General features: G+C 42.5%; 2 protein-coding genes and 1 long non-coding RNA gene across 4 annotated transcripts; 1 reads left to right on the forward strand and 2 right to left on the reverse strand.

Annotated features, from left to right (window-relative positions):
* Positions 1 to 3,831: 3,831 nt before the first annotated feature.
* On the reverse strand, positions 3,832 to 10,987 carry LOC309530216. Its single transcript, XR_014218689.1, has 2 exons — positions 9,979 to 10,987; positions 3,832 to 7,010 (listed from the first exon to the last, which is right to left on the reverse strand). It is a non-coding gene; the product is annotated as an uncharacterized lncRNA (long non-coding RNA).
* Positions 10,988 to 11,784: 797 nt separating this feature from the next.
* On the forward strand, positions 11,785 to 37,197 carry ANKRD10 (ankyrin repeat domain 10). Its single transcript, XM_082221241.1, has 6 exons — positions 11,785 to 12,142; positions 17,561 to 17,713; positions 18,853 to 18,944; positions 30,904 to 31,139; positions 32,377 to 32,472; positions 35,550 to 37,197. Exons 1-6 carry the CDS (start codon positions 11,942 to 11,944, stop codon positions 36,005 to 36,007), a joined length of 1,236 nt encoding a protein of 411 aa, XP_082077367.1. The 5' UTR covers positions 11,785 to 11,941; the 3' UTR covers positions 36,008 to 37,197.
* A 22,497-nt stretch (positions 37,198 to 59,694) lies between these two features.
* Positions 59,695 to 65,654, reverse strand: ING1 (inhibitor of growth family member 1). Of its 2 annotated transcripts, none has more exons than XM_082218838.1 (2): positions 64,478 to 65,654; positions 59,695 to 61,557 (listed from the first exon to the last, which is right to left on the reverse strand). In XM_082218838.1, exons 1-2 carry the CDS (start codon positions 64,617 to 64,619, stop codon positions 60,854 to 60,856), a joined length of 846 nt encoding a protein of 281 aa, XP_082074964.1. In that variant the 5' UTR covers positions 64,620 to 65,654; the 3' UTR covers positions 59,695 to 60,853. The 2 variants fall into 2 exon arrangements, with proteins under 2 accessions (XP_082074964.1, XP_082074965.1); XM_082218839.1 differs by lacking the exon at positions 64,478 to 65,654 and adding an exon at positions 62,558 to 62,653.
* Positions 65,655 to 69,578: the final 3,924 nt, after the last annotated feature.

A 69,578-nucleotide genomic window follows, 5' to 3' on the forward strand; every position in this document is an offset into this window, starting at 1 on the left:
TTCCCCCCATGCAAGTCACAAGGCTTTGTTATGGTGGGCTTTACGCACAACCTTCCACCATTTGCATGTTTCACCTGTGTATATAGTGTGTCCAGATATCCCCCATGGAGGTGGCATATCTGTCAGTGCAGGAGAACCTAAGTCAAAGCCTCTCAGCCCACAGTCTTCAGTACAGCAGAAGGAGAGCTGGGAAGCATGGTATTTCCATCAGGTTGGCTGTGAGACCAGCTCCATCTGGTCTTCCCTTCTTCGACTATCACCTAGTAGCAGCCATTCCATCAATATATAGCACAGAGAGACAAAGACACAGGTCTGAAGCAGGGTTGTGCTTTTCCATGGAGTCCCTCTCTCAGTGGTCACTGGGCAACAGCCATTTCATCAGCTGAGGGAGAGATGGGGAGGAAAAATATAGCTCCATTAAGCTCCTCCTCTCCCAGAAATGTTTCCATTCCTGGTCATTATAAGAACCTGAAAATCTGGCAGACTATTAAGAATTGGTGTGTGCATTCCTTTGTTTCCCTTCTTTCACAATTTCTCCTTTTTCCGTTACAGCTTTTTAAATTGTAAGCCTGCTCAAGGCAACAACTGTCTAATATTTATCGCTTGTGTTTTAACTGTTCTGGAAGGGTTTTGAGCTGAAGAGCAGGGCAAAGTAAATAAATAAATAAAAAGCATTATATAAACAACACTTCAGAGTGAATATGGCAATGAGTAAGGCTGCTTGTCTTTTAGCTCTGCAATCTGTTATAGTTTTAGCTTGCTTTTATTTCGAAAAGTTTTTTATATAAGCAGTGCAACACAGGACTGTACACAGTATCTCAGAAAAGCTCCATGGCTTAAACTGTCAACTAAAAATGATGACAGTAGTATACAAAAAAAAGGGCACAATGGCTACACTGAATCTGAGTCATATGTCTAACAGTTAATTTAAAAATGAGAGGAGACAAAAAGTAAGGTTGGCAACAATGGGTTCCTGAATGAAGAGGAAGAATACCCATACCAATTTGAGCTGGGCAACTAGAACAAGGAAGAGCCAGAGGAGAAAGAGAAGATGTGAATAATGTTGCACCTGACTTGAGCCACAGATTATATTTACGGCTATCAAAGCAGAGGACACACAACAGCCATGGCTGCAACTTGTTGTTTACTAAGCTAAATGCAGCCATCAGCTAAACGTGCTTGATAGGAACACAATAAGCCTCTATTATAGCCGCCTGTCTGGCTTAGAAAAAAAGCAGGGAGAAGTACGTCAAGATATTGGCTTGCTGCATTGGCTTGTTTTAGTTGGAGGGTCACAAACTGTACAAGCCTGCCCATGCTGAATCATAGTCTGGAACTTCAGTCCCTCTTACTCATATGACATGCTTTTCTATTATTTGCCTATACTTGTCAAAACGCTTCTAAAATTTGCCACAGTTGCTTGCATATGTAGTGTATTTAGAAAAAAATGGTTAATCCAGTGTCTAGTGCTGCAGAACTATTTCCAATAGGAGCCTTATGATCACGGTGTGGAAGGTGGAATTATCCTTCCGCTTAGAGCCAATTCAGTACAGCAGTACACATGTTTACCTGTGGGGAACACATAAAGTATGACATGCACCACAGACAGTCATGGTTTCTCAGTATACTTGGTGTCCACCACATGCTTCTTAAAAAGGAAGACATGTCTCCCTTCACAGTTTGTGTGTTTCCCACAAAGAACATTGGTGTACATCCCCAAAGCATGCCTGCCACACTGAAGTGTTAGTTGGTCCTTAGGTTACTGTAACACTTCTGAAGTACAGAATTACTGATTTACTCTCAATATTTAGCCCCTCTTTCTGTTAAAAATAGAATTGTTAAGTTAAGATACCTATTATCTTCTCCCTGGGTTTCCTTACCAGTTCTGGGAATATTTTAATGAGATCCTTTCTGTGATCAGCCAGCCTTTGGCTATGACGTTTATCACAGAGGGTTGGATATCTATGTGCCTGCTCAGCAGTGCCAGATTTACATATAAGCTAAACAAGCTATAGCTTAGGGCATCACTCTCTTGGGCCCTCAAAAAATTTTTTCACTGTTAATAGACTTCTTAATTGTATTTCAGTTCAACAATTACTTTGATAAAATACATGTTATGTGCAAATGGCTTTAGATACGTATTAGGTCCATAAATTACCATATAGCATATATTCAACACAAAAAACAGCAACAATTTGTTGTTGACAAAGGACAGTTGGACATCTAAAGGGCCCCATTACCTTCAGTAGCTTAGGGCCTCATCAAACCTAAATCTGGCCCTGCTTCTCAGTATGCCATCAAGGTGCTAACTACTGATAGGTAACTTCAAGGCTCTCTTTTCATGGAAAAAAATTGTTCAGGTGAACAATGGGTGAATAGTTCCAGTTCCTTGTCTTAAGCTGTGTACATGCTGTACCCTTAAAGCACATTCTTTCCCTCAAAGTATTCTGGGCATTGTAGTTTGTTAAGGCTTGTTGGGAATTGTAAATGAGTAAACTAAGGGCTAGCCCACCCATGAGGCAAGATGAGGCGAATGCCTCAGGTAGCAGAATCAGCAGGGGCAGCAGATCACGACATAATTCTTAATTCCCTCCCTTGTTTCTGATGTAGATCTTCATTCACCCCTTTCTGTGGTTCGCCTCAGGTGCCCAAATGTCTTGTGCCCTCTCTGAGGAAACTAGAGTGCCCAGAATAATGTGAAGGAAATAATGTGCTTCAAATGTGTTTTAAATGTATGGTGTGTACACAGCTTTATGTACATGAACTTGATAAAGCCAGCCAGGTACTAAGAAACCGCTTGGCTCCTTTCTAGACATTTAATGTTCATATCTAGATATATGCTCTAAGATACACATCATGTACATAGATGGTATCTTGGCTTCCTGCACCCTCTGACCATCTGTCCAGAAGTATCACACCCACTTATTGGTTAGTCAAAACATTAGTCAAAATGCCAGGCAAAGGAGAGGTGGTATGTGTCTGTCAGTCTCTGTGAGCAACATGGCTTATTTGGGGGGGGGGGATTCTGTCTCACCTTTAATAGTATTTTCCAATTATAAATTTAATTTTACTTGCTGAGGAAAACTCATGACCTTTGTCTGACTAACACATGAAGATGGCTTAATATTCAAAAGCAAGTAGAAAAATTGGTCCATTGCAGGCACTCTGTTTATAAACTATCTCATTCATGGCACACAGCAGTATGCAAGGGTAAGATGAATCACAAAGGACTGACTAGCTGACCCACAAGACAACAGCTGAAGTGACATAAGAGAAGGATTATTAACAGAATCACCCCCTCTAATAGTGAACTCAGATGTTGAGTGCAGACAGCTATGTAGCCAAAAGAAGAGTCAATGACAAACCAAAATTAAGTTATCAGCAAGCTCAAGGAACCCCAAGGATTGCAGGAATACAAAATAACAGCAACAATGGATAAACCTGAGGACCACACAAACACCCTCTGGTATTTTAACGACCCCAGAAAGCTGAGTGTCATTTGGGGAAGCATAATTTTTCCACACAGGTTGGAAAATTAGGGAGAGGGACAAAATACTGGAGGAGAGCCTGGCTAGAACTCTGAAAAAGAGTGTGTCCCTGTTAAAAGGGGCAGATACACAGCAGCTTTTTGTTCCAAGCCCCATTTGCAATATATAATGCTTTTTCCAGATGTGGCAGAAGACTGAGTCATTCAGAGCTCCCTGGTTTCATAAGCTACAAAAGAATCAACTTAATTATCACATCAGATTAATCATTGCAATGCACTTTTCAGCAGACAAAATACGTTACAATGCCCTGAATCGTTAACAAAAAGACAAGAAACCACTGTGCTTCAGTATTCCAAATATTTATTTTGGCACGACAATGAGACCTTTTTAACCCAGCTATATCCTTTGCTGGGCCTCAAGGAAACACTAACAGCAAGTAGCAAGAAGAAATCAGTCCAAGAGGTCCAGAAAGGCAGGGAAAATGAAAAGGGATGTTTGGGAAACACTGTGAAGCAGTAGACATATTAATTATTCTAACAACACAATAAGATCCTTTTCCTAGCTCCCCCCTAAGCAGTACTGCAATAAAACTTACTAAATTAGACTTCAGGGCTCACAGTTATACAGTATTCAGAAAGAGAGCCAGAAGTGAAGTCAATTGGCAAAAGGAGAGTGCAGAGGCAGAATAAATTGGATAACTATTCTACAATAAACAAACATAATACAAGCATTAAAACTTTTAAAGTCATGTCTAGTGAATAGTTCCATTCTGTAATGAAAGGGCAAACTACAATACTGAATTACAAAAAGAAATGCTATGGTTACATACGCTTCAGGTTACAGACTCCGCTAACCCAGAAATAATGCTTCAGGTTAAGAACTTTGCTTCAGGATGAGAACAGAAATTGTGCTCCTGTGGTGCAGTGGCAGCAGGAGGCCCCATTAGCTAAAGTGGTGCTTCAGGTTAAGAACAGTTTCAGCTTAAGAACAGACCTCTGGAACAAATTAACCCAAGATACCACTGTATATGCATTTAACACTGAAGAATAAGAACCTGGTCGGTGTCCTTGACTCCATGACTGAGTTTAGGTTTCCAGCACCCTGCAGAATTCTTGAGGTCAAAGACTGTAAGCAGACCAATATTCAGATTTCTCCTGAATTGAAAGGGGATTAATAATACTACAGATTAACATTTGATCACCTACTGGTAATAAACCCTGTCCCTGTGAAAAGTATGCTTAATGCTATGCCTACATACAGCCAGCAATGGGTCCACCCACTGCCTGCCAATACCAAGTTGCATCTGCTCAGCAGCAGTGATTCAGCTAAGGCTGGACCTTGAGGCTGAGTTCATAAACATGACTGGCTAACCCACCCACCCCTGCCACATGACCATTAAGTCTAGGGTCTAAAATTACTTAGATGCCCCACTGGTCAACACTATTTTATTATTAGCCCAACAGAATTCTGACATGAGCCTTAAGAGCTGTGCTGGATCAGGTCAAAGCCTCATCCAGTCCAGTACTCTGTTCCCAGTGGCCAACCAGTTGCTTCTAGGAAGCCCACAAGTCAAATGTGAGCACAACAGTACTCTTCCACTCATCCTCCCTGCCGCGCCCAGAAGTTGGTATTCAAGGGCATATGACCCTCTGATGCTGGAGGTAGTATAAGCCCACTGGTAGCAATTGATCACCACATTCTGTGTGAATCTGTCTAATCCCATTTTAAAACTGCTTTTAACGGTAGCCACCACCACATCTTGCTGTAGCAAATTCCAAGTTTTAACAATGTGCTGTATGAAGATGTTTGCCTTGAACCTCCCACCATTCAGCTTCATTGAGTGACCAAGTAGTAGTATTATGTGAGAGGCCTATCCATTTTCTACACACCATACATATAATTCTATATCAGGCTTCCTCAACCTTGGCCCTCCAGATGTTTTGAGACTACAATTCCCATTATCCCTGACCACTGGTCCTGCTAGCTAGGGATCATGGGAGTTGTAGGCCAAAAAACACCTGGAGGGCCGAGGCTGAGGAAGCCTGTTCTATATCATATCCCTTCCCCCTTGTTTGCCTTTTTCTTCTTCCTAAGCTAAAAAGCTGCAAATGCTACATGCCAGTCAACCTTTCCTCATAGACCCCTAGTAATTTCCCCACACCTTCCTGCTTCTCCAGCTATCAACTGGACAAAAAGCTACAACCCTTCAGGCCCAGCTTGTAAATGAAATGACTGGTCATAACCAGTTGGGCCGGTCTGCATGCACATCTCTGGAAGATCCACCCTTACCCAGGATAGATAAAAATCAAGCCCTTCTAAGAAGAAGAAAAACGTCTGAGGATGTCAAATATTTTCTTTAAACTAAATGTTCTAGTCACTTCACTTCAAAAATAATATTGTATAGCTAGAAAGGGTTGGGAAAAGGCTAATCAAGGGGATGGAGCCACTTCCCTATAAGGAAAAGTTACAATATTTGGGGCTTTTTGTTTAGAAAAAAAAGGCAGGAAAGAGGAGACACAATGGAGGCACATGCAATTACAATCTTTGTAAACCACTTTGAGGTTTTTGTACAATCAGTGCATATATTTTATGAAATTAATAATAATAATAATAATAATAATAATAATAATAATAATAATAATTCATGGTGTGCAAAAAGTGGATAAATAAAAAGTCTTCTTTCTCTCTTTTAACTCTAGAGCTCAATGGACATCCAATGAAACTGAATGGTGAAAGATTCAAGGCAGCTAAGAGATTCCCATTTGCTTGGAAATGAGTATCTTCTCTTCACATTTTATGGTGTGTAGCATTACAGACACCAATGTGTACACATGAAATATGCCTATATTGCTACATAAGTAAATCGTTTGTCTTCTAAGTTGTTTTATTCTGCTATAGTATATGGACTGACACAATACATGCTATTCCGATTCTGAATCATGTGTCACTGGGACAAAGGCTGAGAAACTGTTATTTGCTGTATTTCTACACTAGAAAAGCCCAGAATATTAATTTTAATTCTGCCAACACCTGGAACTCCTAACTCACCATGTTTTAATTTATGAACTTGTTAAAGTTGCTTAATGGCAGAGTCACGTACAAGCCCTTTTCACGTGTTCCAAACCAGACTCGGCACTGACCCCAGGATCCCTTGCTGTTGTGTTGTACAAAGGGTTGGGGCTAGTTCTTCTTCTTCCTCCTCCTCCTCCTCCTCTTCTTCTTCTTCTTCTTCTCTTCCTCTCCCTCTCTTTCTTTTAAACAAGTGTTAATTTATAAGCAAGACTAAACATTTAAGCCAATCCAGCTTTTGGAATTTCCCAATGGAAAATTGCAGTCTTTGAGGTCAGTGTAATCTTAGCACTAGGACTATCAGTCACTTGAAACTTTTCCATTATAGAGGAACAGTAACTTCTACAAGCTTGCCAGCTGAACCAATTTTATCTGGAGTGTTTTGATGGAAGGACCCAGCTGGTGAAACCATGAGAATCTTGGCTTTCCCCCAAGCAGATGCAGACTTTAAGACTTGTGCACACATAAAAACAAGACACATTGTAAAATCCCAGAATGAGCTGAACAATTTTTAATATTAAGTACCAATTTAATTGTTCAGTTGGAGGGTTTTGGGCTAAACAGCAACTCAAATTAGAACATTAGATTTTTTTATACTCTATGTGCAATTTTAAAAATACATAAGACAGCATTAGCCCTGCATTTATTGAACAGCAGCCCTCCATGTTCCATAGAAATAAGCTGCATTTATAAATGAAAAATGTTTCAAAAGCAGCTTGTGATTTGGCATGGGGCTCTGCTGTTCTAAGGGGAGAAAGGTTTTCCGAAATCTCACTAGCATACCCCAGCTCTTTCAATGAACCTAAAGTAGCTCTTTTGATTCTAGCCACTCTGTTATGATTAGGGCTCTCATCCTGTGAGCTCATAACATTTACAGAAATGAGGCCAAGGTAGGGTTGCTGTACTTTATGAATAGCCTCCTTATGTGAGCACTTGCTTTACTCCTACTTCACCTATTCTGCAAATATTTTGAGGGGGTAAAAGAAACGACAAGAGTCACCAATGGGAGAACAAAGACATAACATGCATGGATACAGGGCAATAGCAGAAAATAATGGCTGCTATTTATTTTTTCAACCTATGATGTGATAGCAGAAAGGGGGAAAGAAACATTAAGAAGTAGATATAGCCCCTTCTGCTGTCCGTATGAATCATTCCTAAGGACAGGATTTTGGAAACAGTTGGAAATCTGCCAGGATGCTTCCAGATAGAGAGTTCATAGTGCTACCATTGTTCTTCTGCTGTAAGCTAAAAGCAGAATGCAAGCAGCCATTATCCATGCTTCTGGACTCATCTTGCACTGCTCGATGTGTGCATCCCACTATATTACATAGCTATGGTGGGCATGGCATAGCTGTGTGAGCAGTATTGTCCTCTTTCCCACCCCTCAACCATATTTCTGACATTTTGAAGCATGTGCTTCTCAGAACCATTTTAGCACCATTTTTGTGTGCATGCACCTGGATTTGTGTCTATAGAGTGCCTACACTACAGGTCAAGATGACTGCAGCTCATATTACATCCAAGTAAGCATGGTTACACAACCGGGCTCTAATTCCTGTAGATTTCACCTGAGGGTGCCAGATTTCTAATGTAGCCAATTCCACAACTGGATCTAGAACAACACAATTTCCTCTGCTTGTTAGCTGTACTATCTACTACAACACATTTCTGGGTTGTATTCAACCAAATCTTACTCAGAGTAGACCTACTGAAATGAATAAACATAAGTTACTCATGTCAGTTAGGTTTGATGGGTTTATCCGACTAGGACTAGTGTTGAGTACCCCCCCTTTTTTTTTTACATAGTGTCTACAGCACAGGGCTGACAGATGCCTGCCTTCCAGGATTATAGGTGGAACCTACACAGATTTCCTAAGAAAGCAAGTACATGGCTAGAGGATTGGAACTTTACAGGATTACAGACAAAATTTACATGTCTGTACTTGGAAGCAAGCACTGCTGTTTACAGTGTGATCAACTAATTAAATACGGTAGCTTAAATTGAAATGTGTGGGTTGAGGAAATCTCATTCCAGGAAACAATTAATTGGTTGATCAAAAGAAAGGATTTGTGGTGCATGACATGAAATGGCTCCAAAACCAGAAAAGCATAGCAAGCAGAAGAGAAAGAAGGAACATACCTAACGTTTAATTACCTTATCCAAGGACAACCCCTTCCATTGTCCTACCATTATCTGTAAAGAGCTGGCAATATTTACCTCCTTAACAGATTTTGAATGGTAAGAAAAAATATAGAGGAAGCATAGACTCATAGAACTGTAGAGTTGGAAGGGACCATGAGGATCATCTCTAATCCAACCCCCTGCAATGCAGGAATTATTTTGCCCAATGTGGGGCTTGAACCCCAAACCCTGAAATCAAGAGTCTCAGTTATAATGAAAACATAGGACGATAACAGTTACAATGGAAATGGAATGGAAACAATGGAAACAGTTACAATGGGAATCTAATAAAATTGCATTAAGGAGGCATAGCAATTGTACATTAGAAGCCTCATCTGGAAGCATTCCAGGCTTGCAAGTATGAAGCACATCCTCCAAAAGTATTTTTGATGGTTCCCATAATCTGTTTTCAGTGCTTAGTCAAAAACATATGAAAAACTACAATAAGAAGTTCTTACAGCATCCGAGAAATTTATTCTTTAAAGAATGTGGAAAAACTTTATCTAGCAGCTCACAAACCTAGGATGAGATTTCTGTCTTATGTATGATAACTCAAAAGTTAAGTTCTATGTTTACTCAAAAATAAATATGCATAGGCAAACTAAGAAGTCTAAGATTGCAGTTATACATATTTATTCCTAAAACCCAAAGAATTCAGTAGAACTTACTGCTGAATAATCATACTTAGGACTGTACTGGTAGTCAATTATTTAGTGTTTAAATACCTAGTTAATTGATTAGTAGTTAATCACCTAAGCTTTGTCACAGATCAGAGTGGCTTCCTCCAGTGGGGATTTTCCAAGTGTTCTGAAGGTGGGTCAGCCTGTGTTCAAAGTGCTTCATGTACAGTACTTTTATTTCAGTAATCCTTCCAGCAGTTCTACATGGTCACTATTAATAGCCTCATATTGCAGACTGGGGGAAGGGGCGAAGTTGAGAAAATAATGATTTGATTGTTTACAATACTGCACCAGCTGTTTCCCATTCCAATTAAATGTAACTTTTGCTTTCTTAATAATGTGGTATCCTTTGATTCTGCAACTGCAAGTTGTTGTTTAAGAACAACTGTCTTCCTTCTCCAATTTCATCATTTAGAAGCAAGGCAATGAATCAATCAATCAATCAAGACTTCAATCTTAAGCAAATTTACGAGGGAGAATGTCCTAGTTAACTGTGACATACTTCTGAGAAAACATACATGATTTTCTGCCTTGTTAACTTTATAGATGCACTTACCTGGGAGAAAGAACCAATGAAGTTTGTAGGCATGCATTGGACTGGTATGTATAAATGCTGTGCAGACAACCATTTGCATGTATACTCAGATATAAATCCTGATGTGTTCAGTGTGGACTTACTTTCAAGTAGACGCGCAGAGGGTTCTGATGATGCAGATTCTAGTCCAGGAAAGCTTATGCCACAATAAATTTATTATTGTTAACAGCCTCCTTCACTCTTCTGCCCCAATAGATCAGCACCGTGACTCCTCTGGAATTCCTAAGCAGCAATCTAAACACACCAGGAAGAGCCATGTTCAGGCTCTGTACATGTTGCACACATATGAAAGGTTCCAGGTTCAACACTGCCCATCTTCAAGGAGGGCTGAAGAGCTGCTGCCAGTCAGTGTAGAGTCTATACCAAGACAGGAGACTCCAACTAAACACCAGGAAGATATTTCTGATGGTAAAGAGCTGTTTGACAGTGGAACAGTCTCTCTCAGGAGGTGGTGCTGTCCTTCCTTGGAGGTTTTTAAGGAGAGATTGGATGGCCATCTGCCTTGTATGATCTAGTAGAGATTCCTGCATTGAAGGGGGTTTGACTAATTACCCCCTTGTGGTCCCTTCCAACCCTTCGCAGAAACCCTCCAAGGGCCCCTGTTTTCCCGGAACAGTCCCAGATTTACAGCACCCATCTCAGTTTCTGATTTGATACCGGAATGTCCCGCTTTTCCTTAGGATTTCCCTATTTTCATCAGAGAAATGTTGGAGGGTGTGGAGTAACGTGACCCCCGAGCCAAGGAGATCAGTAACTATACAACCTTTAGAAGACATCTGAAGGGAGCTGTGTATAGGGAAGTTTTTTTACGTTTTTATATATGCTGGAAGCTGCCCAGACTGGCTGGGGCAACCCAGTCAGATGGGGGGGGGGGAATAAATATTGTTATTATTATGGAATAGGGATGCTATTTTCATCAGAGAAATGTTGGGAAAGTATGCTATAATTCTCTAAGGTGCCTTCCTTTGAGCAATGCTCCCTGCCACTTCCCCATTTTAAGAGTTGTTGTTGTTGTTGTTTAGTCGTTTAGTCGTGTCCGACTCTTCGTGACCCCCTGGACCAGAGCACGCCAGGCACTTCTGTCCTCCACTGCCTCCCGCAGTTTGATCAAACTCATGCTAGTAGCTTCAAGGACACCATCCAACCATCTCATTCTCTGTCGTCCCCTTCTCCTTGTGCCCTCCATCTTTCCCAACATCAGTGTCTTTTCCAGGGAGTCTTCTCTTCTCATGAGGTGGCCAAAGTATTGGAGCCTCAGCTTCACGATCTGTCCTTCCAGTGAGCGCTCAGGGCTGATTTCCTTCAGAATGGAGAGGTTCATTTTAAGAGTACAATCCCCAATGGTTCCAGTTACAGATAGGTAGCCGTGTTGGTCTGCCATAGTCAAAATAAAAAAATTCCTTCCAGTAGCACTTTAAAAATTCCTTCCAGTAGCAACTTAGTTAATCCCCAATGGTGTTTAGGAAAACCCAGCAAGATGTATAAATAGTAAAATAAAATAATAATAATAATAATCACTCAGAAGTGAGCCCAGCTAAACTCAACGGTGGTTCCCCTCTGGTAAACTCAAATGGAGGACGACAGGGGGAGGGGATGGAAGGAGCGAATTAGATGAATCGGACTCAGAACCGAGGTGGCTGATATTAACAGCGCTTTTCCTGACGCCGCTCGAGCCTTCTTTACCTCAGCGCGCAGAAGGCCCACTAGCGCCGCGCCGTCGGGGCCTGGCCAAAGCGCCCGCCTCTCGTAGGGGGCGGAGCCCCTTCAGGCCCGCCTTGCTTCCTTTGTGTTCGCGGCTTCCACACAGCAGCGGCGGCAGTCGGCGGGGCTGTTTGCACGGCGGCTTCTACCTCGCCACCACCCGCCTTCTTTTGCCGGGCGCCTTCGGTTCTCCCGTAGCTCGAGCACCGCCGCCGCCGCCGCCATGTCGCTGGGATCCGGCCCGGAGGCGGGTTTCTCCAGCGAGGAGCTGCTGACCCTGCGCTTCCCCCTGCACCGCGCTTGCCGCGACGGGGACCTGCCGGCTTTGTGCTCCCTTTTGCAGAGCGCGCCCCGAGAGAACCTGGCAGCCGAGGACTCCTTCTACGGGTGGACGCCCATCCACTGGGCCGCGCATTTCGGAAAGGTATGGCGGGGGGGGGGGAGAGAGACCAAAGGCAGGGGGACCGTTTCCTCAGGCGGCGCCAGGCCGTCTGGAGGTTGTACGCCTCGAGCTACTGGCGAGGAGCAACGGCCGGTGGGCGCGCGCCGGCGCCATCTTAGAGCGCTTCTCCCGCCTTGTTCGCGCCTTGCTCGCGGTTGCCGCCATTCCGCGCGCGCTCGTGTCTTTGTTAGAATAAGAATAATAATTTAAAAAATTAAAACCAAAAACCCTCCCACGCCGTTAACTTCCTCTCGGGGTGGTATTGGAGAGGGATAAGAAGGTGCCTTGGGAAGGGGGGAGTGGCGCGCGGCACTTGCTCGCGGTCTGTCAGCGCGCAGGCGAGGCGGCGCCGTTAGCCGGCCTGTGTGGGCCCCCCCCCCCTTTTATATATTTAAATAATAACGAGCCGAGAGCGATGAATTAGCAAATCCCGGAGGCGAGCAGCATTAGCCTGTTCTTAGGCGCTCTCTGAGCGACCTCGTAGGCGGCAGCCTCGGGAGTGTGAAGCGTTTCTACCCGGCCTTTCGCCTCAGCCGGCGCTTTGCGAATCTGCGGCTCTCGAGCCTTATATTTTTAACCTTACGTGGGGATCGTCGGATCGTGGAGTTGGAAGAGAAACCCCCCCCCAACACGGTCATCTAGTCCAACCCCTCCCCCCCCCCGCTGTGCAGGCGTCTCAGCTGTGGCTTCGAATACTTATCATTATTTATTTATTGAATGTATATACCGCCCTATACCCGGAGGTGGGCGGTTCACAGAACAAAATTAAAATATAAAACCACAACATACAGTACATATAATCAAAATAAAAACAACAACCCAATAACCCCCCCAAACCCCCACATTTTGAAAGAGAATAGGAAGCACAGAGAGATGTAGTAAGGCATGAACTCTGTACCTAAGGGAACGCCTAAGAACAACACTCTTAAGCCCATTGCTACATATCTTGCTGTCAAGGGGACGGAGGTGTATTTTTTCCCCCTGGGTGAAGCAGGCGTTCCCATTAGCGTTGTAAGTTACTAGTAAGAACCTGCTATGGATCGGGAGTATTCCTGTTCAGGATGGTTAGTGAACGCTCACATTTGGTTGCTTCAGCCACTTTCCTCCCTTCTTGAACCCGATAATGTAAGCAAGCCAGGAACACATAAAAGTATTTGTGGTTCTTTGATTATTATACACAACTTCCCGCTTTTATTGTTGCCAGTCTTCCCTTGATGCTGCTGTACTACAGTTCCCACCATTTCTAACCCTTAGCCTTGCTGGCTGAAGCTGATGGAAGTTGGAATCCAGCATCATCTGAAGGGCTGCAGTGGTTCCCCACCTATATGTCATACTTGTCCAGTATTTATTTGTGCATGGTCTTTGGTTGCTATGCAGAGCTGTGGTGTTTGCCCTAGTACAACAGAGCTATAGTGGCAACCTTCTTTCCATATTCTGCCCCTTTCCATCAAATGTTGGATTACAAAATCCTCCCCTGTTGAATCAAATTCAGAAGAGTCTTGGGATAATTGTGTGGAAGAGATCTCAGCAAGTTCTACACAACTATTAAAGGAGTGTTGCCGTTGTCTACGTCTGGCTACCCGAATTCTGAATCACAGTTGACCTCCTTCCTCTCTTAACTTAGAGAGAACAGAACTACACCCACTGCTAGATTCCACTTCTGCCTGTTTTCCAGTAGTCATCCTTTGTGCTACCCATGGGATTGGTTAGAGGTGCTCTTGAGTTCATTGTAAAAACCTAATCTCACCTTTCCACTTTGGTTTGCCACTTGTTATTAAAAACTCTGTCAGCCACCTGTTTGTGATGTTCAAGTTCTTGAACACCTACGCAGTTTGCTCTGACACTGATGTATTTGTTATGGCATCAAAGTTCAGTCCTAAAAGAAAGGGAGTGTTCTGACTCTGCCTATGTTTGGCAACAATAAATCTTACTGCGAAATGATCCTCTGATAGTGGATGAAGATTAACGTAATCAGGATTCTTTCATGTACACTGGTTTTCTTAGCGGTATCAGCATTTTCTATGGTTCTGATACATTTTTCTGTAGAGCCCTATCAAAACATATAACTATTTTCTGTGGGCCTACTACTCTTAGTAGAATTTAGTTGGATGCAACCCGAAGAATAGTCAATCGTTAAAAATAAAATTCCTTTGTGAGTGTAAGCAAGTACAAACAACTTTATAAACTGACACAGCATGCCAAGTTTCTGCTCCTAAATTATTGCAGCTTCTGTTTCCTTTCTCCCACTCTTGTAATGTTTCTTTTTCCTCATCTCTCATTTTGTCATCTTCTAGTGTTTGCCAAGAAGATGAAACCCTAGGATATTATTAGGCGCCAGGCAAAAACATTTGTCTTCTCCTAGGCCTTTGTTGAATTAATGTATGTATGTTCTTTCAATGTGGGGGGGGGAGAGCGCGTTTTTGTTTGTTGCTATGTAACATACTTTTGTGTTTTTGTATTGTAAACTGCCCTATCATCCTCGGAAAAGGATGGTATATGAAGTAGTAGCAAATAAATAAATAAATAAATAAATAAGAGGAAATAAACAGTATGTCGTGCTTTTAGCCTAATTACTCCCTGTGTAAGACATTTCTTTGTGATCTTATTTGGAAACATGTTAACAGCACTAACTGGCAACAATTATCAGTTTGCATACCGAAGCAAAGTATGTGTTTACTAAATTACTTTCCCCCAAAGTAGGGTGGATAAAAATAGATTTTAATAGGGCTTATTATAATAACAGTGCAACTGAAACCCCTTCTGCACCAGGCAGGGATGGGTTGGATTGGGTAGAGGAGTCCCTCAGCCAGGCCTTCTGGCCTCTGCCTGTGAAGTGACACTTCCATCATTCTAGTGGCATGGAGTTCCCATTTCTGCCTGCAGAACACAAAGGCAGGTAAAAGTGCCACCAGTGTAATGTTTAGACAGCCTACAAAAAGACTGACAATGGACCATGGGGGGGGGTTGAGCCCTACAGGGGGATCTGCTGGATCTGAAGTCAGCCCCCACTACGATCACATTATGGCATGGGTCAGCAAACTAAGGCCCAGGGGCCAGATCCAGCCCAATTACCTTCTGGATCTGGCCTGCGGACGGCGTGGGAATTGCGGACGTGGGGATTCTGATCATTCAGGCTGCGCCATTCCCACCCCCTCATACACACCGCAGTGGTGCCTCCTCCCTCCATCCACCTGGCTTCTCCCCGCCCTGCCTAGAGAAGGAAGGGGGCTGGGCTTTGTTGAGCTGCAGATGGCTGAGCGCCATTTTAAGCAGCCCCTCTACAGAGCCAGCCCTTTTTCACTGCTCATCATCCCTCCGCCACCCCCAGCCCCTGCCGCTCGCAAGGCACAGGTAAGCAGCCAGTGGGGCTCGTCCAGTGCTGTGGAGAAGGGAGGGTTGGGTCGGGTTGTTGTTTTTTTCCAAAATATAGTCCGGCCTCCCACAAGGTCTGAGGGACAGTGGTTCGGCCTCCTGCGGAAAAAGTTTGCTGACCCCTGCATTATAGCATTGAGCCCAATGCAGGCCCAATTGCTGTGTCAGCTGCAGGCTTTCAGAAGGTTATAATATGCAGTAGCATTCTGTTGCAGATTCTACTTCTAAATGTATTAACTATATTTTGTACCAGAGGCTAGAAGTCTTTGCAATTTGCTCATAAGCTGTAGTTATTAAAACTTTTATCTGCTGCACATGTGCAGGTTTTTTAAATGTACATTTTAAATGAAACTATGAACCTGTCCAATAACCATTGGTCTCCTTTTTCTGAAAAGTTTTATGTATTTAATCATCGAATAACTGGTCTTGGTTGCTTATGTACAAAGCAACCCCCCCCCCCCATGTTTCTGCCCACCCTTTTCGAAAGAGCATACAGTCCTATAAAAGGTTTGTGGAGTTGTAGTGGATCACACACACCAGGCTCTGATAGCATTAGTTAGAAATCAACATGCCCTGGAATCCAGTATGATGAAGGGCAGGTTCGATATATATTAGTGTATATACACTATATATACATTAGTGTATATACACTATATATACACTTCATTTAGAAAGTACCTTAAGTATAATGGCAATCAAATTACTCTTGATTAAAAGGAGAAATCAAATGTCTGTCCATAATGGTTCGTGTTTGGCTCTTTTTGCATTGCTTCAGTTTCTGCAGTGTGGGGAAAAAAGCAAAGATGGCACTAACAAAGCAGACAAGACCAACCTATGAAGCGTGGGAAATGGTAGAAACGGAATTGATGTACTTTGAAGAATTGGCAGGCTCAAATTATTGTTTAGAATGTCTTTTATTACCCTAGAACACACCTGATGTTATATGTGATGTTGGATGAGGGGTAGGTGCAGATGTGGCTCCCAGTGCACAACTGGGAGACTTAAAGTGTGTTCCTGATTGGCAGTGACAGCAAGCCTCCCTTGCCAAAGTGTAGCCAGCTTATTGGCAGTGAGAGCAACCCAGCTGGAATCAGCTGTGCTACTGAGTCTCTCACCTAAGCACATACCAGCTGGCAGATGCTCACTTCTAGCTTCCTGGAATCTGCAGCACTGCTAACTTCCACATGATGAATTCAGTAGTACAGCCAAGTGGAGCTGGAACTGAGCACTGCCAGTTGGTAGGTGCTCAGTTCAAGTTCAATTTTTCTGCAGAAGTCAGCTCCAGATAGCTCTGCTCAACTCTTTGAAGTGCTGCCATCACCTGATGATGTGCTGTTCAATGATTGACAGATGTCGTTCCCCCCCTCCCAAAAAAACCCCAACCCTGTTAAGTTTGGCCCACAAGGGGTATGAGGAATAAGGTTCTGTCCTACCAGCCAGATCTAGCTTCCCACCCCTGGCCCTAGGGGAATTTCAACAGCATTAAAACTAACATGCACACCATAATCAAACACAAAAACAATATTTGGTAATTTCTCATTTCCTTTCATATATATCTGCCTACATATATATTTGCATTCTTTTGGCTTTAAAAAATGCTCATTCAAATATTGCCTTCTTTTGGTGACCTTTTATCTAGTTTGGAAATGAGTATTCTGTGGCTACTGTTTTTACTGAGTCCCTCCTTGGTGGCAACCTTTTCAACTCTTTCCTGGGAGTAATATTGCTTTTGAGTAAACATGTATAAAATTCCTCTGTAAATTTCATAAATACGTAAAATAGTCTGATTTCACATGCAAACTTATAGCAACTTAGGGTATATATTTTATGTTATGTTCTTGTAATGAAAAACCATGGCTTATTTTTATATCTGAGAAGCTTTATGGTGAACAGGAATTGGCCACAGATTCTTTTAACTGTTTATGTGATATGAGGTTAAGACAATGAGCTGTTTATATGACACCAGGTTAATGCAGTGATGTGTATAATTAAACATGTGCTTTTTCTGTTCTTTGTTTCTTTCTAAAGCTGGACTGTTTAATGCAGTTAGTGAGAGCGGGAGCTACTGTTAATGCCTGTACAACCCGTCATGCCCAAACACCAGCCCATATTGCTGCTTTCGGAGGACATCCTCAGTGCCTCATCTGGTTAATTCAATCAGGAGCCAACATAAACAAACAGGTATTGATTTGGGTTTCCCCCCTCTAATCTTAGGCTGTAATTGTCAAACTACTGTACACTCATAAGATTTTTCAAGTTTGTGACTCACGTTGTTTGAATATATCCTTATATCCTTAAGAGAGGTATTTCAGTATCCTGGATAAGCTGTCTCTGTGGATTTGCTCCTGCTTGAATGACCTATTTCAGAAGGTGATGCTGAGGATCATTACTGCACCAGCCCATGGTTGTCATCTCCCGTGCCATTCAATACCGGCATCAAATGGTTAGGACATGTTATCTGGCATGGGCTGAGGTGTCATCAATCTGCAGATGACACCAAGCTATACACATCCTTTTACATCATATCCATGTGACACAGTGGTGTTGTAAACTACTACAGTCCATGGTTATGGATTGGATGAGGGCTAAAATAGAGACTCAGTCTAGACAAAATAAAGATATTGTGAATGGGCAATATTCTCATGATCTTCAACTTGTTTTGGATGGGGTTTCACTTCCTCTAAAGCAGTGATGGCCAAACTTTGCCCTCTAGCTGTTTGGGGACTACAACTCCCATCATCCCTAGCTAACAGGACTAGTGGTCAGGGATGATGGGAATTGTCGTCCCAAAACAGCTGGAGGGCCAAGTTTGACCATCACTGCTCTAAAGGATCAGGTTTGTAGCTTGGAGGTGCTCCAGCTGCCTCACTTTTGAGGTACAGGTGACCCCAGTGAATTAAAGTGTCTTTTATCCTCTTCATTTGACATGCAAACTGTGGTGCTGTCAAGACAGAGAGAGGTGGAAATTTTAGCTTGTCCAAAATAAGTGGTAGGAAGTTGATGCTTCAAGACACCTGGAGCTCTTTGAAGCAGTAGTTTTATTTACGTATTGTTTAAATATATATACTGCTTTTCAGGTATTAAAAAAATAGTCATCATAGGCCGTATCAGCTGGGGGTTGATGATATGTAGCTAATAATCTTTGGAGGTCTACATGACTCATATTTTACCTGCCTCTGGTCAAATATTTGCACATCTGTCCTATAGTCAGTCCAAGTCGCTTTGCTAATCTGTCATTACCCATTTTTTGTCTTCAGTCCAAGAATTCTTAGCTTAACCTATACATATTTTGTATTAATCTGCTATATATTTCCCCCCAGGATTATGGTGGTGAAACTCCTATTCACAAAGCAGCCCGGTCTGGTAGTATGGAGTCCATAAGTGCCCTTGTGGCTCACGGAGCTCAAATAGAGTAAGTAAGGTTTGGAGATATTTTGAGTAGTTGTGTGTCTAGTTAACTAACATAGAGCAGTAAACTCAGGTATTAACTGAGAAACGCAGAACAACAGGCAACTAACTAATGGAGATGATTTCAATTAGACATGTTGAATTATGCTAAGTATTGTACCTTTAACATGTCTTGTAACTTTACACATTTTACCATGCAATCCTATACACATTTACTCAGAAGTAAGTTCCACTGTATTCAGTGGCCTTTTACTCCCATGCAAGTGTGCATAGCATTGCAGCCAAAAGTGAAATCAATGTCTGTCATCCATGAAAGAGTGCATTTTTAAGTTAACACTATTAATTGCACTTTGTAGAATAAGCTATTAAGAGCCTGTAGCTATATTTAAAATATGACAGACCAATTAGTTATTTGTTAGAATAGAATTTTAGGTATGCACATTAGTAGGATTGGTAGTGTTTCATAGTAAGTTCTGTTCTTGCACTTTTAACTTTTTCTTTAAAGGTACTGTGTTCTTCAAAACATTCAGAAAATCTCACAAACAATGGCAACATACCGCATGGACAAATTGGATGCACTGTTCACTAGAACTGTTGAGTATAAGCTGTATGGCTTATAATATAAATGATGTTAGCTTTTTCTCTTACAGCTAGTTTTAGTATTTAAATAGTACTTTGTATCTTAATCTGAAGTATAAACTTTCCTTTTAGTACAATAAGAGTTTGGTGCTTGTTTAACCCTTTGGTTTCCATTTATTAAATCGGCTAATACTGAAACTCAATAGAGAGATACCTTAAATCCTCTTACACATTTTATAAGTTATTCAACATAATGGTCTTGCTCAAAAAGTGTATATATCTCATAGGTCTTCCATTGAATTATTCTAATAAAATCTTTAGACCTGTCCAAAATCTTTGGTCTTACCTGAAACTTGGTAAGTTTTCTCTCTCCGCCCCCCCCCCCCCCGGTCTATACCCTTTTTAAAACATGAAATATTCTACTGAAGTTTTCAAATGCGGATGCCTAAATAGAGCCACATCTCAAATGGAGGACAAAAATTTATCTTAAATAGAAAACCTGACAATAAAAAAATGGAGATAGCAGGAAGATATAGAACTTACTGTGCAAGATAAGTTGTTTGAAGTAATGCTTGGGGAAAATAAAATAAGACCTATATAAAGTAACATTACTGTATTTTGTAAGGACTGTGTTTCAGAATATAGTTGCTGTTAAATATTTATATTTGCTGTACTTTCAGACATTACATAGCAAGCAGAGCACTTACTAGCACTCATTGTTCATGCCAACTTAATACATTTAGTTTTTCTCTGGCTTTTTCCTTTGTTGGTTTCTCCATTAGGCCCACAATCTTGACTCCATAGAATCATAGAATTGTAGAGGTGGAAGGGACCCCAAGGGTCATCTAGTCCAACCCTCTGCAATGCAGGAATTTCAACACTCGGTCCCCAGTTATCAAATCATCAGTGATTTGTGATAAATGGCAACATGCAAGTAACTTTTGAGTATGAGCAAAGTGTCTGTTCTTACCAAATGATTTATTTAAAAAGTAGATTTTCTAACACAAGCTTAGTTACCCTTCTTCCTTTCTGTGCTGTTTTAGTTTTAGAACACGATAAATCCTTGGGGGTCTAAAAGAACCTCAACAGATAAGACATGAGACTCAATTACTGTAAGGTTACTCAGTAGATTAATTTTTAAAAATCATTCCAGGCTCCAATTTTCTATCCCCTTTTGTCACAGAATATACGTTCATTCTGTCTGGGTTTTGATCATTGGTGACCCCTTAGTACAAAGCACCTTGAGTTTCCTACATGCTGGGTTATATATGTACACACCTGCTCATCTCAGGGAGCAGTTCTTTAGAACAATGGTGTTTGGTAACAACCAGCTTTGTGTTTGGCAAGCATGGGAATATATGGAATTAAATTGTTTCAATAATGTGATATCTGAAAGTACTAAAACTTCCAAATATGCAAAGCAGCCATTTTTTAAATCAAACATTAATTTGATGCCTACTGTCATAATAATAAATTTACTGATCTACCTGCGAACATTTCAATTTGCTTTTGTTGTGGCAGTAGTAATGCAAACCATTTGTATAGTATCATAAACATGCCAGGCATTACGTAAGCAAGATTCGTGTTGGGCATATAAGGAGCTATACATAGGCGGGTGGTTGAAAAAACTCATGAGCACTACTAGAACGATATAAGGGTTTCAGTTCTCAGTTCTAGTTTTCAGATCTAGATGTTGAAAATAAAGATCTTCTCATTAGTTACTGCAAGGTAATTGGCAATATAGGTATCCGCTTTGAAAACAGAAGTTTAAAAGGTGGTCATGTTGCACAAGATAATAAGTGAGTTTTAAAAAATAACACACTCCATACTTCTTGCCTAACTTTGTTCTGATCACAAATATTCAGTAATGCTATTCAAAATAGCTTTTGCAATGTGTAAATTGTATTATGATATATCAGTAGAATCCATCCACTGAATTTGACCTTGGTTTTCTATGGAGCTTAGTTTTAACCATACCTAAAATATTGACATTTTAAAAAAAGATTGGACAAAAGGCATTTCTAGTATCTTCATATAACTTTGTTTGCATAGGCAGATATATAAATCTGTCATTTTGGAAACGTGGATTAAAAATAGAATACAGTAATGCACATCCACCCTTAGGCCTGAAATGAACACACATCCAAGGCTTCATTCTCTTTTTCATGGTGAGAAATCTTGTAATGTTAAATCACGTTACAGTGACATTTCATAATTGAAATACTGTTTTAAAGCATGACTATTTTGCTTGCTTTAGCATTTTTATGTTTTACTAATAACATTTTTGCCAGTTTAATTGGGAATGGAAGGCTCTTAGCCTGAAACTTTTAATCAATCCCTATTTAAAAAAATAATAAAAAACACCTAGCAATTCTGAAATAAGGGGATTAAAATAAGAAAGTGTTGCTTTCCCTAATGCTGAAGTTGGATCCCTTGAGTTGTGTATATTTAATAGACAGCAATGTTAAATGTACCCCAGTGGAAAATATTTTGATGTGTTTTGTTGGATTTTACCTTCTCATTTTAGCTGGAGCATATTCTGTGCACTGTATACCCAACAGATATAAACATGGTTGCTCCTTTAACTTTGGTTCAGTGTTCATGGACACAAGAAGAAGGGACGCAGGTGGTCCTAATGCCCTCATATAAATAAAAGGTTTGAGGTGTAACTTTTAATGTGGATACATAAAGTGACTTGATTTGACAACTGCATAATGACAAATATTTGTGCATTTTACATATTTAATCTTGTACCAGCGCATGTACAATTTTGGTGCCATGTTTTCTTTTGCCTTTCTGGTGTAACATCAGTGAAAGTCAATAAAAATATATATTTTAAATCTACATTTTTATAACATAGCTGAAGTATGTGTCTGTAGGTAACTGAGTGTATGTAGCATTAAACAGGAGAAGATCTCTCATCACTTTCCTGCAGTTTCTGTCAAGGTTCTTACATCTTGTATTTCTTCTAGAAATGAAAGACGGTGTATAAATTCTTTTAATTATAACTACAATATATCTTCTGTTCACCACATCTTCAAGTACTTCAAGGTGATCGAAGGATTGCTTCATCTATGTAGACTATTTCAGAGCTGCAACAGTTCAGTTGAGCTGCATTATAAATTTCTGACGAAGGACTTTTGGAATCACAGGTTTTCCTTTGTGAACAGCGCTTTGTTAACAGCTTTTAGGTTTTAGCACAAAGATGGTAGAGATGAGATAGGTTAAATTGGTTCAACTCTTGGGTATCCCAGGGAGGAAGAAGAAACACCCTAACCTGTGTGCATATATATATGGCAACAGGTTCCCATAGTCTCACAGGAGAATCCAAAGGGGTCTCGCAGAACAGGAATCCAAGGGGAGAGTACCCCAACCCACAATTTCTACCTAATGCCAAAGCACCACCCATACTCATGGAAAGCAACCAGCTTGCATCTAAATATAAAACCTGCAGCTACGTAATTGTAACAATACAAATTAGATTTAAGATTTCTTTCTACACAGAATTCTAGAGTCATGAATGTAGTATCTTTCATTGAAAAGTTGATGTGTTCACAACTAGCTGGAGTGGGCTTTGCCAACCACAAGATTGAGTCCAAGACCAAATAGGAATCATTGTGGTCTGCAAAATACTGCTGGCTCGTTAAGTTCTTTTGCTATGAAGCTGACTAACAAGTTTCATTTCTATTAAATAGAAGGCAGAAATGTGCACTATTTGTTCCATTACAAGTGAAGATTTAGGACCATAAATAGATTCAGGGTCCCCAATCTTTTAATCTACATTTATAAACTGAACAGTGTGCTTAGTGTTAGCAAAGTAATTAGAACAAAGGTGATGTTTCCCCTTTTTGATGGATGTGGCAGGACTTAAATTACATCAGCTGTCAAGAATAAGCCAGAAACAGAGGAGCCATGCCTAATGAGCACAGCAGCTCTTCTCAGTAGGTGAAGCAGTTGTGTCCCCACCTTCCCAAACTGCCTAAGGCTCCGCTACCAGGTCCATCCCAAGCAATCTGAGATTCTCCGGGTGCACCTGTCTTTTCTCCTCCTCCTCCATACCATTCCTGGTCTTGGGAGATTGAGGGAAGGGCTTTCACAGCAGGAGGGAGAGGCACTCTGGCTTCTTCACCAGCCCAACTCATCTCTGGCTCTTGGCTTCCCTCCTCTCCTGCTTCTGATTCTGAACTTCTCTCTGCAACAAACTTTCCCTGTTCACTGAACCCTGTTAGCTTTTCAGCTTCTGACACCACCACCTCCCAGTCTTCTCCCTCTGACCACTCATCATCCTCCCACCACCAATCCCTGAGCTTGAGCCTTCTTCACTTGGGGGTTCCCTAGCTGGTGCATCCCACCATTCTTCTGTGTTCACCCATAGAATCCATGATCTCGATTCTCTTCCTCAATGTATCAGCTTTTGTATTGGTTTGTAGGGAAGAGAAGCATATGCAGCCAGTTTCCATCATTCTGCTTACCAGAGGTTGGTTCTGTAAGCATTCACAATATCTATTTCATGGGGCTCCCGTGGAATCCAAGCCATTCTTTATTTTCCCAATTATATCTTCACTTTACAAATGATTTTATGAAGTCTCAAGATTGTCTTCTGTCTCTACATGCAAAGCATGAATACACTATACCTGCAGGTTGTAATATATTTTGGTAGGAAGATGAGAAATGTTTGTAATTTTTCCTCTTGTTTGGTTTGTAAAAGTAGACATGAGCAGTGTTGTTACTTAACATCCAGTTCCATAGACCACATTTAATTCAGAAAGGCAGTGTCTTATTAATATTTATTCAACGTACACATTCCAGCGCACTGTAAAAGGCAACCTGTTAAATTTTTGCCTGGATACTAGGTTTTTTTAGAAATTGCATTTTAGCTACTACAGAGTGTAGGGCTTGCCGATCAGAAGGTTGGCAGTTCAAATCCCCGCGATGGGGTGAGCTCCCGTTGCTCGGTCCCAGCTCCTGCCAACCTAGCAGTTCGAAAGCATGCCAAAAAGTGCAGGTAGATAAATAGATACCGCTCTAGCAGGAAGGCAAACGGCGTTTCCGTGTGCTGCTCTGGTTCGCCAGAAGCGTCTTAGTCATGCTGACCACATGACCCGGAAACTGTACGCCGGCTCCCTTGGCCAGTAAAGTGAGATGAGCCCCGCAACCCCAGAGTCGTCCGCGACTGGACCTAACAGTCAGGGGTATCTTTACCTTTACCTAACTTTGGTTATTTAAAGCTTGCTATCTGGTAAGAGAAGGATAGCTCTTGGATCCAAAATGCACAGTAGCTTTTATAAAGAGTAAATGCAGCATTCAGGGTCATCTTCTGTATTTTCCTTTCAGTCTATTTGTAAATGACATTTTACAAATCCAGAATGCTTCAAAATAATTCCTAATTAAGGGGACTGAATTGAACAGCATCTTGCTTTACATAATGTACAAGAAGACTTCTTGTTTCTGTAGTCACTTTGTCAAGATTTAACAGTGCTTGTGTTTTGGCTATGTTTGATATTGCCACCTGAAAAAACTATTGATTTGTATCATTTAATACACTCCTTGGATGTTTCTTCATCATATTGAAGTACTGTAAGTACTTGTAAAATCCCACAAGAAAGGGGAACCTTGTAGTTGTTGGGGTTTTTTTGTTTATTCTTCAATCCTAAGCACTTAGGTTACACAGAAAGTGCAAGCTTACAAAAATAGTAAATTATAGCTGATTCAGGGTAACATACTAGTGGGCCAAAAGCCCATCTTTTTTATTTTGTGGGGAACCTGAGCATGTCAATTCTTGTCAGCTCCGTGATTTCAGTTATATTCTAGGAGAGTGGCAGACGAAAAGAATTAGGAATCTCTTTCCCCTTTTGTACAGGAGTAGTTAAAAACGCTGCATGTACAACTTTGGAGAGAACAAGTTCAGGAATATTGGAATTGGAGGGAAATACATTTATTAGGACTAGTCAATGTTACTTTACCCAGCTTTGTGCTCCGTTTCTGACTGAGGGGGGAAATGCCTTTCTTAAGAAAACACAGTTTAAAATTCTGTCTGCAGTCTTATTTCAGCTTTATGGCAACAGTGAAGGAAACTTCTGAAGGCTCTTAGACTAAGATATGTTACAAGAAGGAAGCAGGGAGAACATAGTGGTGAGCAGTTAGCCATATCTGCGTATTCGATATCAGAACTTGAAGATCTTTGTAAAGCAAAGTACAGAAGCAAAGAAGAAATATAATAATCCTCATGCTGAAAAAATATAGATAAGTTATTTAATGTGAAATGAAAACATGGCACCATAATTATGTATGTTTGCAGTACATTTCTGCAGTAACTCTTTAAGTGAAGTTTTCCGCAATTGGTCTCTTGTTATTTGTTCGCCACAGTTTCAAGATCATTCTGTTGTACTTTCTATTTTTTGGATGCCAAAGGGTTAAAACTTTCAATTTAGCTTCTTTATCTTATTATTTATTTAATGCTTTAATGGTCTTAGGCTGGGGTCTGAGGAGCCTATGGAAAAAAAAACTTGTTCACTTCTGCAGTGCTGTAGCAAGAGTTTTATTCTTTAATCCCATGTATTAGCTACTTTTTTCGTGTAGGCATAGTTGGTAATTCTCTTTACATGCAATTTACCAAAATTTAAAGTAACGGAAGCCATGAATTGACAATTTGTTTCTAGTACATATCATGTTTACATTTCAGAGAACTGACAGAATTACAATGGGCTTCAGGATGAAAATCCGTGCTTGAGAGTCCGTGCTTGAGTCAGGCGCTCTGTCTCATTGTTAAGGTGGTCACATGATGATGGCTTAATAATAATTATGTGCTACTGCACTTTATGTATGTTAATATAACTTTTAATCTTAATGTTGCCTGCAAATATGTGATCCCTTATTATGTAAGTTTCCTGTTTTATGCACCATTGCCCGTTTTTTTTTAAATCAAAGAGAAGATTCTGAAACTATAAAAACTACACATGTCAATGTTTTACAGCTACGTAATTCGAATTGACTTGATTTTTTCAAGTAATCCTAGAAAGGGGGAGCATTCCATATAGAAACTGCTGAAACTGCCACAGGTGCTTCTCCGAAAACCTTACAGTTGTGGCATTGAATGTTCAGTATCGCTTCCTTTCTGCACACAAGGCATACTGTTGAGGTATTTGTTGCGGTGATTGGTTTTAATGCTAATCTAGGAATTCAGATATAGCATATATAGATTTGCATGCTTTTGCTTACCCTAATTACAGTTTTATAAAAAAAAATGTAAACTAACAATATATTAAGTTTGATTATTTTTCAATGGGCATATTACATTAAGAATTGAGGTTTTATTTTCTTAAGATTGTCTCATGGCATTAGTGACGAAACATTTTAAGCTACAGATAAAGTGGCAATCACCCCAGTTCAGGGGTTTTTTAAATTTAAAAAACCTTTTTAACCCCCCCCCCCTTTCTTAAGAGTTTTAAGTAGGCCTATGTTTTGTTCAAAGTATGTGACATTATAAGTGGATGATACATTCAGGATGCAAGTGGTATTCAATTCGCCTTTCCCTCCCTTCCACCCAGTAAGTCAGATGCAAAATTGCAAGGAAGAGAAGAATAGGGGCAAGTTTCCTTTTGTCAACTCAGAAAATTAACTCAGTAGACACATTTGTATGTTTATAAACCTCCTAGGGATACTTTTTGGAAATTTGAATCATGCCTCAATGGTTGTAATTAGCAAGGTGATTAAAAAAAATTAGGTTGATGCTCTTAAGTGTTTGCTCTCTGTATTTCCCCCCGTTAAATCAGTTCATCCTATTGGAATTATCTTGAAAAATTGATTATCTGACCACATGTATAGGATGGGCTACCCTTTTCCTTAGGTCACATTATTGAAAACAAGCAGTAGTTATATATATATATATATATATCTGACAGAGAGCAATCTCCTGGCACTTGAGATTCCTGCAGTGAAAGTTAACTTTGCATTTAGGATTAGGTTGAAATTCCTATTGTAGTGAAGGAATATCTACTTGATGACTGATCAATTGGAGTCTGATATGCCCATGAATCTTAATGGCAAGATTGCAATATATTTATACTTAAAGATTGTATGCTGCATCACTGCCATCCTTTAATAGTTGGTTTATAATATTACAACAGTCTCAAATGAATCATGGCCCTAGAATGGATGTCATGGTGACATAGCTAAATGGAAACTCAAAACAAGAAGAGTGAGATCCACAGATGAGAAGACTCCTTGTCAAGACTAATCAGTAGTAATGAAGATTCTGGAAGCAGCACATTGCCCAAGAGGAAAATGGATGAGACAAAGGGGGAGAAATCTACTATGAATGTTACCCTTAGTACTACAAACAAAGGTATACATGTACATCACTGTTAAAGGTCAGAAGATAAAGAATTTAACTCAGATGAAGTTTAATCATGTATAATTATATGTACATTCAGATACCTCACGACAAAAGCATTTGGATTACTAATTTTGTTCAAACTGACCTTTTGCATTTGGAAGGACACAGTTCTTGCCCCCCCCCCCCCACCTCTGAACTTTAGTATTCCTGTTTTTATCTCGGTAAACTCTTGAATATGTCCTATGCCATCCTAGATTAGAGAGCTTCTATTCCCACCATCCAAGATTATAGGTCTGGTTTTGTTTTGTTTTGTTTAAAAGCATATAACCATCTCTTATTGCAACAGCAGCAACAGAAGTTAATATCAGCAGGACAAGTCTAACTTCTGTGCTCGCTTGCAATCTCACATGTTGATCTTTGTATATTGTCTTCGCAGGCTTGCACTATTTCATGAGGGGTAGAAGGGCCATCTAGGTGCAACATTTCAATAGGGCTTGATTTCTGTTTTTTCTGACTTTGATTCTATTTCACGAATTATTATTGATGAATAAAACCTTTGTGCTCTTGCTTAAGTATCTTTTCCTTTCTGGTTTAAAGCTCAAATTAGTTCCAGCGTTATGTGTTACTACCAGTTATGATTCGTTTCACGTAAAAAACCATATTGAGGGAAGCCAACCAGGTGTATCATAGGATTGAATGAGAATGATAGCAAAAAGGGAATCATTTTGCAGGACCATTTTTCAAAAATGAACAGGAAGACTCTTTTGACTTTGGCCTTTTTTTCGTAACGCAAAGTTATGTATTTCAGTAGGTCTCAAGGCCTGCTACAAGTTAATGATCTAGATTTTTTGCACTAGCAGGTTAATCTGTATACCAAGTGATCAAGTTCACAATACACTGTGAGTGCATTTGCTTCTTTGTTAGAGGGCCAAGATTATAGATCAAATCAATCACTCTTTTAACATGCAGTATTTCCTTATGTTCATACTCATATTTTCTTGGGTAGGATTGAAATAATAAAAGCTGCCTTAATTCTTGGGATTGGGGCAAATAAACTTCTGTGCCATTCTGTTTTTGAAGATCCTCTTGCTGATCCTTGCAACTGCCTTTCTCAGAATTCCCAGATACTACTTTTAAGCTTATTGCTTTCATCAGATATTACTTCCTTAACAGAAAACATGAAAGTCTCTAGGTGTTTATAAGAAAAGGTAGCTTTGAGAAAGTCTTAATTAGATCTCACACATACCTCCCCTTTAAATTTAGTGGCTTTGGTGAATAGAAAACTAGAACAGCTTTCTTCTGAAAAAGCTACGCAATTTCTTCTCTTCTTTTTCCCTTGCTCCTGTTATTCCAAGCTTTAGCATGTGTTAGTCTGGGCCCTGGGTTAGCTTTTATTTGCCACTCTGAATGGGTGACATTTTGCTTTATAAAATGTCCTTCACAAAATTGTACACTACTCTTGTTCTTTTTTTTCAGGGAAATTCCCTAAGGTTGAATCCTTGAGATTTAATATTCTTAATAATCTTCACTCTTAAAAACTATGAGTTTCCACTTATCGATTCTATCTTCCCACCATTTATTTGCTTCATATTTGGAGCTTTCAATACAGCTTTAAAAGAGGCATGGAGGCTTGGGGACTGAAGTAGAAAGTCAGACCCATGGCAAATGGGGTATCTTGTTCTGCTGTGGAATCACACATTCCTGGACCTATATTGGCTATGTCTTGTTGCCATTTTGGCAGTTTGCTGCCTCCAGGTTATCCATAATGTGATGACAATAATCCAACACTGCCCCTCCATTCACAGTTTTGTGTGTAATAAATGATTGGGATTCTGAGCCCTCTTTCCTTCTCCCAGCGGCCCAAGTAACTTTCAGGCCTAGGAAGGAGTTGAGCTGCCAAGTCCTTTGAGGGGAGGTCTGCCCAAGCAGTCCCGTTGGAACTCAGGACTGGAGAGAGCAAGTGGAGTGAGGAAAGTGGATTCTATTGAACCCTATGCCAACCCTCATCTATGTTCAGATAGCTTGCCCCATTTGTTAAAAAACTTTTTTTTTTGTTCAGTCACACACTAGATGGTTCATTGTCGAAATACATGCTATATACTGAATTAATTAACTTCATCTAGCAAATAAACTACATTCTTTCACTGAAATCTTCCTTCATTGGTCCATCTACCTATTCACAGATCATTAGCTACATAGCTAAAAAAGAAGCTCATGCATCATTACAAGTATTTGGCTCTTCCTGGACTTCCTAGGGAATATTTCCTTGCTATTCTTTTGTGCTATTTTGTTCATTACTACTTTATTGTCCTTTAGAGTATGTGAGAGAGAGACAGAAACTATGTCAATATTTTTTATTGTCAAGGCAAATCATGAATTTCTCAACTTAAACTGCATCTGTCTTACCATCTTTCAGTTTTAGAAGTTCAGAGACTAATAAATCTTTTCTGTACCCATGATCATGGGCTAAAATAGTGAATAGTTTATTACTACTTATGATGTCACAAATTTTGAAATAAGCGGTGAGCTTAATAAAAAACACAATAGCAAAATAAAGCACTATATGTGGATATATATGTAAAGAATTTATTGCACGTGCATACCTAGTTTTTATGATTAGGAAGAACGGCGATGTATTTTTGTGGTGTTAGATTCTAGAATGCCATGGACAACTATAACAGTTTTCTCGAGTATTTTGTTCAGATAATTCATTTTATCAAATAAATTAGTATAAGACGAGTTGAATTAAGAGTCTGAAGTTTGTGTAAGAGCTCAGATACTTCAGACCATAGGCAAGAAATTTTAGCCTTTTCAGACATTTAAATAGGAAGCTTTTACTTTTTGTGTCACATGATACTTAATTGTACTGCTTCCCAAACTTTGTTTAGAATACAGATATGTGCTAAGGGATTAGTTACATAATATAACATTTGATAATTTAAAACCCTTAATGGGAATTTGCAAAATTTTCATCACCTTAGTAGAATCAGCAGCAACCACCAGGTTATGTTTATTATGGGGTATAATTCAATATATTTGTATTGTGCAGCTTGAGAAATGCCAGTGGCCAGACAGCAGCAGATCTTGCACAAACCCAGGGCTTCCAGGAATGTGCTCAGTTGCTCTTGAACCTCCAGAACTGCCCGCTGAACCATTTCTATAGCAATGGCACTTTAAACGGGGCCCATCAGAATACTAGCCCCAGTCTCCTCGGTAGAGGCATAAGTCGAAAACGATCCTTTGAAGATATGAACAGTGTTGGAATGAAGAAAGCTAGGACTGAAGGTGAGGCATTGGGTTTCTGTCACTTTTGCTTGAAAGTAGTTTGAATGCAGAGGCCCAATTCATTCCTAATGGAAAACCATGGTGGTTCTTTGTGGTCTCTGTGCACTCACACATGTGGGTTTAGCACCTGCACAGAGATCATTCAGGAGACTTCTGAAGCTCGCAATATGTCCATGTACCGAAGGGTTTGCCCCCCCCCCAACTCCGTTCCCTTTCAACTACTCCGAGAAATGTTCTTGGCTAAAAAAAGTTTGGAGGTACACAAGAGATTTCTGTTTGCACAATGGAACTTTCTTGTTTCCTCCAGCCCTGCCCCCCATTTGCCCTCAAATCTAGTTGGGGAACCCTCAAGCAGATGGGGGCGGGTCAGCATATAGGGGAAGGAGAGGAAACAAGTCCCTTTTACCAGTGAAACCCCAGTGTTGCAGCAACAGACACAACCCAAATCTCTGTCTACAGAAGAAGTCTTATTTTCCCGCAACCTTTTCTCCTCTCTTAAAAACATAAAACCAGATGTTGTGCGTGCCCTGTGATGCAGTTGCTGTACAGAATGTAGACTACATCCTGTGCCATGTGGTCCACTGTTGTGTAAAGAAACTTGTATGAACTTAGAACTATTTTCAACCATGCCAATGAAACTCTCAAAATGTTCCTGTCCAATTTACTTTTCCCTGTGAGTTATCTTAAATATGCTAACTACAGTTGTTAAAGGGCGTGGGTGGTGCTGTGGGTTAAACCACAGAGCCTAGGACTTGCCGATCAGAAGGTTGGCGGTTCGAATCCCTGTGACGGGGTGAGCTCCCGTTGCTCGGTCCCTGCTCCTGCCAACCTAGCAGTTTGAAAGCACGTCAAAGTGCAAGTAGATAAATAGGTACTGCTCCGGCGGGAAGGTAAACGGCGTTTCCGTGCGCTGCTCTGGTTCACCAGAAGTGGCTTAGTCATGCTGGCCCCATGACCTGGAAGCTGTACGCCGGCTCCCTCGGCCAATAAAGCGAGATGAGTGCCGCAACCCCAGAGTTGGCCATGACTGAACCTAATGGTCAGGGGTCCTTTTACCCTTTACCTTTACAGTTGTTAAAGATATGATTTCGTCCAGTAGACTTACTGAAGTCCATGGGGTGTTTGTTACTTTTGAAGGGGCTGGTCTGAGTAGGCCTAGCATTAAATTCCACCTATAAAATGTTACTGTAGTTAAATAAGAAATATTCACCAGTTTAAATCATTCTTTCCTAAACAGGTCAAAGTTTTGGTGGTCTGATATCTGTGATAAATGGAGGAACTGAAGATGATGCTGACAATATGCATGTTGATAGAGAATTTCCTGTTATATCAGGTGGGAGTGGACAGTTTCCTGTTAACCACAACAGCATTCAAATGGTTGAAGATACCATGCAGAAGAGTGGTTCTATTGGACCCAAAGAGATTGAAATATACACAGTTTCTGCAATGCAGACTCCTTGTCGTTGCAAGAATCAGTATGCATATTATCTCTAACTTAATCTTACCGCACATGTCCCAAAGTCTTAAAACTTATTTGCGTTGCTAAAATAACCTTTATAAGACATTTTAAAATAGCAAGATTATCAGTTTTGTAGAAAATGTAAGATATGAGGGAAGATGTTGACGACAGATCCAGATAGATGATCTTGTGGTTGTTCCTGTCTAGAGACCTGCACGCCTTGTGCCTTGATCAGAGGTGATCCTACTTGCTTCTTGGAAGAATATTCAGCATTTGATTAATGCAGCAATTATTTATTGCAATTAAAAAAGGTAAAGCTGATTGCACTGCCTTAATAATCATCTGATCAGTGTATAGGATTGTAAATTTAGCTTGGCGAATGCTACCAGTTTTGCTTTGAAGGTAGCCTGAGTGCGTTAAAGCAACGGGATGGGTCCAGGGGCAAGCATGTCTAATGAGTCTTGCTCATGACAGTACCCTTAAAGTGCCCCGCTGAGTGTCAGGGGCCCTCCTGAATGTGGTGCAGAGGGGAGAGGAATCCCAAAACCTAGTGCCTCCATCTGGTTTTCAGATTTTACCTGGAGGGGTATACCACAACCTGTCCCATTTAGCAGGGTCCCCTGTCCCTTGGAACATTGGGGGGAGGGCTGTTAAAGCTCCCACAGTGGACTGAGGGATCCAACCTGATATCTATGTCTTGGTTTTATTGTTAGTATTCAGCTAAATTGATAGTTAATGGATGCTTTGGGGCTTAAGTTACTATTTGCAACCCATGAAGAAAATCCTATTCATACTCGTTTTGTTGAAGCCCAGTCATTAGTCACTCTTCCCATTTCAAGGGCTGCTGGAAATGCATGAAAACACATCTCTTCTCCTAAGGGCTTCCTCAGTCACTTCAGTGGAGAAAGCTGCCAAATGCATGCAAAGAGCATATACAATGTGCAGAGCTGCTTCAGCTTCCACTGAGATGAATGGAGATGATTGCGCACACTATTCTCTTAGAGTATGTTTTTTATGCTCCACACAACAATCTGGATCAGCCCAGATCTGTTAAAACTTCAGACTGTTGGTAGTTCTATATTTTAAATGACTTATTGATGCACTTTTGCATCTGTTAATGTGCACATTCGTTCTGGAGAAAATATTTCTCATCTCTGGTGCATAGGAACATAAAGTGGATTGGGTTATAGTCATTCTGTATAAAATGGAAGGGGGCAGAATCTAATGACCCTTGATACTGCTTTTTAAATAGAAAATTAATTGTAACTTCTCACATTGTGTTGTCCCAGTAAATTCAACGTGTTTATATTGTCATTAGAAACACGCCTACGTGAATCTTACGCAAACTTTAATGAGGCGGTTTTTGTTGAGTTAAGGCTGTTAAGTAACTTACGTAACAACTTGAGTTGTTTCCATTATATTTGAATTAATGGATGATGCGCATTGTTGCTGGAACAGATTTCCCCTTGCTGTCCTCCCCATCCCACAATCTGTTTGAGTGTCCCCCAACTCTCTAAAGCAAATTTGGATGGCTGCAGGGGAAGGAGAAGAAGGGAAAGTTCATTGTATGAGCATTTCTGCTAGCTGACAGTCACAACTGGATAGTGCCCAACGATTTTGCATGGTATCTAATAAAGTCCCCCCACATCTGCTGTAGAGAACTGGGGAATCACAAAAAATTCTTCCTCCATTCTGCTAACAGATGCTGCCCTCTTTTAAAGATACTGATATAAAATACTGGTATGCCAAATAATGCTTCCCTTTTTCTAATACACTGAATGATTTTTTTTTTGTGGGGGGGGATAATATTGCTAGAATATGGCATTTTGCCAAAACAGGGCTGAAATTGAGTTATAAGGCAAAAACACCTTCATTTTTTTCATGAACTTCTGCATGTGCCCAAAGATCATCCCTAGAATCCATGTAAAATACTGACTTGTCAAACACAGAAATGCCTTTTTTTTACATGTAAGAGAATATTTTATCTTGGTGATTTAATTTATTTTTGCCAAATTGATATTTTTATGTCCTACTGCTTCTAGTCCCATTACATATAAACCTTCTCTTTAAAAAAGAAATATAACTAATGAGATAATGTTTACAGAAAACTATTATTTTGCACTAACATGTAATGAGAAAAGAGACCATTGGCTTGTTGCGAAAAATTTTAAAAACACTAGATCTCTCTACATTTTGCTGTGGCCATTCATGGCATTTTTGCAGCAGGGTTGTACCGACTTGAAATTCCACTCTAAGGAAGAACATAGATTTATTCTGTATCTAATATTAAATATAAAATTGATATAAAATAAGTTTTGCTCTTAAGACATGTTGCATAATCATTCTTGCATTTGCATAAGGCTTTTGATATGCCTGCTTTACTGTGTGCTCACCTGAAATTTAATAAGGCAGAGTTAATTAATATTGGCTTAACCTTTAATGCTTTGAAATTCCAGACTACTCACACATTTAGTTTGTATTTCATAGTAGGGAGTTTTATATTCTAGTTAAGAAGTACATCTAACCTATTCTTTCTCCGATTGTCCAAAATATTGCTTGCAGTTTTGTATGATCCCTTTCATAACTGTTAGAAATGTACTTACATACAACTCCTATGCATCTTAACTTAAAAATAAATTCCATTGTCTTCAAGGAAGTGCATGTGCAGGATTGTGATCTTAACAGATTAACATTTTGAGCTTAGTTTAGCTGGAGCAGCATTAAGTAAATTTTAATTACACCTTGTACAGAAATTTTGTTTATAAAATGTTTTACCAGACACCTCTGTTTCTAAGGTGTATTAGTAAACTATAATTGCCTAAAGCATGAGGCTGCACTGGGTTTGTTTTGACCTTAATTTGGAAATATTTTAATAAAACTGCAATAAAATGGAAGAGAGCTTTTATTTTGATCAAGTCAACTTGTGGTGACGGGTCTATTTCTTGACGCAGATATGAATTGCAGTAACTCCATATTGAATGCATTGACAAATGGACATATCGTCAATGGACATTTGGACTTCACTTCCCCAGCTCAGCTCAATGGAATGAGTGCCAGGCACGAAGAATGCCTAACACTGATAGCACCTAATGCACTGGCCTCTGCTAATAAACATACAGTCAATGTGAGCAATAGTGTTGAGGAACCAGAGAAGGTTGTAAACGGCTCTTCTGAAATGTGTGGCTCTTTGCATCTGAATGGAAGCCCAAGTAGCCTTGTTTCAAGCAGGCCATCATGGGTGGATGATCTCGGAGATACATTGCACTACGGACATTACCATGGTTTCGGGGACACTGCCGAAAGTATTCCTGAACTTAACAGCGTTGTTGAACATTCCAATTCTGTTAAAGTTGCACAGAAATATGATAATACTGTCTTGGGTACAATGTATCTCTATCACGGTTCCTAAAGTTGTCAATACCACATTTTGTGGGTGTCGGAACATATGTTGGAAAAATACTACTAAGCAATGTAATTTGCATTTGGGGGGGGCAGTATAATCTGAAGGATGCAGCAAGTAACAGTTTTTACACGTTTAAGAGAATTTGACACTTGATAGCCTTACGCTTCTAGTTTTGCATGCACAGAATCCATTAGTTACACAAATAGGTGCTTTTTCAATGGAATGTTTGGTCTTTTTTATGACGAGTTCTAGTTTTGTACTTTTTTTCCTACGCTTATAAACACTGTACTTTAGAACTTTTGTTTTTCTCTTTAATTAAGCTCTTTTAAAACTAAACTTTGTGGCAAGAATCTCATTTTTGATATTAGGAAAGTACAAATTCTCTAAGATATATCTGTTGAGACTATGGTAAGCAATATCAGTGCCAGCTATGACTATGCAAGGAGTGGGTGGTGACAGTAATAGCATTTGACGCAGTCTGTTGCCTCGCTTCTCAAAAGGAGTGGCTTTTCTTTTAATAAGTTAATAAATGAACTACTTATAAATGCAGCAAGTAGTGGTTGTATAGTTCTTGATACGTTTTGTTTCATAGTTATATTTGGGTTGCTGCTTTTTAAAAAAAAATGGTTCGCTTTTTGTATTATAAAGTTCACAAAACTGATTCCTAGTATACAACTGAAAGCAGAAACGGGGCACTTTTTCCTTTTGCTTTGCTGCAGATATGCATGCTATTTTACCATAGCTCACAGAATGGCATGATGGCACCTTTTTACTATGTATGTGAATTATAAAAAAAAACAACTGTTACTCGTTGAAATGTTGTCTGGTCAATATATTTCAGCTTCATGTTTTGTTACTTGTATAACATGAATATATTTTTCTTTTTTTAAGAGGAAAAACACATTGCTTTAAAATGTTATATATTTGCAGCCTGATGTAGGGGCTGTGTTGTTGTTTTTTAAGCAAAATTCAATGGAAATGCATTGTTTGAAGAGTGAATAGATGTATATGCAGAATATGTAAACGTGCACTGCGAAAGCTTTGTAATATTACTTTTGTGATTTTGGGTAAAATTGATGGATGAAGAAAGTGTTGAACTAAAAGCAAACTGTGTGCTTAACTTGTGTTTGTATCTGTTCGTTTCTAAAGGGACCTTTACAGACTGAATTTAAAATAAACAAGCAAACTCCACCTTGCATTTTAGTTTTGTGTTTTGTGCAGCAACAGTATCTGTCTTACGTCTGTCATTTGGCTGCCAGAGCTTTTCAATATGTAGTGACATTAAGTGAACAGGATATTAGAATTTTGCCAGATGTTGCTAGGGGACATTCCTAATAGGGGTGGAGCCTCCTACTGGAAGGATGAGGCAGATAGCATTTTGGGGTGTTTTTTTTAGTCCTGGCTAAAATGTAATTCAACCTCTGATTTTGCTATTTCTTACAATTCAGCAGCACGATGGGTGCATTTAGCACTTATCAAGGGGAGAAAAATGAAAAACCACAGAAACCCCCATTACGAAGTGAAATACTACACAGCATAGTAAGGGACAAAACTGAAATAAAACATAGTGTGACAATGTTAAGGCATACGGGTTTCAATGTGGTTCACTAGCAAAAAGTCATCCTGTATACTTAGGACTTAAAACATGTATAAACATATACACACTCGATCTGAGACTCTTATTTGGATAATTACAGTTTCCCGCACTAATTTAATACTGAAATCCCATTAGCATGGCACACATGTAAGATACTTCTTCTTGTAATAGTTGTACCTGCTCAAGTATATAGGTTCTACACATTTATGACATTGTTTCACAGTTGTCTGATTCACAGGAGCCCCTGCATATGCACGTGCATTGGAATTTCTCTGCAGATAGCCACATGCAAGCTATTTGCTGCTGCAGGAAGAAGTTACAGCAGCAGGGCTAAAAGGTCCTAATTGGCCATCAACATGGCTTGCACATGTGTAGTGCATAAGTTTTAAAAAAATAGTGTGTTCTGTCACTCTTGGTCTTCTGTATCACTCTTGAAACAAGCAACGTTTAGTGTATCACTAAAAGAAAGCTGATTGGAATCATTTCATAACTGAGTTTACTGTGTGTATTAAAAGGTGAATTCCTTTATCCAAATGTAGATCCTTATATAACCAAAACAGCACCATTCATGCACAATAGGGGAAGTAGCAAGCTGGAGGGGGGGTGGGGGGTTGCAGTGGGGACCCTGCATGTTCAGTGAGCATGGTTAACTACTAGAGGTGAAGCAGAAAACCAGATAGGTGGAGTAAATGGAATGGAAGACGAGGGTATGGCTGGCTGCTAATAACCCTTTTTGTTGCCCCTGGGATGGGCAGGTAGGACTTCTATCTGAGAAGTGGCAAAGAGACTTGCAAAACAGTTTGACCCCCCCCCCATGTGACATAATGGTGCCATGTGATTTAACAGTTGGGAAGCCCCAACTACCTGTCAGATTTGGCCTGCAAGGCCGATCCCAATAAGGAACTGGCTTGTGGAGCCAAGAACATTCCCAACCCCTGTGATAAGGTGTTGCATCTAACAGGCATGAGTTAAGACTAAAGCGTGTTTATTTAGAAGTAAGTGCTGTGTCAATTTCAATGGAACATCTCTAGACTGGTATCAACCCACTATTTTCAGAAGAAGAAACTACCTTTGTGAAACATTTCCTGCTCCCATCTGCATGGACATATTGAGGAAAGTTTGAACAGGTACTAGAGCATCACACTATAACATAGATCATTTATTATGATCGCCGACCAATGAAAATTAACACACAGGGTAATCCAAGATTCACAGAGGCACCAGCAGGAAAAAAAGACCACCTGCTTCCTAATTAATTTTGATGAAAGAAAAAATCAACAGCTACCTGTTCAATAACATAAGAACCATTCATCACTCGAACAGTAAAGAGACCAGAGTCTTGCGGGTACAGTTGTTAAAGAAGAATCAGCCTTCCTCTGGATTCCTTACAGACCCTTCTCCAATTCCACAGGGACAAGAAGTTCCTTAAGTGGAATTGTGTTAAATTGGCCAGGTAGCAAAACTCAAGGCAGAACATTCAAACGAGTGTTAATGTTATCCTGTATCTGTAAACAGGATCTGGCAACGCCATTATTTATAAAACTTATTTAAAATTGTGGTGAGTGAGACATGTCAGATTAAATTCATAGGTGGTGCAAATCTAGGTTTATTTGCCCTGGATACAAAGAGAGCTGAACCTTCTGTAGAGTCTAATTACCCAAAGGAGATGCTCAGCTTAATCATGACCTATCAACAACAGCAAATTCAACAATCATTTCTAGGCATTTTTTTTTTTTTAAAGAAATGTAGTCACTTCAAGATACACAGCCGCATTCCCCACATAGGACAGTAAGCCTAAAGTCTTTGTAATGAAACTCTTGGACCCTTTCCAGTTGGAAATTGAAGCTGGTATTCCATGTGGAAATGTCAAAAGTAAGTTCAGCCAAACACTACTTGGTGTTAAAAGCTTGAATAGCTAACAGAATAGAATGGCCACTCCATGGGTGGGAGGACCCTAGAGCTGGCTTGTCACCACAAAATGTTGTTTTTGCTTTGCTCTGGGCTAACAAAGCACTTTTGGAAGTCTGTTTTAGTTGCTTCTTGTATATTTGTTTGGGAAGGCCTGGATTAACAAGAATTGTAGAGTTGGAAGGGACCCTGAAAATTTTTTTTTTTTTAATGCACATTCGAGGTATACGATTGGCCTACGAGACGTAACTGGCTGTGCTCTTAGATAAATAAGGTATACTGTTCATTGTATCAAATTGTAAATTTCAACAGAAGTAACTCATAAAGTTCAGCAACCAAACAAAGCATTCTCTAGTCAGTTCATGCATAAGGTCCATCATTTGATACAATGAATAGTATACCTTATTTATCTAAGAACACAGCCGGTTATGTCTTGTGTGTTTATTGAGGATGCTTTATATGACCATAGGTTGGTTTGTTGTTGTTTTGTTACGATTGGCCTATAGCAAATACTTGGCCGATTGTTTCAAATCATGCGATTTTCTCCTGAAGCGTTTGGCAATTGCCAATGTTTTCCTTCTCACACTCCTTCATTTGTGCTTTTCATTCCACCGGGTCACACCCTCTCCAGCACCAAACCTCATAGCTTTTGGTCTGCAGTCTCCGATTGCTTGGGAAAACCCTGGAGAGGAGGGGACTTAAGACGGCTGCGGGGAGGCAGGGACTTTCCATCTTGGCAACTGATCCGTGTAGCAAGACCTCCTGGGGGTGAGCTGCTGTACTCATTAGGCCTGACACTCCTGAACAGAAGGTGTTTTTGCTAATAAAGAGTTGACTCCAACTTGCATGGTGTGATTTACTACCAGCTTGCTTCTGACATTTATTACAGCAAGGGTGGGCAACTTGTGGTCATTGCTGATGGGCTGAAACTCGCCATCCTGTTTTCAGTAGGCTCTCCCACAGTTTGTTTCCAAAGATTAAAGTGGCAGCTGTGTGCGACCAAATCATACTAGAGAAAGAAAGGTACGTGTGTCAACCCCAATTAAACATTCCCTGTCCACCAGTTTGATCTGTGAAGGAACACATACTGGTTGCTCTATGGTTATTGTATGTCCACCACAGATGATGATGAAGAAGAAGAGTTTGGATTTGATATCCCTCTTTATCACTACCCAAAGGAGTCTCAAAGCGGCTAACAATCTCCTTTCCCTTCCTCCCCCACAACAAACACTCTGTGAGGTGAGTGGGGCTGAGAGACTTCAGAGAAGTGTGACTAGCCCAAGGTCACCCAGCAGCTGCATGTGGAGGAGTGGAGAGACGAACCGGTTCATCAGATAACGAGTCTACCGCGCTTAAGCACTACACCACACTGGGGAAAATAACTTGTTGAAGAGGAGGCCATTTTAATTGGGAAAACAGCATAGAGAGAAAAGGGTTCTTACTACCCTCCCTTGGTATTATGGCAGCTGTTGGATTTGGTGATCAAATCAGCTTTCATGGAATGCAAGATGATGTACATAGGGTTCCCAGGAAATCCTGCATCTGTGTACTGACTGGATTGAGACTTCCTTAGCTGAAGCAGAGTGTTTTCCTTGGGCTGTTACTAAAAAAAAAAATTCAGAGATCCTAGCCATATCTCCCATGTCACAGCTACTTTGACCTAAAGTCTCTCAATTCTCAGCTGGCAGTACACAACCCGAGTGTTCACAAAGACAATAAGTGTGTGCTTATTCATAATTGATATTTGTTATAAGTTAATGCTGTTATGCTACATATTATCTATCTATCATCATCTCATCTATCATCTATCTATCCAAACTATCAAGTACTTAGCCATCTCATTAATGGCTGTGTTTTGGCCTGTATTTTCATCTTGCGAACCGCCCTGACATCTTCAGATAAAGGGCAGTATATAAACATGACAATAATACTAAATAGATCTCCTCAACCCATCTTGACTGGATGCTCTGCAGCTGGGCTTCTCACATCAACTTTCACTCCTTGTGGCTGCTGATCAAATACTCCTTCAAGGTTGATTTAAGTTCCTTGGCAAATCACTAATTTGATTTCACCATTCTTTCTTATAATGGCTTCTATCTTCTCCTGGTGAAATTGTCTGATTGCTGTTAGCTCTGTTTACTTTATCTTGGCATCAGTTTTCCACTCCAGTGAGACTTCTGCCAAAGTCGGCTACCCCTCACTACTCTGAAAGATGAAGTGCGCTGCAGTAGTCACTACCTGGATAGATAGGGTGTGTGTGAGAGAGAGGGGGGGGCAGGGGGAGAATGAGAGAGCACATTCAGTGTAATATCAGCTTTATTTACAAATACAGAGTGGAACCTAATGGAATCAGAACTACAGCAAAACTCCTAATATGGCATCAGTTTCCCAAAGCAACAGTCTAAATCTGCACACATGCCACACGTACGTAGGCTGCTTCCACCCTAGCTAAATTTAGAGCTCAAAATTATCCAAACTCTGCTTCTGTCCAGTTTCAAAACTGCAACGGTAGTTCCTCTGCCCCCCTAGACAGTTTCACAGGCCAAAGGGGGCGGGGCGGGGCGGTGTGACATTTCCATAAAGGGCCATTCAAGGTGAGAGGCCCAATTATATTAATCAAGACAGTCAAATTCATGCCACAATGTTCCCTTTATTACATTCTTTGTTTTCTTATCAGGCTTACCAATTTGTAGGTGGGAGCCTTCAGAGCTATTGCTCTTGCATACAGAGTTTCTGATGGCTTAAATTCCTCCACATAGAGGAAGTTAACCTGTGAGCTAGTGTAGCCACATGGTCCAGCTTCAGCACAGATGAACATATGCCAGTTGCCAAGAACCATAGCCTGTCAATCTGGCTGCACCAGCTTGTGTTTAACTTCTTCCACATGGCTGGGATAGGGTGCCTCTTCATGGAGCTTGCAAACTAGGCATTCAAATGCTATCATTCAAAGGCCAGAAAATGAAAACTCTAGTGAGAAGTTTACATAAGCAACCTTAAAATTGTTAATCTATTGCAAAAGATTGTGAAATGAAGAAAGTATTATAACTCCCGACATAATTTCAAGGGTTGTTTTGCTGCAGTCATGCAAGCAAAAAAGTTGTTCCTAACTCTGCACCCCCACCTAGTGGAAATAAAGGGGAAACCATACTCCATCCAGTTTTCATCCTAATTCCAGTACTATAGTATATTTTAGCAGTGTTTTTCAAATCTTTTTCTCTGAGCCATACTTTCAGAATATTTCACTGAAATGTTTACATGTTTCTTTGATTGTCCTTGAATCTTCCTGCCACACCCTTTCAGAACCACTGTTTTAAAGTATTCCCCCATTACCAGAACAAATGTGCCTTAAGCAATTTTATATTTAGCAGGATATTTCTGCTTCCGCTGTTCTAGTGACAGCAATCCCCCATAGTCTTAGAGCCAGGGTAACAGTGCTGCTTTCTGCAACTTCCCCACTACAAATTATTTTTTAGCATTTATCTGGTTTTTAACTCTCAGTTCTTTTTGTTCCATTACAATATGGTGATTTCATTAGATATATATTTGCATTTGTTCTTAATCTGCTTCTAAGCTATCTTCAAATGGTGCGGGGGGGGGGGGGCTTGGTCAAGTAGGCCACATATTTACATCCTGCACAGCCCCATCCTGGATCCAGCAACGGAATGTGTAGAGGAGATACCACAGCATTTCCAGCTTGCAGAATGGCATGCTCAGAGGACAAGTGAAAACATCTGGCAGGAAAGACATACTCTATGAGCCAGTGTGGTGTAGTGGTTAAGAGCGGTAGTCTTGTAATCTGGGGAACCGGGTTCGCGTCTCCGCTCCTCCACATGAACTGCTGGGTGACCTTGGGCCAGTCACACTTCTTTGAAGTCTCTCAGCCCCACTCACCTCACGGAGTGTTTGTTGTGGGGGAGGAAGGGAAAGGAGATTGTTAGCCGCTTTGAGACTCCTTAGGGTAGTGATAAAGCGGGATATCAAATCCAAACTCTTCTTCTTCTTCTTCTATGGTAAAGCAGTGCCAAGAGAGGCAAGGAGAATTTCCCAGCAGGATACCCTGGTGCAGTGCATCCAGGAAGTCTTCCTGGATTTGCAGATCCCTGTACCAATGTACTACAAACTATGTAGGAGCTTCCACACTGTTGTGATTTTCGTGTGGAATTCAGTCATATTCTAGCCATTTCGGGTTGCACAGTTAGAGTGCAATTGCTAGTGAAAACAATTGTGAATACAAACGTGCTTCTCCAAAAGACGGGACTTGTTGCAATAAGAAAAGTGCTGAGGAAATATACTGGAGAGTGTGGGGAAAGTTTTGCAGAGGGGTGGGAGAACAGAGCTTCAGTACACTGCATTGCTCATTACCTCTCCCCATCACTAACAAATCTGGAACAAATCTGACAAAATAATAAAAATTGCAGAACAAGCCGCGCAAAATAAGAGAAACTATGTTTGTCCAACTTGGGACAAAATTGTTGGACAAACTTGTCACACTTCTATAGGCTTTTGAGAATAGGTAGGGATTCTTCCATTCTTAAGTGTGTATGTGTTATAGGTTTTGCTGCCTGCTTAAACTGGAATTTTGCTGTCTGAAACAGCATTTATATATTTCGCCATTTTCATTTCGTATAATAAACCAAGCTTTCTTTATTCCTTTTGCGTGGGAACTTCTTGTGGGCATAAGGTTAAGGGTAAAACACATATTCATAACGGACACTCTAGCAAAAGAATCTAAACATTAGTGTGTATATTATGACACGTGAGTGCTGGAAATGCATGTGAGTTCAAACATGTGTGAGTGGTGCTGTTTTGGCTATACAAGCAACGGCACTCACAGCCCGAGCATCAGAAATAGATTGAATGATAACTGAACAAAACCTTAAGTCAAAGTGAGGTGATGGAAACAAAACCTGCTTGGATGCTAGATGAAAGAGGATCCACGACGCCAATTACCTAATTATATATGCTTCTCAGAGCAAAAGTTAGAAGGGAATCATACACTTTATAAACAAAACACACTGTATGAAAGAGAGCTTTAATTAAAAAGAAGAGGGATGTCTGCACTGCCAATAAATATATTTGCAACCTGGCGGGAACCGTAACAGAAAAGAAGAGAAATTCGTTGAAGGAAATGTTTTGAAATTGACTTTTGTGAGAATACGGGGTCTGTGTGGGATACATTTCCTGGCTGTTTCCTAGAGCTGAGCTTTTGAAGCATCTATATGCCAATGAATTTGGAAGGGGAATGTCAGGGAACTGACATTGGAGCTAGAGGCGGAGGGAAGGCTCTCAAATGATGCTGGAGAAGGGCCCAGCAGGGAGAGAGGCAGCTCCGCAGATGGGGAAGGAAATCAGCGCAACACCAGGGATAAAGGGGGGCAGATGGGGAAATCGGCGAGAGGGCTCCAGGACTCTTCACCGGACACCAGCGGGGAGAGCACGGGTCCTCCGCTACCCATGCCCACCCTGCGCAGAAGACTTCCACGCAGAGAGAGTAGGAGGAGACTGGGTGTCAAACAACTTTTATGTTGGAAAAGATTTAAGAAACGCCCACTGACAGATTCTGCTAGCGACTGAGGCAGCCACGAAGTGAAGGGCTGTCCAGACTGAAAGGTTTAACAAGGCAACAAAGCCTGGAGAGGCGGCAACTTACGCACGAGCAACCCATACACATTACAGGGAACCAGGGATATTTCCTTGGCTCCCTCTGCCCTTGCAGTGCCTTCTTTTTCAGTTAAAGCTCAGAAATGGTGCATAAGGTGAATCCATGCCTGCCACCTTTCAGGTCTGAGGTTCAAGGCCCACTCTGGTTCTGTTCCTGACACTGTCTTCATATACTGAACGGAGCTTTTGGCTTGGTGGGCATCCCTTAGCGCCTCCTCAGTCCCTGAAGACTTTGCTCAGTTTGGAACGAAAGGGTGGGTCAGCCAGGTTTGGTAACTAAAATAAATAACCTGCAATTTGCTGCTCTTGAATGGTACCTAAGTTTGCTCAAAGCGGCCCATAGGCGGTCCCTATGCACCAGCCTACAGGCTAATATAATGAGCTTTTGTGGCTAGTGCCATTATATAGCTCAATCACTAGGTGTTGCTGGACTTTTTTGTATATAGGTGGAGTTAGGTGCTTTCCTCGTTCAAGAGAGACAATAAATGCATTTACAGTGGTACCTCGGGTTACATACGCTTCAGGTTACATACACTTCAGGTTACACACTCCGCTAACCCAGAAATAGTACCTCGGGTTAAGAACTTTGCTTCAGGATGAGAACAGAAATCGTGCTCCAGCGGCGTGGCGTTAGCGGGAGGCCCCATTAGCTAAAGTGGTGCTTCAGGTTAAGAACAGTTTCAGGTTAAGAACGGACCTCTGGAACGAATTAAGTACTTAACCCGAGGTACCACTGTACTAGCTTTCCCGTTTGTTGTGTTCTTCTAAGTTTTCCTTTTTTCTCTTAATTAATTTTTTATTAAGTACAAATTAGAAAACACACATATTTACAAAAAAAGAAAATACAAAAGAAAAAGAAAATACATATAACCAAGGAAAAAAATTAGAGAATACTTTGTCTCTTTTCATATTTACAGTTATTTATACCTTTATAAAATGCTATTCACAATAAAGGAGTGAAATGAAAGATAAGATATCAGAAAAAATAAAAAATAAAGAAGTAAAAGAAAAAGATCATAGGTGAAATTTTTTAAAGTAGATAAGTATTCACTATACATAGCCGTTTCCCATCTATATTTATATTCAATTGTATAATTTCATCTTGTCCTTTTCTACCTTAAAAAGTGTTTTGTTTTTTTTAAAGACTTCCACCGTTTGCCTCACGCGTTTTTAATAATCCGTTCGTCAGATCCTCTGTTCTTCATATTTTCCCTTTGGATTTCCTTAATATCTCACTTTGCATTTTTTATATTACGCACAATATTATTCTAAACACAACCAGGTTTTTATAGTCGAGCCCTGGTTTTGTAAATAATCATTTAAGAACTCCCATTGCTTCATAACCATAGTTTTGGATTTTCTCCTTATTATATCTGTCAGTTTTGCTAGTTCCAGGTACTCGCAAAGTTTCCCCAACCATTCTCTTTTTGTTGGGATGCTGTCTTCTTTCCAATAGCTAGCAATCAAAATTCTTGCCGCTGTTCTTGCGTATAGAAATAAGTTAGTTTTATCTTTTGGGATATCTTTATCTAGAATTCCTAATAGATATGCCTCTGCCTTTTTTGTGTGTGACGTCCTTATCAATTTTTTTATTTTGTCGTGGATCATGTCCCAAAAGGTTTTAATCTTTGGGCAAGTCTACCACATGTGGTATACCATGTGTTCTTCTAAGTTTTCCATGAAGATGTTCCTGACCATCTGCCCCTTGCCAGGAGATGGTCTGTTCCACTCTGTATCTGTTGTAAAAACCGACTCAGGGTCAAAATCACAGTATGTGTGTGTGGCATTTTCATGCCTCATTCCCTCATGGACAAGGTTTTGGGGGGTGGGTGGAGCAAGACGCAAAAGTGGGGAAGGGGTGCAGCTCAGTGGTGGAGCATCTGTTTTCCACGCAGAGGAGGTCCCAAGTTCAAAACCTGGCATCTGGAGGTGGGGTTGGGAGAGACAACCTGAAACCCTGGAGTGCTGCTTCCAGTCAGTGCAAACAGTACTGAAATAGGTGGACCAACTGTCTTCCTTGGTATAAGGCAGCTTCCTATGTTCCTGTGTGACTGCTAACCTAGGTTTCGACATGCTCCTTTCTCCAGCTGATGAAATATGATCGTCCAAGGACACATTCCTGCTGGATGAAAGCATTTGAGAAGTGCACGCAGCAAGGTCAGGGAAGGATGTGGGGCTGGGTAAGATGGGGCCTAGGAAGAGTCCAAAGTACAACTAGAAAATCCTGGAGCTTCTCCATTCCCTTACGTTCAGAAGACACATTTAGGTTCTACGAGGGGGGAAATTATTGTATAATAGGAAATGAGCTTATGGAAATATTATGGTTTACTTGGAAATGTCAGCATCAACGAGGCAACCCTTTGCATGCCCTCCAACATTTCTATGAATAATAATAATAATAATAATAATAATAATAATAATAATAATAATATTTATACCCTGCCCATCTGACTGAGTTGCCCCAACCACTCTGGGCAGCTTCCAACATACCGTATTTTTTGCACCATAACACTCACTTTTTTCCTCCTAGAAAGTAAGGGGAAATGTCTGTGCGTGTTATGGAGGGAATGCCTACGGGTGGCATGCCTACGGGTTTTCCTCCTCTAAAAACTACGTGCATGTTATGGTCGAGTGCATGTTATAGAGCGAAAAATACGGTATATAAAAAACAGAACAAAACATTAAAGAAACTTCACCATACAGGGTTCTCTCCAGACGTCTTCCAAAGGTTGTTTATTTCTCTCCTTGGCTCGGGGGTGGGGGTCGCATAACTCCATACCTTCCAACGTTTCTCTGATGAAAATAGGGATGTCGTAAGGAAAAGCGGGACATTCCGGTATCAAATCAGAAACCAGGACGGCTTGTATAAATCCAGTACTGTCCGTGTAAAATAGGGACACGTGGACAGCTTGCCTTTGCTGGAGCACAGATCATTGTCTACCATTAAATGGTGGAAATGGGGACACAATTCTGGACATTTGCTAAATGTGCCACTGGCCCCTTCCACATACCAGCCCCTTTTTGGGGTTGGGGGTGTCTTTGGTAGCCCGAGGAAGCCCCACAAAGCATGGCAAGGGTAGGTGGTGTTGCTAGGACACCTAAGAGCAAAAAATAATGTCCCTCTAGCCAGGAAGTAGAACAAAAATACTACTGTAGTCAGAATCCTCTGCTTGTCTACGCACTGAGTTCAATGCAGGTTACTCCCAGGTAAGTGTGACAGTAGTACTTCAGGTTAAGAACTTAATTCGTTCTGGAGGTCTGTTCTTAACCTGAAGCTGTTCTTAATCTGAGGTACCACTTTAGCTGATGGGGCCTCCCGCTGCCGCCACGCCGGCAACACACGATTTCTGTCCTCATCCTGAAGCAAAGTTCTTAACCCGAGGTACTATTTCTGGGTTAGTGGGTCTGTAACCTGAAGCGTCTGTAACCCAAGGTATCACTGTATATCACAAAACCAGAAAGAAATGTGGTTAAAAACACTGTACATGTTTTTCAAAACAAACAGTTCGGGGGAAATCATTTAAATTTTAATGTAAGCACATTTACTAAATGCCATGAAATTGGACATGAGTCAGTAAATAGTATTTTAGAAAATATCTGCTAAATTAAATCTTCAGTCCTACCTCTCAGTACAGTGGGGTGGGGAGATCATTTTGCACTAATATAGTCCCCTCTGGAAGAAATGCATTACTATAGAGCAGGGGTCAGCAAACTTTTTCATCAGGGGGCCGGTCCACTGTCCCTCAGACCTAGTGGGGGGCTGGATCTTTTTTTGGGGGGGATGAATGAATTCCTATGCCCCACAAATAACCAAGAGATGCATTTTAAATAAAAGGACACATTCTACTCATGTAAAAACACGCTGATTCCCGGACCATCCGTGGGCCAGATTGAGATTAGTTTGCCTACCCATGCTATAGAGACCCTAGCCCAATTTTTTTTAAACGACAATACAATTTTTATTCAAGGTGTATTTCAACAATTTGAGCTACTGCATGCTTGATTTAAGGCTAACACGTTGAGAAACATGTGGATATTAAAATATATTTGATGCCTCATTTGGCACAAGAAATAGCACTTCTTGTGCAGTGACCAACCTGATTTTTTTCTTGCACACTGCCAACAAAAGTAAATTACGATAATAATAATAATTATCATACTCGATCATAACTGAAATTATAGCCGTCAGAGGAAAATGAAGAAAAAGCAATGCACTTGGCCTCAAAAGAATTTGCATGGAAGATAAACGCAGCAACAAAGTCACAACGGTTGCAAGTCAACACAAAGAAGTGAGGGCACAGCATAAATTTCGAAGCTGTGTTGAAAAAATAGTGCTTGGTTTTACAACCCCACCACATATGGTACATTGTTCCTTCCATTTGCTTACACCTCCAGCATGCATTTGAGTTTGTTTTATATATTTTGGCCAATTTGCTGGGGGTCAAGTACAATCAATATAGCATTTTCATTTTAAGAATCCCCTTATTGTGTAGCAAGCCATGAATTTTAAGTTTTTTTGCCATAATTTCCCCCAATCATCCATCTGGATGGAATAACCAAAGTTCTTTGACCATTTGATCATCACTTCTTTGACCTCTTCATCCTTAACCTCCCAGTCCAGCAGTAATCTGTACATTTTGGATAGTATTTTATTTTTATTTTGTTTTTTATTTTGTTTTTATTATTTTTAATTTTTAATGATATTTATTAGAAGTTTAAAAATTACAGAAAAAGAGGGAAAAAGAAAACAAAAAAAAAATTAACAGGACATACATTACAATACATAAAGAAAAGAAAACATAAAAAACAATACAACAATACAGCAAAAAAGAACAATAACATTAAAACACACATCCATATTCCATATCTTTATCTTTCATTTACTTGTTTCATCGACCTCCTCACACCTCCCTTTTTGTATTCTAATTCAATTAATTGTTTCAGCAAATTCTTTCCATCTTTCTCAATTTTTATTCTATGATTTATCTTAACGGTCTAACCTATTAATTAACTCAGCAAATCCTTTCCATCTTTCACTGTATTCTGTCATTAAATTACCTTAATTTATTTTAACCTTATCTTACCATAAAAAGCCTTAAAACTTAATACTTATTTATACATAACTCCATTTCGTTTCTACTAAAGCCAAATATTTTCATTCCAACATTTTTCCTAACACTGATTAATTTTACACTATTTCTCAAAATGAATTTTTAAAAACTTTCTTGCAATCTTCATCCATCGTCTCTTCTTCCTGGTCTCGGGTTATGTCAGTCCTTTCTATCCATTCCATCTAGTCCATCAACCTGGTGATCTTCTGTCTTAAGTCTTTTCCATGTCCCTTCTGCAAATCTTCTTCTTGTTTATACCTGCACTTTACTTTGTCTTTTGTTGATCTTTTTCTTAATTTCTTTCCTTTCTCATTGAGGAGTAGGTCTCGGGGAGACTCCAACCCAACAATATCTCCATCCCCCCTCGACAGGTCAGCCCACTCTCCACAGTCAGCACTGTAATCCAAAAAGTATTTGAAGGCATGTTTCAAAGTCCCTCCAAAGTTAAGAGCCCCCACAACTCCAACCCCCCCCCCTGGCCCAAAGCCAAATCCCAAGAGCCGAAACGGCCCTGCATAGGGGGATCCATCCAACTTCCCATCTCCAAACCAAACAGTACTCCATCTCTCCAAATCTGACCCTCTCCAGGTTCAGTCTTCAAAGACTGTAGCTTATGCTCCTGCAGGGCCTCGGGTCTCTCCATTTGTGTTAGTTGAGGTTCAACAACAGCTTCCTCCATTACCTTCTGCATTTGCCCTGTCAAAGAAGATTCCTGGGTTGGTTCCTGAATAGTTTCTATATGCGTATTCACTGTTTGTCCAAAATTACTGACTGCAACAGTCATCAAATCCATCTTCTCATGCAACTGCTCCAACAAAGCGCTTGTCTTGCAAAAAGCAAGCACCAAAACTTCTTCTAGGCACATTCTTGTCTAAGGTCAAAGTCTGGTCTCACGATCCTTAATCTCTACAGCTGTGGAATTCCCCAGATCGACTCCAGCAACAGTTTAACCAGCTCCCTCTAGAGGAGACAATTTCTATTTGTATCCATCTTTTAAAAGCAGGTCCAACAAAAGAAAGTTACTTTCGTTTTTCAAATACTTTGTTTCTTTTAAATGCAAAAGGCAACATTGGAATCAATATGTTTCTCTTTTTTAACTATCTGTCAAAAGACGTTTCATTCACAGTCAATGAACTTCCCCAAAACGTCTGTCTCTGACACCCCGTTCCCAGGTTTGAGACAGTGGAAATTTATCTTTCTTTACTCTCTCTCCTGCAGGCTTAAACAATCTAAAATTCCCCCTCCTCTTCTCCTGCTTCCAAGAGGGGTTTTGGTAGTTTTAACTGAAGGAAATTTAGTCCTTTGTGATGCGACTTTCCAGACTTTAGCTTGCAAAATTTTGCTTCAATCTATTTACAAAAGCGGAAGGCGGACTTCCTGTTTAGAACCTTCCCGCTTCGGTACCAAGTTAAAATATTTCGTAGTCCAATTTTCCGTTCTACTCGCGGGTACTTGTTTAGAATCCAATTGTCCACAGGAAAAAGTCAGCGCTCTCCGGCAACAGCAGTGCGGCTTCACTCCGTAAAAGTAGCGGTTGATTCAAAACACTGCACCACTCACCCCACTTCGCTTTGGGACCCTGAGAAAGGGTTTCCCCGCGAGTAGGGGAGGCGCTTTTGGTGTCAGCCGAATCCCACATTCCCAGGCTTCCTCCGCCTGGGATTTTTGAATGGTCTCCGCCTTCGCCGCGGCGGCAAGACCCGATTTTCGTGGAGCGGGTTCCTCTTGGTCAGAGGAACTCCACCATTGCCGATGGCGCTAACCCGGAAGTCTCTGTATTTTTTTTTAAAGTAAATCTTTTTCCAACTTTGATATTTCTGTCTCAAACCCATGTTCCATACCCTATCACACATTGTATTTCACTCCTAGTACCACATGCTGTCTTCAACATGAAGCTGCCTATTCAATGTAATAATTTAGGGCTGCCTAATGTCTGGGTTTTCCTGGAAATTGTGTTAAAAACAACGTCCGGGCAGATTTTTGCCGAATTGGCAAAAATGTCCGGGAAGACCCGGATGTATGGTATGTAGGGCAATTTTTTCAAAAATGCTTTTAAAGAATCCCCCAAAGCTGACATTTTGGGGGGAGGAGATGTTTCCAAAAAAAAGCAGCTCAACAACTTTCCCATTATTACAATATTTTGCGAACACCTGTCAGCTGAACTTAACTGAAAGGCTTACTCTTAATATTTTCTTCTTCTTAAAGATGCAGCGACAGATATCAGCGTGGGGTGAAAATGGGTGCACAGTATTGCTGCAGAATTGAAGTGGCATTAGAAATTGGTTTGGGAAAGTGAAAATTGAGTTTAGTAATGAAATAGGATAGGGATGGGAAGCTCTAGGGAATTAATGTGGGGCCAATTGCAGGTGGCTGGGCTGCGCAGGGATTTAGCCCCAAGCAGTTTACTAACAATTTACTAATTCAAGTGCCTTCCATAATATCACATCACCAACAGTTTAATCACCAACAGTTTTCATATCCCCTTAACATTTTCCTGCAGTTTTAAGTTGTTTGCCTTTTATCATTTATGTTTTCTGCTGGCTTGACATTTCAGTGGGCAATTACTTGGCGTCTCTTAAGAAGAGAAATAGAACTTCAAGCATGACAGTGTTTGATAAATTGCTAAGCGCCTATGCCTAACACTCTCAAAGAAAGGCATGACAGTTTTAAAATTAACTTTGAACCAAATTTCTAAGCTACCCAATGGAAGTCAGATTGTGAGTCAGATTGTCTGATTTTGTTTATGGAGCCATGCAGTCTGCCTAGAGATTGAATTCTTCCAAGCGTTATGAAGGTTGATCACCAAGGACAAGACTGTGGCCCAGGTGACTGCAAAATCATTTTGAAATGTGGGCAACTTTCTCTTTTCCTTTATTTTTATATTTTTAAGGAAATATTGCCATTTAATGACATAGGTGTATCGGTTCAGAAATAGCATGCCCATGTCCCAATCTTTGGAACAAGTGTGCTAAGCCTAGTATGGCATTAGTTTCCTCTAGTGATCATTGTGCTTTAGCAGGTAACTTCCCGAGAGAAGTGGAGAGACAGGGGAGGAAGAGGCATGGGGGGGGCAACAATAATGTTATGTAGTGTAGTTTCACCCTGGGCCAACAGGGGGATACTGTATATAGTTTTCACTCAGGTCTGTAGATAGTTTTCACTCAGGTCCGCGTCCGTTATTTTAGGCGGGAACTCTGAGCTGTTATGGTTACAATGTTGACAGCCGGCTGCCTATAAATACAGGCCGGCTGAGCTGTTCGCAGTCAGTTCTATTCCAGCTTACCTTAATAAAGAGCTAATTGAAGGAATCGCTGTGCCGGCTGCTATGTCAACCCACAACTTAATACTGGCGACGAGGATGGGATTGATGGACATCAGAGCACAGCCAGATGCGGCCAGCCTCTGAACTGAGCTGAATCACAGAGCGAAATCACTGAGCGAAATCACTGAGCGAAATCACTGGGCAGAACCAATTCAGAGCTGACTGCTCTGGCTAGAGCACTGTGTTCCATCCATCGCCCTTCACGCCGGCATCGGAATCATGGCTTCACTTGTGCCTCTACCGCCGTTTGCGCCAGCCTCTGAATCATGGGACTCCTACCTCGCTCGGTTCGACTGCTACCTCCAAGCCAACGAGCTGACAGCAGTATCAACGGATCGGAAGCGGGGCCTATTCCTCAGCCTCTGTGGGCCTGAGGTGTTTGAGACGGCCCGAGCATTGGTTGCGCCTGAAGCAGTCCAGGCAACACCATGGGACACGATCCAAGAGAAGCTCCGCAACCACTACGCACCGAAGCCGTCCAAGATTGCTGCCCGCCATGCGTTCTACCACCGGAACCAGGCAGAGGGGGAGTCAATCAACAACTACACCACCGCCCTGCGACAGGCTGCAATGCACTGTGAGTTCCGAGACTTAGACGATGCCCTGATGGATCGAATCGTCTGCGGGGTCCGGGACATCCATCTGCAACGGCGTCTCCTAGCCAAGCCAGACCTCACGCTACAGAAAGCCATTGAGGAGGCTGTGGCCTCAGAAGCTGCTGAACGCTCCGCCCAGGAGATCCGCAAGTCCAGCAGCCCGCGTCTTGCTAGGGAGCCAGTTCCGGTGCATCATGAAGAGGCCAGCAGTGAGGAGGCATCCTCCAGTGAAGACGATGACGTGCACCAGACAAAGCGGGAGCGCAGGAAGTTCCAACAGAAGTCCAAGGGCCAACCGGAATGTGCTGGCTGCGGAGGCAACCATTCCCGTGCCAAGTGTCGATTCAGAGACGCCATCTGTAGGAAGTGTTCCAGAAGGGGCCACATCGCTAAGGTCTGCCGATCGGCTCCGTCTGACACCCCCCCTTCATCGACTCGCAAGTTCAAGTCTTCACTCCAGTCTGCCAAGGAAAGTTGTTTCGCTCTCACCAACTGCCGCTGCCCGTCTGGAACCACGATTGGCCAAACCGACTCGCCTACGCGACGCAAGCTGAACGTCACGGTGCTCATTGAAGGAGCTCCATGTGACATGGAGATCGACACCGGGTCTGCCCTGTCCATCGTGTCATGGAGCACCATCAAAAGACTGGTACCCAGAGTGTCCAAAAGGCAACTCGACTCTCACCGCGTACACCTGAGAGACTACCAGGGAAACGACGTTCCCGTGGTAGGCATTGGCCAGTTCCGGATCGCCTTCAAGGATTTTTCGGGCCTGCTCCGGTTGGTGGTGGTCGAAGGTCAGCGGCCAAGCCTCCTAGGGCTAGACTGGTTTGATGCCCTCGGCCTGGAAGTCACCGGCATCAACTGCATCTCTAACGCAGAGACTGAGGGTCTGGTCAAAGACTTTGCCGAGGTTTTTGACGGCACCTTGGGACAATATACAGGTACGCCCATCTCCTTTAGCCTTGATCCACAAGTCGCCCCCATCAAGCTAAAGCCACGCCGGGTTCCCTTTGCGCTCAAGGCTAAGGTGGACGAACAACTGGACAAACTGATTGCCCAAGGAGTTTTGGAGCCGGTTGACCACGCAAAGTGGGAAACCCCCATCGTCACGCCTGTCAAGCCAGATGGGTCGGTGAGAATCTGCGCTGACTACAAGTGCACGATCAACAAGGCACTTCCGCAGCACGCTTATCCGGTTCCTGTTGTCCAACACCTGCTGCATTCCCTGGGTGAGGGTAAGGTCTTCGCTAAGCTGGACCTTGCCCAAGCCTATCAACAACTGCCAGTCGATGATGCCACTGCTGAAGCCCAGACGATCGTCACCCACCGGGGGGCATTCCGTTGCCGCCGGTTGCAGTTCGGGGTGAGTGTGGCTCCTGGCATCTTCCAAAGCCTTATGGAGCGTCTCCTGCAAGGGCTTCCTGGCATGGTACCATATTTTGATGACGTCTTGGTGTCTGCAGACTCACACCAGCAGCTGTTCGAGCGCCTCCGTGCCGTGCTGACCAGGTTCCAGGAGGCCGGGCTCAAGGTAAAGAGGGAGAAGTGCCAGATTGCCGTTTCACAGGTAGAGTTCCTGGGCTATCTTATCAATGCCTCCGGCCTTCATCCAACCACATCCAAGATCCGCGCTATCCAGCAGGCCCCCACCCCAAAGAACAAAACGGAGTTGCAGGCATTCCTGGGGCTGCTGAACTTTTATAACATGTTCCTGCCCCACAAAGCCACAGTGGCTGAGCCTCTTCACCGACTCCTTAGCACTAAGATGCCTTGGGCCTGGGGTCATCGAGAGACGGCGGCCTTCAACGCGGTCAAGGCCCTCCTTTCTTCAGACAGTGTGCTGGTACAGTACAGTGAATCCAGGCCGCTGGTCCTTGCCTGCGACGCCTCACCTTTTGGCATCGGTGCTGTCCTTAGTCACCGTTTTCCAGATGGAAGAGAAGCACCGCTTGCCTACTTTTCCAGGACACTATCTCCGACGGAACGGAATTACAGCCAGCTCGACAAGGAGGCATTGGCACTTGTGGCTGGAGTGAAGAGGTTCCATGAATACCTCTATGGCAGGACCTTTGACCTCATCACTGACCACAAGCCACTCCTGGGCCTCCTCGCCGGTGATCGTCCAACTCCACCGGTCCTCTCACCACGCATGCTGCGATGGACTGTTTTCCTGGCTGCCTACCACTACCGGCTCATCCATCGCCCGGGGAAATCGATGGGCCATGCCGACGCCCTCAGCCGTTGCCCTCTTCCAGCATTTGTGGAAGACCCGGCTCCAGCTTCATCGCTCCTTCTGATTGAGGATCTTCCGGCAGCGCCTGTATCGGCTGCCACTGTGGCCTCCGCGTCTGCCCAGGATCGCACCATCAGCCGGGTGCTCAACTGGGTGTGGAGGGGGTGGCCACAAGGGCCTTTTGCATCGGAGTTCCAGCCCTTCGCAACCAGACAACATGAACTCTCAGCTCATCGCGGCTGTCTGCTGTGGGGAGACCGCATCGTGATTCCCCAGGGACTCCGTCAGCGCGTCCTGGAGGCTCTGCACGTTGGCCACCCGGGAATTGTCAAAATGAAGGCGTTGGCTCGGTGTTACGTCTGGTGGCCTAATATGGACGATGCCATCACTGCCTGGGTGTCCGCCTGTCAAGCGTGCCAAGAGTCGAGGCCTGCACCACCGGCAGCTAAGGGACACACCTGGGAGACGGACGTTTGTGGCGACGGCACATAGACCAGCTTAGGCGCAGGGTTGGCGACTTGGACACTACCGAGGTGCCCCCAACTGCGCTTGCGGCTCCAGAAGAGACACGTACAGATGGCGAGGCCCCACCTACACCTCCCTCGCAAACTGCCAGCGTGGAGCCGAACCAAGCCGTTTCAGAACAGACTCAGACCACTCCACTTGCGGAGGCTCCACCCACAGCAGCGGATCCAGGGGAGTTGGTTCCAACGCCACCTAGGGTCGCACCACAGCCTCAGCGAGAACTGTGTGGCCCTCCGGACTTGGCTACCAATCCCCGGCGGTCTGGCAGAGTTTCCAAGCGCCCAACTTATTTAAAGGACTATGTTGTTGGACAGGTATCACTGTTGGTCTAAGTATGGGAATGTAACCGATATGCTTTTGTGCCTAATTGAACCATTACGTGTAGTGCTGTATATAAGGAAACCATTACGATTGTAACTAACGCCTTATCTCGGTGGGGAGGGGTGTTATGTAGTGTAGTTTCACCCTGGGCCAACAGGGGGATACTGTATATAGTTTTCACTCAGGTCTGCGTCCGTTATTTTAGGCGGGAACTCTGAGCTGTTATGGTTACAATGTTGACAGCCGGCTGCCTATAAATACAGGCCGGCTGAGCTGTTCGCAGTCAGTTCTATTCCAGCTTACCTTAATAAAGAGCTAATTGAAGGAATCACTGTGCCGGCTGCTATGTCAACCCACAACTTAATAAATAAACTTTCTCTTTTTTTGGTAATATATGAGCCGAGCTTTTGCGTCAACATTGTGTGGGTAGGTATCTTGATTTTGTTGGCAGAGCAAGAGATCAGAGGGGGCCCAGGGCATGGCTGGTAGCACTGATTGGTTGCATTGTGTTTTCTTTGGGGCAGGGGCTGCTGCTAGGTTAAGTTAACCCAATTGAGTTGATGTTGTCTGCTGGGGGGTTTTTGCATTTGTTCCACAAAAAAACAACTACTAGGAAAAGTGGATGAGAAGATATACAGCAATTTCTAGGCAAGGAGAGTTGCTTAAATCAGAACAGCAATATCTTCCCCAATGAAAAGTAGGAAAGAGAGCTGCATATATTTTAATTTTTTATTGGGAGATCCCGCAGACTTCTATTTTAAGTGTTTTTTCACAGCTGTTGTTACGCTGCTATTAGATCTTTCAACTCAACAGGGACCTCTTCTGAGGTTTCAAGTGGGAAATATATGAGCAGACCCTCAGAACTTTTCGAGTCTGTTAATTTCCCAGAGGTATGAAGTGTCATGTAAAAGTATCAGCTCAGCTCTGCCATATTTTTGGGGAGCACCCCTTGGCATATAAACCAGCGTGAAGTAGCTATGAAGTTCATACATCAGTTTAATTTCCTAGATGATATTTGCATAGCGGCAATGTTATTTTAGCACTCTATACACCCAAACAGCATTGTGAGATAAGACTTTGTGGACACTGTACACGACAACCCTGGTGAAAATCACTCCAAGCTCCATCACAGTAACACATATCTAGAAGGCACAAATCTTGTATCAGTTTCTACTCCCAAAGTCTCAAAACAGGCATTACTGAAACTATTGTTTAACTTCAGCAGATATGAAAAACGAGCTACTGGCTGCAGATTGAAGCTACAGTGAGTGGCGACTTAACCCGTGACTCTTTTAACAAAATTAAAAGAAGCCTTAAATGGTACAGAGGCATATTTTTTACAAATTTTAAATATACATAGAATAAACAAAGAAACTGATCTTCCTCAGTTCTACACCATGGCTGTAATAGAGCCTTGACATAGTGGTGGAAGTAATACTGCACTTTTTGGCAATTACAGGTTGTTTTGGATGAGGAAAAGGACGGACTGCATTCTGGCCAATACAACTGGGCCAGGAGGGATTGAGAAGAGATGGATAAAGGCACTGTGAATGGGTAATCAAAGTGGTAGCTGTTAGGCACCTGGGAAAGAGAAATGCAGCAGTAGCAGCAGAGTGTGTGCACAACTCCTACAATGAAAGGCGTTGGGAGTAGAAATATATATTGACCCTGAAAGGGATTGAATTGTGGCAACCACTAGCACAACAGTCACACCACTTGTGGGAGCCCCGTCCTTAATGTGGTGCAACAGTCAAATCCAACAGGCTGCTTGGGCTGGTAGAAGCATTGTGCCATGTTAATATACAACATTTTTGCATCGTCACACCGCTATCACTTGTGCAACAAGATTAGCTTGTGCAATGCCAGCTCTCTCACTTTTTGCACGAATGTTGCTTTGGATATTTACGAACCTGGGCATCACGTACCTGGAATTAATTTCCTAGGTCAGTTTTATATTGAATTCCATCCAGGCTAGTGATCTTCTTTCTGTGATAGCTTGTTTTGGTTTCCACGCTGGTCATGGATGATGTGAACTTCTGTCTTTGCCAGCCGCCATGTTAATATAGTGGACTAACCAAGAGGTGGGGACTGATTGCTCTGTTCCTCCTCTTGCCAGCTAACTTTGCGTTTCCATGTTGGCTGCAAAAGAAAGGCAAACCCCATCTTTTGCAACCAGCACAGAAAGCTAATGTGCTGGTGAAAGTGATCCATCCCTCCTCTGCCAGCCTGCTTGGTAGAAGGTATTCCCCTTCCCCAAGCCTCTTAGCAGACTTGTTAAAAAATGTTCTTGCGTACAAGGCTGTTCTGAGCCCTGTAAATAAAAAGATAAGACAGTCCCTCCCCTGCAGGCTCACAATCGAGCAGACACAACACAAGAAATGGGGAGGAAAACGGAAAGCAAGTCAACAAGCCTATATCCAACTTGTTTAATTTATTCCTTAATATCACAGCTGTACAATTTTCATACATACAGAGAGAAATGCATATTGGCTACACCATGTCATGTGGATGCATTTCCAATTATAATACAGTTAAGTGCAACTCCACTTGAAAAATGTACATTTTTTACAACTTATACAAAGTAAAGACTGCTACACTATTATCTGTGACAGTATAAAGCTTTGATTTATGTCAAGTTTCATTACTAAACCACTTCCTGGTTAAATACAAAATATACTAAATCATTTTAAAAAGGCCCTTGTGGTATTTGGCCAGTATATAAAATATGTTGTGTAAAATTTAACCTTTTGCACATTTTTTTTTAAAAATAAGCTTGTAACTTGTAAGTTAAACATTTGTTATTGAGCTGCTAGAGTCTGACATGTAACAGGACCCATGCTGTAACTTCTTATTTGCTATTGCATTGATCGTCACCAGAAGAAATGAGCACCCTGATCCTAAACACATCCCTTAGAAGCAAGTCCCATTGAACGGAATGGTCCTCAATTCCCCGCAAGTTGTTTAAAATTGGGTGTAAGGCTGCAATCCTAAACCACTTTATTAGAAGTAGCTAGGACTGAAAAAAATCGAAACTTATTTCCAAGTAAACAGCCATAATCCAACTCAAGAGTTAAGTGTACTTAAGCCCAGTGAAATCAATGGGCATAAATATACTACACTCTTATAATGGATTTGATTGACGTGTTTAGGACAAGTTTGCAATGCACTGCTAGTTTATTTAACAGACTATAGAACAATTTTCTGGAAAGAGCAACAGCATTCCCATTTAAAGAAAAAAAAAGGAATGCTATCCAATAAATGCTTACTATCTACATTTTCATGGGCAGTTTTACCAACTTGTGGAAGTATGTTTTTAATAAAGATGAACCCAGACTTTACGTGCCAACTCTTTATCATCTAACTGTACGTTTGGGCCCAAAGAACCGTTTTCTTGTTGACAGCTGTATCAAAGGAAAAAACAAACATTTCCTCAGTCGCCATCCCTATGACAAGAATGCTTTGATTCGCAACCTCCTTAAAAAATATACATTTTACAATCCTGGCACCTCCACAAAAGGTGAGACAAAGAGAATAAATATTTGTTTTCACTGCTTTATTATCCTCTCATTTAGAAACTACCTGTTGTAGGCTCTTTCTTTTTTAGATTTCTCCAGCGCTTTGTCCATAGTTTTCTCATTTTCTCCTCTGCATTTGGGACAGTACCACTTGCCCTTTGGTTTATGATTGAGTCCCACACACGAAAAGTGAAACCATTCTATTGGGCACTCATCATTATCACAGCCTATCATTTCTCCATAGGAGACCTGATTACACAGACAATATGTTGGCTCATTCGGATCAATGGGGAGGTCAGCTGGAGAAGCCTCCCTCTCTGCTTTGGCCTTAGACCGCTTCTTTTTATTGGACTTTTTCGCTTTCTTCTCCTTAGGAGTTCCTGAGGTGATATCGTCGTGGTCGTGATTATTAGAAGCGTTCTCTCGGTTCTCGTTATTTCTTTGCCGCCGGGACCGTTTGTTGTTGGGCTTCTCGGCCTGAGTGATTGTCTCGTTCTTTGACTTATCTTGGTTAGTTTTGCCACTGTTCCCAGTCGTGTCATTGGTCTCTTGGCAGGTCTCAAACAGTTCTACGTGGCTGTCAACTTGCCTGGTTCTGTTCTCAACAAGTTCTACCATTTGGCTGACAATCTGGATCTTCTCGTCTCCCAGTTCTTGACTCCGGATCAGGGCCCTCTGTATTAAGTGCAACAGCCTCCTCTTTTGTACTGCATCCGTCTCCCGTTTGAATTTTTCGTAATAATCATCCAGCTCCTTTAGGATCTCTGTGAAGAAAGGATAAGATTATATTATTTCCCAACCTCATGCATAATACAGCACTTGAGCTTTGTTAGAGATATGTCATCAAAAGTTTTTTTTTTTTTGGGGGGGGGAACACATAAAACTTCCCACACTTTAAAGTGTGGATTCTAAACACAGGTACTCTGAGGTGAGTTGCATTGAAATACAGTGGTACCTCAGGTTACATACGCTTCAGGTTACACACTCTGCTAACCCAGAAATAGTGCTTCAGGTTAAGAACTTTGCTTCAGGATAAGAACAGAAATCGGGCTCTGGCGGCGCGGCAGCAGCAGCAGGCCCCATTAGCTAAAGTGGTGCTTCAGGTTAAGAACAGTTTCAAGTTAAGAACAGACCTCAGGAACGAATTAAGTACTTAACCCGAGGTACCACTGTAAATAAAAATAAATAAAACAAAACAAAACTGCTAATGGTAAATGCCGGAGGAGGAAAGCAACAGGGTCAAGAGCCGGAAGGGGTTAAAAAAAAGTAACTACATGCCCCGCCCCTTCACCACAAAAAAAAGGTCTCCGCGCCCACTGAGCCATTGGAAGAGGGTCCTGTTTATCACACTCACCTACCCGGGCCCTCAGCCAACCAGAGACCGCCTGCCGCCCTTGCCCCGCCTCCTCCTTTTCGGGAGCGAGGCCACACCCTCCCCACGGGATGCGTCTTCGGGGTCTATTGTTCTTAGAAGGGAAGTGGCCGTGTTAAGAGCCGTTTCTCTCCTCCCCCCGCCGCCTTTTTACGGCTTCCTCAGCAGAACGTACGCGAGCAGAAGAATCTGCTCGGCCGGCCAATCACCACCCGGCAAATCCAAGCAGTACCCGCCTCAGACTGAAGCAAGCCATACGGAGTAAAGATTCGGACCCAATAGCCCGCCCTCTGCCTTAAGAGCGTCTCCGCCAATCGAAAGGGAAAGCCCCAAGCGAATCTCCACCCGCTTTAAGCCAACGTTCCAATCAGATGTTTAAAGGCGGAGCTTACTGCGACCCTCATATTTCCACATCCACCTGTCAGTCACCATTAGCTTCCGACGCTTCCTGCAACTAGAGGAGCCAATCACAGGCTAAGAAACGGACGGGGCAGTTCGAACTATTACAACAAACCTCCCACTGCTTCTCTCTCTCTCTCCTTCGCTCCCTCTCCCCCTCCCCAACCCGGTTTCCACCGTTCGCTTTCGTCAGCGACACTAGAAGGCGGGGCTTCGTAGAGAATTCAGCGGGACCAATCCCTGGGCATCAGGGCGGGGCCACGGCTGTTTCATGAGGGAAGTTCTGGCCAATAATGGGAAAATGGAGGCGGGGCGGGCACAACAGGGTAATGACGGTGAGTATAAAAGCCGCTGTGACGGCGCTTCTCACTCTTTCTAGAGCTGAAGCGCGAAGGTGCCTCCCTTTAGCGCAGTACGGAGTGCTTGTAGCTGGTTGAAATGCCCGCCCTTGTCCTTTAAAACAACAGCCCCCCGCCTCCCGCCCTTCTTCATCCCCTAACCACGCAGTCAAGCCCTCAAGTTTTGATGTTTCGTCACTTTCTTTATCTCGCGCTTCTCCTCTCTCCCTATTTACGACACATTAAAAACTCGTCGCACGAAAGGTCTCGAATGGATACTTGCTGCGTTCTCTCCCCCCCCCCCCACCCGCTTCACAAGCACAGCAATAGCCTGCCAGGTTTCCAACCCCCCTTCCTCGCCCCTGAAGAAAAAAGGGGGGGAGCTGAATGTGTAACGGGCACCCCTGTGTCACCTCTACCACCGGCAGCAGTGGCACTCTTTCCAACCCCCACGCCTTTTACCTCTCTCAGCACCAAGTGACAAAGGACCTTTCGAGCCCCCTCAATAACTAAAAAAAAAAATCCCCACCATTTCCCCAGCTGCAGACGAGTGCGGGAGAAGACAGCCTCGCCTCCCCTCACCGCCAAAAAAGGGCTAGAAAATACTGTATGAGTTTCAGCACAGGGAGGAAAAGAAAAAGAGAGAGAGAGAGGGAGAGAAGGAAGGAAGGAGGGGGGGTCACTCAGCAAAGCAGTACATCCCCAACCCACACAGTATTTATATAATCTTTTTTCCCTTTCCATAGTCTCTCTTTCTCTCCCCCCGGCTCCCCGGTTTACAGATACTTGACAGGAGAGGGCTGTTTTAAGAGCAAATGCCCATTGAAAAAAAGAAGAAGCGAAGGCAACAAGCCCTGCCCACCCCCCTTCCACTCTCTATCTAATCCTCCCTCCCTTCCCTTACTAGCACCCTCTCTCCTACTACAGCCATTGCGAAGGCTAGAAATCCCTCAATGTTGTAACTGGGATCGCTGCCCCCCTTCTTTTTGCCCTCTTTCTTCCAACACCCCCCTACACACACACACTGCTGTCCCGCTGTCCCCACAAAACATACTCTCTCAACCCAAAAAAAGAGAAACAGCCGCCTCAGTGCCCCCATGCGTCCTGATCCTCCAGCCCCTCCTCTGCCCTTACTGCTGCTACCGCCGCCGCCTTTTTTGTCCAGCAATTTTTCAAAAAACCTAAAAAGCAAAGTCTTTGCTTTAATAGCAGGAGCCCCAAAGAAGACCTTTTGTTCCGCCCCAAGGAAGGGAAGGGGAGGGAAGGGGAAAAACACACACACACATACAACCCACCCCTCCATCTATCTCTGCAGAGCAGCCCCCTTCTCCTGCCTCTCCTCCTCGAATCTTTTCGCCCCTTTTGCTTTCTGCTTGCCTTCTCACAAAATAAATAAATAAGATTTTCAAAGCTTTGCCATCCGCTTCGGGATGAAACCGGGGAGAGGGGGTGGTGGTGAAGAGAGAGAGAGAGAGAGATCATCCCTGCAGAAAAGGCAAAATAATATCACCATCATCTATGTAGCTTCTACGTACTCTCCCGCACACGAACACATAAAGGAAGAAAAGCACTTACCTTGATATTTGGCGTCAATTTCCCTCATCAGGGAGACATTTCTCTGCAGATCGAAGGGCAGAGATTCGATGGAGTCCAGGTAATCCTCCACATAGTTCGCTAAATGAAGCTGCTCTCCGTTTGCAGGGTTCAACATTTTCATCCGGCCGAAAATTGTGAGTATAGATATATATCTATATATCTATATATCTCTCTCCTCCTCCTCTCACCCCTAAATGGGCGAGAGTTTTCCTTCCAAACACAGCAGCCGAGTCTCCGTCCTCGCCGCTTCTCTTTTCCGCCTCCTGTTCCTTCGGATCTCACCGAAAAAAGGAGAAAAGAACCCACTCCAAAAAGGGGGGGAAGAAAAAAAAGAAAGAGAGAGAGCTACATCTGAGTCCTTTTTCTTCCCAGAGTAGAAAGGCAGGCAGGCAAGGCAAGGCAAGGCAGGCGCGCGCGCACACACACACACACAGCCCGAGAGTCCCTACAGCCTCAGAGCAGCCGTAGCAGCTGATTGAATGGCTGTAGTTGTCGGTAACTCACCAAGGAGGTGGTACGAACAATCGGAGAGGGATTTGTGTGTGTGTGTGTGTGTACAAGAGACGGGAGGGGAAAGGAGAGGAAGCTTAAAAAAAAGAAAAAAAGACAGACACGATCTGTTCTGCTCTGCCTACTGATAGGCAGAAGGGGAGGAGAAGCTCCTCTCGGCGAATGCAGCTGCCGCTCCTGTTCCGCCGGTGGGTATGAATGCAGCCTCTCCTCTACGCGCCGCACTTGATCCAACGTGGAAAACCCAAATACCAGTTTCAAACACTTGGGAAACATTCAGCCCCGCCGCCCAGGGCGCATGCGCACCACTCCCATCTACCTTGAACACCACCACCACCAACCCCCCCGCCGCGACACTAAACAGCAGAGGCGCTCGATGTGCTTCTCTGTCTATATAATCGTTGCATTTCCCTCCCTCGCTACTGGCGGAGAAGGAAGTGAAGGAGGCGCGGGTGGGGGGAGGAAGCAGGCAGCTCGCTCGCTGCTGAGATGCGCGGATCCTGGGTGTCGTGTGCATTGCGAGAGCAAAACACTCTTCCTCCCCCACCGATGCAGACGTGCCTCACGAGTGGAGGGGACGGGAGAGTTGGAACTGTGGGTTTGCTTGCGGCTTCCGGGAATGCACACGCGTGCCGAAGGATCCACCGCGCCGGCTGCATCGCAGGGTGGCAGCAACTTAGGGCAGCGGCGGAGGCCTTCCGTGCCTTCATTATTTGTTTTAAAGCAAAGCAAGAGAGCGAGTTTGCGAGCGGTGTTCGCTTCCGCTTAAGGGGGGGGGCTTTAACCGTGGCGCTTTTGTACACGTGCTTGGAAACACGCGTGAAACTCCCGAGGATGGCTAGGATTGCTGCGAGCGAGAGAGCCCCGGTTTCTGACAACGCAAGGAGCGAGGGAGGCGTGTTGTGTTGTGTTGTGTGGGGAGGGTGGGCTGTGAAAGACACGATGCTCTCTACACACATGCACCCTTCCCCTTAGTTCGCAGGACTCTCCCCCCCCCCGCTTAAAACAGAGGCGGCCTTTTCCCCCCTCCTTTCACTCCTTGAAAACTAACAACCGGAGCAACCGCATCGATAACTATAATCCAAGTTAAAGGCAGCGCCTCTGGCCAATCGCGGTTCAGCCTCGCGCTCCACCCCTCCGCTTCGGCCGCCCAATGGGAGGTCGCGGGTTTATGGTGGTGGAGGAGGTGGGGGGGGCGGAAGAGAGCGAGCGACGAGGAAGGCGGCGGCGCGTGCGCACACCGTCATCCGTGGAACGAGAAAATGGAGGGTGCGCAGCGGGAGGAGGCCGTGAAAGGGTACTACATTTCCCAGCAGCCTTTTCTTTCTTTTCTCTCCCGCACCGCAGGCCGCATGCGCCTGGGTTGTGGCCATTGCAGTCCCGACATAGGGGTAACCCCCCGCTGCTTTTTAAGGTTGCCTGATCTGAAAACCAAGGCACACTCGGCTGCAGAAAACAAAAGGAGGGGGACGCGTGGGGAACGAGGTTACTTAGCGCGCGGCAGTTATTTGCCGGTGTTAATTCATTCAGATGTATTCCTCACCCACTCCCCGTAGCCTGGGAATGGAAGTAGCTGGTGCAAGCATTCCTAAATAGGCGTGCTGCTGGTGCGAAAGAGGCGTTGCGATTTAGGGCACATGGGTGAATTGGGATCGCTGGGAAAAGGTGGCCGGGAGCGGGGAGTAGAATAAAAAAGGCCTTTGCAGCTGGAAAGTGGTAGCAAATGCCATATACTTGGTTCCTGCTGCCGGCTGCTCTCGCCCGCTATAGATGTCGAGCAGAAAAGGCAAACTGTTTTCACAACTGGGGTTTGTGAGCACTTTCCACAAACCAACAACACTGGGCTGTCGGCAGGATAAACTTAGGGTTTTAAATAATGCACGCTGTAGCCTGGGATGCTGTATAAAAAATAGACAAGAAAGACGATTTGTTTTTTTTGTTTTGAAAGCAAAGCAAGAAAGCAAACGTATCGCGATTTCCTGCAAACGGCTTCTCTTAAAAGTACTGTACAGCCGCTGTCTTGGATCTAACATTTTTGAAAGTGCGATACTGTATTCCTGAATGGCACTACGGGGATACCTGCATACTCTGCGCAAGCGGGGAGGCGGCGGCAGTGCCCACTTGGGGGGCGGGCAGAGTACTAATCCGGCAGGCGAGGAAACGGGAGTCTTTGCCTTTGATCACCAGGGAGCATTACGATCTGCAGCAAACTCTTCGCCCACCATAAAGGAGAGTCAGGAAGATGCATCAGCAGCCACCTTCGCTGCTCATTACTTAGCTCAGCTTCTGGAAATAGCATCGCCAAAACCGCGAGGGTGGTGGGAAGAGATGCCTTCCCTTAAAAGCATGGATCTGTATCCATTCCAAACCGCTCGGTTTTTCCCTCTCCAAAGCGCGATGCGGTAGATTTCCAAAGGAAGCAGCTTCTTTTATTCTATGCTATGTCCTTCACAACCCGTTTCCAAGAAGAGGGATCTGGATTTGCCCCAATAAGCTCGTTTAAGAGTTTCCCTGATCCGCCGCCGCTGAAGCCATGATCAAATAGTGGTGGATCTCGCTGGTAGCAGAAGGGGAGGAGCTCTCCCAAAAGACACGGTGCTTTGTTGTCTTCCACGTCTCCACCGGCTAGCAGGAAGGTTCACTTTTCCTTTCTGCATTTTCTGCACCAGGCAACAATGGCTATTACTGTACATGTAAGAAGCAAGAAACACCCACACATCAGCCCCCTAAAAAATCCTTGAAGCCCATTGGTTAAGTCATGAAAGACACACTCCCCCCCCTTCCTCTCCCGCCTTTCGCTTCCCGGAATCTGCAGCCTGTAATTTGTTAATTTTTCCTTTCCTCTTTCTCTCCCCCCTGCATCTTTTAGTACTGTCTGGTAGAAAGCGAAACAAAGTCGGGTTTCCTAAAAACGATGCCCTGTGCTTTAGAGTCTTCTGGAACTCAAGAGAAACTATGGCTCCGAATCTAGACAAACTTACCTGTGAGTAAGCGCCATTGAACTCAGTGGAATTTACTCTGAAGTATAGGTTTGCAGGGTGTTTGTATGGCAAAGCCTGATACCCTTTCTATAATCAGAGTCTATTGGACAGCACAGTACAGTCTGGGGCAGGAAGATTTTTCTCAACTTGGGTGGCCTCCCCCCTCCCCACTAGCAATTAGACCCGTTGATTAGCCCCTTAATTTAGCCCCATTTACTCCAGTTTAACGAAAATAATGCTGTTGACTTAGACAAAACATAAATCATATTTTTTATTGTGTTCTCTTAAGCTGCTATATGCATTACAGTAAATGTTATTTTATTTTGCACCCAAGAGTTTAGATGCAATGAAACAGAACATGTTATACAAAGATAAAGCATTGGATTCAGACTAAGGCTGCAAATCTGTACACACTTATCTGGGAGCATGTCCCATTGAACTCACATGTAACTTGATAAATTTTCCTGCAGTCACGTCAGTTTTTGGTAGGTGGGTGGGGGGGGGTGAGATGACTGCAGGAAAATTTATCAGGTTACGTTCAGGAATCCTGAAGAAAATGATAGGATACCTGTGGGCCCCTTTCCTTGTCTGGTTGCAGAACCATTGGTGCTTATTGTATGTGTGTGAGAGATTCAATCGCATACAGGCAAATTCAGCTTGTGAGAATCTTGTTATGACTAAATGCACTTTTAAAAGTACATGTGATTTTGGACTACCACTGAATTTAATCGAAGATAAAAATGCTTACCTTCGTCTGGATTGTGCCCTTTTAAAAAACCCAAACTGTATTGTTGCTGGGAGATGCTGATTTCAATAGTGTGTTGGGGACTGGAGTAGTGTAAAATCCAATCTTGGGGAAGAGTTACCAAGAACACCTGGCTGGGACCCCACTTGGCAAAAACCTACTGCCGATTTGTCATCGACAAGACCAAGGACAAATAGACTTGCAGAGGCCATTCTGGCTGTTGTAGCGTGATCCATTTCTGTACATGATTACTCCAAAGTATGTCACACTGTGTTCTGTGGAGCTTTCTCCCTAGTAAATGTCTCTCGAACTGCAGCCTTAATTGGACCAACAAAGAACCAGCACAGAACACATGTTTATACTCATCTACATGACTCAACAATTAAAAAATACTGGGCTGTAGAGGCCCGAGGGCTGCAAAATGAAGTAAATGAGCCATTAACAAGAATATATTCTAGGTTGGCCACCCCAATAAAAGCTATCAGCCTTGTCTGTGGATCTTCTCCCAAGGAACAAGTGGACTGATGTAAAATACTAATAACCAGGAAACGTTTAGGCATTTGTAGGAATCCTGGCTAATTTTTCTTCTATAATTACAAGGCAATACAGTAATAAGTACCGCAGTAATCAAATAACACACTTTCTGAGGCTCACATGATTTGTCAGCAACCCCATTCAGTCTTCCACTGAGACCGAGTGCCTTATTTCCCATCTTACTGTAGGTTTTGCTTCATTTCGATAAATAAAATTATATTTTATGGTTTAAAAAATAAATAAATAACACTTTCCTTCAAATTTATCCCCCTCCCCTATACCTTGCACTTTGTAAAAAAAATAAATGATT

This window comes from Podarcis vaucheri, assembly GCF_965113315.1.
Source record: "Podarcis vaucheri genome assembly, chromosome: 4".
NCBI classification, from domain to species: Eukaryota; Metazoa; Chordata; class Lepidosauria; order Squamata; family Lacertidae; genus Podarcis; species Podarcis vaucheri.

Coding starts and splice junctions, on each gene's coding strand:
- ING1 (XM_082218838.1), bottom strand. CDS start 64,619: ATGAAAATGTTGAACCCTGCAAACGGAGAGCAGCTTCATTTAGCGAAC. Junction 61,558..64,477: donor AATTGACGCCAAATATCAAG/GTAAGTGCTTTT, acceptor CTTTCTTCACAG/AGATCCTAAAGGAGCTGGAT.
- ANKRD10 (XM_082221241.1), top strand. CDS start 11,942: ATGTCGCTGGGATCCGGCCCGGAGGCGGGTTTCTCCAGCGAGGAGCTG. Junction 17,714..18,852: donor GAGCCAACATAAACAAACAG/GTATTGATTTGG, acceptor ATTTCCCCCCAG/GATTATGGTGGTGAAACTCC. Junction 32,473..35,549: donor AGAATTTCCTGTTATATCAG/GTGGGAGTGGAC, acceptor TTCTTGACGCAG/ATATGAATTGCAGTAACTCC.